We start from the raw sequence: 53,929 nt of genomic DNA on the forward strand, positions 1-53,929 counted from the left end.
GAGAGAGAGAGAGAGAGAGAGAGAGAGAGAGAGAGAGAGAGAGAGAGGTGGAGAGAGAGAGAGAGAGAGAGATGTGGAGAGAGAGAGAGAGATGTGGAGAGAGAGAGAGATGTGGAGAGAGAGAGAGAGAGAGAGATGTGGAGAGAGAGAGAGAGAGAGAGAGAGAGAGAGAGAGAGAGAGAGAGAGAAACACTGACTCCACGTCAAAGCCACTATTTTTCGTACGCGTGTATGCAACGAGAGACAAGGAGAGCTTCCATCGAATACCTACGCATATTCAACCAAGGTGCAAGTCTGGTCGCGGAAAAAATAAGAAAATACGCGACGCATCGACAGCGCGGAAGGATTTTTGGCTTTTTAAAATTTGGTTATTTAAGAATTCAGAATTTAATGACAACTTATTCAGAATTGTGAAATTCAAGATGGCGCGGCCAACATGGTCGACACGTATCGCAAACAAAGATAATGAAAGAGATTCCAATGGAAAAAATGAGAAAGAAAGCTTGGCAGTCGAAATACAAGACTAGCCGAAGACGCGGAAGCTCTCGCCCAAGTTTCAGCTACGAGATGAACAACTGTCAACGTTCCTCAGGGTCTGGAGGAGCTAGATAGACTTCAATGTCGGCCCAGGTGGGTTTGTTTCGCTATGCATAGATCTGTGCGCAGCCTTAGAATGCAGCTCGAGATATTTTTTTAAAACGGGAACCGAGTTCCACGCGCACGCGGTGAGTCGGCCCTGAGCGTGTATACGTTTTCTTGTACCAACTCCACACTAGCGACTTCCCAGAGTTCGCGATACTGCAAACACGCACGACGTCAGCGATGTCGATTTTTCTGTTCGAAAGGACCGTCGATATGAATGCGCTTCAGTAGCGTATAGCCCCGCGGGGCCCTGAGAGAATGCAAAACTTTCCCTATCTGAAATGTTTTCGAATTAAAGGATGCCAAAAGACAAAATTTACTACACTTTTTACAGATATATTGTATGCATTGCCGAACGTTCCAATTACCATCAGAGAGTTGAGACTTACACGAAGGATGTGCATCAGGTCCATTGTAATGGAGGATGGATTCAGGATGAAGGTTCAGATCGGTCGATAAAGAGATCCTGTCTGCTGGTAATGGACAACACTTGTCGATAAAACAGCGTTCTCTGCTGGAAATGTAGGACGTTTGAACGGTAAGTCAGTTATCTCTGCTGGTACAATGATCTAACGCCCATCAGGTACTCTAATGCAACAAAACGACTCGTACATATTTCTAATCAAACTACGGTTACGAGCCCATCGAATGCAAAGCATTATTGAATTAACCGCAGAAAATTAATTTCTGCGCCTAATACACTTACTTTTCATGCACAACAGTTGAAATCACGAATTGAAAGCTACTTTAATTCTCTGATAATTAATTCCAAAAGAAATTCAAGCTCCTGTGGCGTTCAACTTGGACATCCGCGCATCCGCAGATTTGGTAAACATGGATAACGAGTACCAGGACAGGACGAGTTTAGAAAAGTAAATTCAAAAGTGGCCAGGAGGAAGATCGTCGTCGAGTAGCAATGAACGATCGAGGTGCGGCCAGGTCAGTACGTCGAGAAAGGTTCATCAATATTCATAAGTCGCACTAGGCCTATCCGTGTCTCAAGGATCTAGGGAGTTTCCAGTACCGCACTCTTTCTCTCCTCTTTTTTTTTCTCTCCTCTCTTTTCACGTGCAGGGTGTGGGACTGCATATGCACGACCGGAGACATTCGCGCGACATAGAATTCTGCAATGCGCACATGTGTGCTCGTGCAGTTATTTACGTTGCATTCTATGCGCACATTGTCATATCGCGTTACTGTTTTTGTCTTGCCGTGTGTCGCGCATATGCAAAAAAAACAAACTCAAGCAAAAGGTCATTCGAATATCTTATTCCAGCAATCATTGTGAAATAATTCATTAAAGCATACACGTATACGTGTTCTTCCGTGGGTTCTTTTTGTGTTTTTGTGTTTTCCTTGGCAGAGTATTATTTGTAATCGATGACAATAATGGAGCCAAGTAAGAATTGTATTCCAATATCTTCTTTCCCATTATGGGATAATTCATTAAAGTATACGCATTCCAAATATGCACGTAAGACTTCTTATAATATAATTCCTTCTCGCGATCCTTTTTCTATCAACATCTGTGGTGAAAACATGTGGAGTCACGAGAGATCATTTTCATCTGCTTTCTGTAGCAAAATCTTTCAAAACTAATAAACGTAACTAATAATAACGTAATTGTGTTAAGAATGTGTATACAACGATGCCACATACATGTGCGATATCATCCTTGATTTCTATCAAAGTGTATGTTTACTACGATAAGAATAATGTTCCTCTCTCTGGATCGTTTCTTTAAACTATGAAATTTCATGAAATCCTTGTCCACCATCCTCAAGTATACACGTTAATCTACAACGTAAATGTCGACATTTGTGACGATTACATCCAATTACTCGAAGACAATCTAAAAAACCAATACAAAGACCAAATGAAACACGAGGAACGAGCAAGTTTTGTAACAACCACGAGCAATCTCTGCTTTTGTTAAGTTTACACACTGATTTCCCAAAATCCTCTAATCCTATTAATTACATTTCCCAAGTTTTCTACATAGCCTGCGTACTTGAACATCGTTTCGTCTACGTAGACGCGTGCTGCTGGTGTGCACGTGTAATGTATACATTTTGCGGTCATGATAAGATCAAGAAACTTGCGCAATCTCAAGTAGTGATTTCCACGAGAGCCAGTGTCGTGTACAGACCCTCGCTTTTACCTGCATATTTCGCTCAGTATCTACAAACTCTAAGTAATCGTTACCTTCCATGCTCCTGGTGGTGTAGCAATCAATTTTTCAAACGATCTTTTGCGTTGGAAACTTTTCAACATTTTTTTTACACCTATCCAAACCATTTTTTAAGGTTATGCAAACTCCATGACCAACTTTGGAATATTAACATTTACCGACTGGTGTCGTCTGATATGTAATTAAATTTGATAATAGCTTTGATTTTGGGAATGTTGGGATGTTTATTTTATGTATTAGAGTTGTATTTTCGTTAGTATTTATATAATGTTTCATAATTAATGGGATTATAATATGTATAATGGGAGCATTAGTTGTCTTAGCGAAACAATTACCGGTCGGTAAGTGTTAAAGTATTTGAGTCGAAATTCCTATTTCTCCTTTAATCCTTAACGATATGTTCTTAAACATGCCACTTAAACAAAATAAATTGAAACAAGAATGGAAATTTGTTGGACTATTTTAATGGCTTTTTTAATGTCACTGTAACCAAATTGGGGAGAAACTAGCTAATTGTTCCAGTATCGCGCGGTTATTTTCGTCCTGTTTCATGAATTCAATTTTCCCGTTACAACGAGAAGCGTATCCAAGAAAATATCAGGCCTCAATGTCGTGTCAATAACGTCATTACGAGCCGTGTTCGCGTATACCGCTACAGGCTAACGTACCATCCCATTCGATCCCGTTTCCTTTTTTCTGTAACAGCCAGCCTCGAGCGCGATTTTCCCCACTCATTCTATTTCCCTCCTCCTCGCGTTTTTGTATTTCTCGAGTCACCGTCTTTTCCGTTCGAGCTGTTTCTATGCTTGTTTACAACGATAAAATAAGCCTAGATTCTTCCAACTTCCGACTGCTACTCTACATTTCAACCTTGGACTCCCTAGATCGACTCGAATTCAAACGACATAAATTCGTTTTCCAGGTGAAATATCGAACTTTCGGTTAGTTTCAAATTCCTTGATCGCAGATAACGCGTCAACGCGTCCACGTTCGACCTTCGATTCGATAACGCTAGGATAACGTACCGACGGGAATGCAGTTCATTCATCGTTGCAAGCGGATAGACCAACCAAACAAGCCTACAATTTCACCTGCGTGAACAAATATGCTTGTACAAAATCACAAGAAATATTTCGTTGGAAATCTAAGGAAATTAATAATTCGATACAAGTCCAAGGGTTAAAACTGCCCCTCGCCCCTCGCTGGATGAAACATCATCGAGTGGTTTCAACCCTCGTCGCCAGTCTCTACATGTACATAAAGGACACTAACTTACACTAATATCCCGAATGTCCTTCATTTCTGACACATTCAGAGGCACGATAAAGCTGTAGAAAAATAAAATTCAGGAAGTAAGTTTCACGTTCGAGCGGCAAACGTTCATACGTAGAGCGCGAGAGAAAGAAGCCGAAGAAAATCTCCCAGGCGCAAGAATCTCGCGTTGAGGGGCGCTGATTTGCAGCGCGTATATCGTACGTATCACGTCCGATGGTAGGGATGGAGGTGAAGGGTGCAAGGGGGGGGACGCGGAGGGGCTCAAGGCCGGTCACGCTGTCAAGCCAGAAAGCCTGCGCGCCGAAATATCAACATGACTGTCCGGCTCTCGGGCTAGCATGCTTCGATCAGGCACGTTTCTTTGTGTCTGTAGAGCAGAAACGATGCCAAAAATTCGCGGGGAAGAGTAGACACGTTGCAAGGGGGGCGATGGGGGGAGGAGGAAGAGGCGGGTTCGGCGGTAAGGGGGAGAGTTTCGGACAGGTGGTACAACTGAGGCTGACAGCTGATAGTTCGTGACTCTTGTATCGAGGGAGGTTACGAAACTCGTTACCGCGAGAAAGGCTACGACACGCTCTTTCAGGAAAGAAGCGGAACACGTCCGTGCGCGAGCGAACGAGAAAGAGAAAGAGAAAGAGAAAGAGGGAGAGGGACAAAAGTATTCGATCGATTGTCGATCGATCGGAGCGGTCAAAATTCCTCGATCCAGTTGTCGCTGTCGAAAAACGGTTTTTCATCGGTGAGCAAAACGCTCGCGAGCGCCAAGAAAAAGGGGGAGACAAGGAGAAGTGGGAGGCGGAGGGGAAAGAGAGCGAGGAAAGGAAAGGGGATAACGAGGAAAAGGAGGAGCGAGTCGAGGGGTCATCGGGAAACATAACCTCCCGTACGCGCAGCTCAACTGTAACTTCCAGTTTGTTCCGCGCGTTACATTCGTTTCGTATTTTTTTTAATAAGCCTCCTTTCTCACCTTATGCTCTCTTCGACTCGACCACCACGACGAGGATCCCACGAGTGGTTTGCGTTGCCAGCGTCTGGGACACTCCTGACAGTTTTCCACGGCGATGTGCGTTGCTGGTACAGTTTTTTAGCAGGCGCACGAGGACGATAGACCACAAAACACTATCGACGCACTCGATACGCGACACTACGGGGGACCCGCGATCGGGCGTCTTCGGACGGAGTAACAGGCACCCGAAAGAGCTTGGCACACCTTCGCGTCACGTTACAACGAGTTACAACAAGCCACGGGCAGCTACAGGCTACAGGCACGGGCGCACGGGGCACGGGCTACCTCGGACTCTCTGTCTCTGTCTCTGTCTTCGTCTCTGTCTCCGTCTCCGTCTCCGTCTCCGTCTCCGCCGTTGACTGGTGGCTACCTCACACCACAACCTCGTCTCGTACCTGTGTCTCCCTCTCACTCTTTCTACGCCTGCCGTGCCTGTAGTACAGTGCATCGACACCAGATGGCCGCCAATGGCGCGCGTCTCGATGTACATATAACGAATTCCAATGAGATTCGTTTGAAATTCATCGTACCTTGAAAGATATTCCAAAAAGGAAATGCTGTAGGGTTCCCGGGCTGTTTTAAACACTCGATTAGCCAGAGTAGTTGACGATTATTCAGGCTAGTTTTTCTTTAGTTGGAGTGGGGGGCCTCGCAGAGGGAACGATTTTGATAGTTTTTAATGATTACCGATCGGGGGCCTGTTAATCAACTTTTTGCCGTGGCAACTTTTCTTATTTGTTCAATATTAAATTACAAAATCCATATTAATATCGTAAATGCAAAACAAACTCTGTTTGTTACCTTTTCATATCTAAATCGTTGAACAGATTTCGATAAAATTAGGCAAGGAGATAAATTGCATTTCGAGGAAGGACATGGGCTGTATTTTATTTTGATAAAAATAAGGTTTCGGTTCGAAATCTCAATATTTGTAAATAAAGAATCAGAAATATCTATTGAAACATCTTGTTACGGAAAAAAAAAGACAGCCATTGATTGGTACACGAAGGTTCACGTGGTTCAACTGTCAGTCGAACGGAAACGGCATAAGATAAATAGTATTCCACGAGGGTGAAACCGCGGGAGGCCGCTATTAATGATCGAAATAAAAATATAATTAAATTTTGTTACGTGACCAAACGCCATTAGTCGGTAACGTATTAATTACCTTTTTACCACTGCAATATTTTGTTATCGCTAGTCGATAACAAGGGTGAGGAAGAAACTTGGTAAGTTTGAATACGATTTTATAACTCGTCGCAAGACCTAAATGAAAATATATTCATCATATCGACTTAATAACGCAGCCTTGCTGTATTCTTCTTTTATTTGCAATGGATACATACACGTAGAAACTGAACAACTCGTTAATGAAACACGGTAGATCGGTGGTTAACGTGAGCAACTCTGCAGCAGAACCGCGATGGTGGCATATACCTTTATTAATCATATGTACACGCGCAGTTGCTGAAGTAATTAACACGAGACCATCGACGTGGCTACGATTCTGTTAAAAATAATTGCAGGTATACGCAGCACAGCCCAATAGAAGTAACTTGTAATAAATAATCGAGCTTGCATCGTTCCCTCTCCTCCATTATTATTCCTACCTACAAGAATCTCCCCTATTCTCCGTCCTCGTTGCGACCAACGATCATCCGGTGTTCGAATTTAATTAGCATTTCGGGTCTTTGTTCAAGAAACGAATCACAGCGAGTAAACAAAGCATTGGCGGGCTCATTTACGAAGAAAACGAGTGCGTCGATGCTTTCCTTCGCATTTAACGCAACAGTCTTTCCATTTTAAAAACGCCAAGGTCACTTGTTGCGCATACAATTGCATCTACAGCGAATATCTGTCAGTGACTGTTGGAACGGCAGTAAATCTAGCTACGTTTAACGCACGGTATCGCGCGGATACACGTTCGAATCAGCTGGTGTATCCGTTGATCCTACCGAGGCACAAGCGTCAGGTACCTGCAATCTGCAAACCTTTACCAACAAATTAATCCAGACGGACGTGTCTAGAAAGAGCCAAGAGGAGGCCCCCTCCTTTAAGCTAGATACTTGTTAGGTTCTCGACCTACAACTAATCCAAACTATTTCCTCAGCTGCGTTGGCATCAGAGTCGTGGGTGTAGGTGTTGGACTGCTGCTGCAGGACCTACTCAACGCCCTGTGAGGCTCCACAGTTAAGAAACTCCTGTCTGTCGTTGGTGGCGCCGAGATCACTTCCGGTTCTGCTGGACTGGGGCACCTCCTCTGTGCACAGGTCGACAGAGTACTCCTCGATAACGTTTGCAGCGGTATCTGGTAGATTCTTATCGGTTTCCAATCGTTCTGGCTGCCTGTAAAGCATACACAAGGGACACATCCATGGTTGACTCTTCATCTTTGTTCAACAAGATGAGACTCTTGTTCGAATTCTCTCAACATTTTTATGTTGACTAGTCTACGTACTTTGCGAGTTGGATCGGGAAGACGAAGACTGAGAGAAGGATGGAGGACTGGCGACGGGTTCCTCCTTGTCCACAGGCTTCGCGTCGAGTCGAATCCTCTCGCACTTTCCTGGCAGGAACTCTGGCGCCGTCGTCGCGAAGTAAATGTCCTGCTTGGACGTGATCAGATTCAGGTTTGGCATTGTCATCGTGTGCACCAGGTTCCCGTTGATTATCAACCGGATCTCCATTGTGTCGTTGGTGAAGGCGATCACGTAGGGAAAGGCACAAGCTGAAAAATTGAAAATTAATTTTTGTCGAATCTTTTAACCTTGACTAGATTGCTAGATTGCTAGATTGCTAGATTGCTAGATTGGCTAGCTGCTAGAGGCCCAAGTAGGTTGACTACAGCTGGTTTACCTATGGCTGCTGGCACAGAGTTCCAGTTGAAGTCGAACTCTGTGGGCGCTGTACTCTCGTCCAGCAGCTTTTGAAAGTGGCACATGTCTGGAAATCGCAAGCATACAAGCTCAAGAATCATCACCGAAACTCGTACATTCTACTTTTAAGGAAATCTGTCGCTTACTGTTGTAACAAAGCAGTAACTCTGGTTCCTCGTCCTCGCAGAGATCCAAAGCAGCCACCAGGTGGGGTTTGGGGGTCCCCTCTATGTGAAGAGTCCTCGTGCTCCCTGTCGCGGATATCAATTCAAAATGGTGCCTAATGCCGCAGCAGAGCGTCCACTCATTGATGGAATCCGTGCTTTCTGTCATGGTCAACAGCGAGGGGGTCTCGCTCGCGTTCAACTCCTTCAGCAACACGAATCCATCCACTGTGTCTGTGTCTGCAGCAGAGCACCAGGCTGTCCAAGCAGCACTGTGCTTCCATTGGAGCACCGTCAGGCGGCGACCAACCGCCACACACTGTAAACAATTACATTGTAAGAATGCAAAAGCAGATTTCGAGTGACTATTCAATTATAGAGTGATTCTAGGCGTGGAACTGTAGGAGTTGGCCCTGTCTAGAATAGCGACAATTCGAGTAATATTTGAGCCAAGAATCCTTGATATTCACCATACGCAGATGGGAACCCCCTGGCATAGTAGTGGTATACAAATGACAGCCACGCGACCGAGGTAGCTTCCTTTCCTTTATGTGCGCTCGACCTCTTACAGCCAGAGGACGTACTCGAGCCCTACCGCGTGGACGAATTACAGGTTTAAATTTCGCAGTGGCTCGAGTGAAATTGTCGCAGTCGTTATCCTCGCTCTCGTACGCGTCGTCGTCCACGTCATCCTCGTAGGCGTTGTCCTCGCAGTCCTGGTCGTCCTCGCGTTCGTTCAACACCTCCGCAGATCTATTGGTAGCGTTGTTTTCAAACTCCCGTAAGCGAAACACGTAGACGTTGCTCTCCCTGCCCTTGTCCACCGCGCGGAACAGCAGGATCCCGTGCTGCTCCACCACGTTCAGCTGTTTGATTTGCACGGACTCGTCGAAGATCAGGCGGTGGGACAGGCTGTCTGAAATGCCAACGGAAGCTGACAGTGTCTTCAGGTTCAGGTTGAGATAAAATTGAAGCAAAGGCGAAACCAGGCGTCAAGCACGTGGCGAAGGATAGCGCGATGAAAGGACTCGACCAAAGAAAGAAAAAGAATGATAAGAAAACGAGGGTCGGGAATCGGCCATTTTAGTCCGTCGAGCCAAGCGCCCTTATTCGCCATAGAATAAACCGACCGTTACCTTCTATCAAAAATGTTCCGTTCTCCGTAGCGAGGACGATCTTGTTGTCCAACCAGACGTCTCCACAGACGACCTCGTGGGGGAAGTCGGGGTATATGCACCTGGGCTCCCAGGGTCTCGGCTTCAAGGGACCAGCAGTAGCCAGGGAGGTGGGGGCAAGTCCTCTAACGATGGCCTCCAGCTTCACAGCCTGGCCTACGCGCACCATCTCCACAGCGCGCGTTTCCTCGCGACGTCGACCTGGAGCCTCCACCACATCCGACAAAGCTCGTCGGTTTAACATGCTCTGCGAAAATTTGATTAATTTTCTTTTCCACGGGGTGGGGAGAGGGTAAACACTGAGGTGAGGTTCTATGCGAGGTTCGAGGTGTTTGCGGAGGGAAACTCTAGCCACGCGTTGTGTACAAACTTACGTTGCCCTTGCCCTCCTGCGTGTGCTCCTGGTACATGTCCCGCAGGAGAGCGTCCAGCGTCCTTTCGCGCTTCCGCGAGAACGTTGGAGTGTTGAACGTGGCCTTCTCGCCGTTTATCAGCTTCACCAGCAGAAACTCCCGCAGGGTGTAGGGGTCCTCGAAGACGGGCGGACAGGGCAGGCTGGGACCGAACAAGGGAACGCTCTCGTCGCAGTAGAGGGCCACGCGCCAGCCTTTCTTCTCCTCCGTTGTTACCACAGCGAACACGTCTGAAATACATATATCTTGCTGCATATTACGTGTGCTAATCTTCAAGGTAAATAAATTAGTTGATTTATTAGTTGATTTACTATCACAAACCTACTCGTTGTCAGACAGTATTTCATAGTTTTTAGCGATATTTTAATATTTATCCGTGTCGGTTATATTTTTTTGTCGAAAAATCATTTTATTACGCATGACGAGTATACTCGCCGTGACATAGCTGACTGGTTAAAGGACACGCGTCGTAGATTTTAATTAGGCGAGCATATTAATTCGGGCTCGACTCACGCGTAAATTGGCTCCTGATGCAATTAGGGTTGAAAACGTCGATGGCGTCGGGGTCGTCCGTGTAGACGATGTTTACTATGTCGTTGCCGATGTGACGCTTTCTTTCTAATTGTTGCGGGTTGTCTTTGGAGTAAGGAAGCATCGTGCTCACGTGGTACATAACTTCGTGGCCTGCATATACGGTGTAATAGCTCTCCTTCCCTGTCATGTCACCTGGACATTGTTTTATGGAACGCGACACGTGTAAGTGACCCTTAACGAACAGGTGGTATTTTAATAAAATCTATACGAGTACCTTTCACGTCCAAGCCTCCTCGATATTTGTCCCAGTTTTTCAGCTGTATCCTCTCGCCCAGGATCTCCAGAAAGCTCTCGAAACCTGGACTACCCTTCTCTGGAAACGAGACACTTTCAAGTCGGTAGTAAGCTTACCAACATGTAATCTAAAAGTTGTTCTAATCGTCGTCGCGTCGTGGTAAGCTTTAAAGTTCAATTTTTAATCGACTTACCATTAGAGAGCATCTCGTCGTCGGTGATTTGTCCTTTTTTGGCGTAGATGACGCCGAATTTGAAATTCACCGAGCCCTCTTGTTCCTCCAATAGCAGCAAGTCCTGCAACGTCGAGATATTGTTTGTTGGAGAAAAATCATAAACATACAATTTTCAAATGTAAACACAGAATAGAAAGCTCGACTGGATAAATGGAACGTTTGGGTCCCGATTTTCTTGCATATTTAACCCAGTCTTTACTGTGGCTGGTATTACCGCTTAGTGTACAAAAATATTATCTGCAATTATTAGACAGCGCACCTTGATCATTTTCATGGCAAAAAACGCTAAAGAAATACTCACTTTCTGTATCTCTGGCGAGAAGACCTCGCGTGGCGCCTTGTCGAGCTTCTCCAGCCCGAAGAAGTTGCTGAAATTTGAATTTTGTGGATCACACCGAATACTGATCATGGGCCACTTTTAATAGACATTTACCTCAAGATTTGCCTGATTGTCAGAGTTTTGTTTGCAGAATACGGCAGAGATATCCTCTGGGCCCCCTAAATATAGTGCTCTTTTGTTTACGTAATACTTGAAGATTTCATCAATTAAATATCGCGGAAAAGACAGAAAAAATGTAAGAGAAAACGTAAGAGAAAATGTAAGGTTTAGGAAAATAAACTTTCAGTTTTACGCGCACTTACAGTTTTTCTCCACAGAATGACCCTGTAATGCGGCACGCTTTGGTCGCTTATCTCGCTGGTCGCCACTGATAAGAACAGGGGATTCCTCTCTTGATCCGCAGCAACGTAGTTTTGATGCACTGAGTAAAATATTGCAGCGTAGAAACAATTTTGTATATTAATTATATTCTAATATAATTTATATATCATTGTAGGCCACACCGCACGAGAATCTACTGAAATATAATAAATGGGCGTACATGGGCATAAACTGTATAAGAATATAAAAATATCCATTGTTTTCGTTGTCTAACGAGCCTCTCAACTGAAATTCGTACAAACACTCGAGTGCGCTCTACTTACGTTTCCCCAGAAAGTATTTGAAGTACCATCGCGTTTGATACTCGGGATTTTCCAATATCGGCGTGCTGGGCGAGCCGAACATCTGAGTACAAGTTTGTTAATCAGTTCCAACGAAATAATCTGACTTGATAAATAACGCAGTGAATGTACGAAGGGTTGATACTTGATACGGAGTCGTCCATCCAACAAATACAAAATAGCAACAAAAAATGATCGTACATACGCGATTGAAATTGCAAGGGGGGGCAATGATTAAATTGAAGATGCAACGGGAGGCAATTAGACGGTTTCTTACTTCCTCTTTCTCGCCAGGGGAATCGCCATTCTCCACTCGAAATCGCCTGCCATTATCCGAGCCGTCTTGCTCGATCTGCGGTAGCTAAAAAGCGACGTGGAACGGACACATTAGTATTAGTATTAGTAGGTACGCGGATGTCTGTGGTGCGACCGTGCTCCAGTTTCAGAGTGCCTCCGTTTAAGCACGGAGTGCAGGAACCTGACTCCCCTTCCTCTTCAGCAACGAACTTTTCTTGTTTCTAGCCGCGCTCTATCTTTTTTGCTCAACGGATGATGCAGAGAGCTCGAAACGCCGCACAGGTTTGCGGTAACGTGCTTTTCGATGTTTCCAATGAATAGAATAGAAGATTCTCAAGGTAATTAGTTTCGTAGGCGCGTAGTACAAGCTATAGAAATACATTTCGAAGGTTTTGGAGCCGGAGGTGTACGACAGGGAAAACGTGACATAAGAAGACGCAATCGTACGGGAGGGAACGGCACCACCACGTGCGAGAATACACTCACCATCTCCACGCTGCCATAGTATCTCCTGGACAGAACTCCTCTCCTAGAGATGGTATCGGTGCTGGACCTGGAGAAAAATACATTTCACAGCGTAAAGAAAGTTTCTACATAGTTTGATGTTTGTTTGTTTATTTAGGTACGAGTCACGAGCACATACAGTTGATGTATATTTTGTATAGCAACCCAGTCCTAACCAGAGCCAAGCCCATATTTTTGTTTACTTGGAGGAAAACCTGCTACGTGACTCTCACTGCACGAACAACTCCAACTGATTGTGAGATGCATGAGTCTACCGAGTCTGTAGCTTCCTATATCTACATCTTCCTACAACCTACACGTGATGGCTGGCCCTCCTGTGAAGGTGCTTCAACTGGCTGGACGGTAGCGCAGAGACGCACACCGATCTGGACCTGTTCCTGCGTATCAAGTCCTGACCAATAGACGCCATCTCCTCGTCGCTGTCGCTTTCCGTCAACGAGTTCCCAGCGCTCTCCCTCCTACCCTTGCTACGTTTCCACTTCTCCGCGCCAGTGGTCGTCGATGAGGTCGAGGTCGACGTCGAGGAGAGCGGTGACACGCTTGTGGAGGAGCCGCTAGTCAGCGAAACCCCTCGCAGCCGCGAGACCAGCTTCATATCCAAACACAACATCTTCACGGAGTCACCTTTCCTCTCGGATCAAATTCGAGCCGACTCGACGCGACGCGACGTTAAACATGCGGCGCCATTTCTTTGGAGGGAGTCTGGGTGCCCTAGTCGACGACCTTTAGTTCCTTTAGAAATTCGATGGACGACACCGACGGTGACGGCTGATCTTCAGGGCTCAGGGCTTCAGAGGGTTAAGGGACGCAACCAAACGGCTCGGGGAACAAGACGTTCATTAGACACTGATTATGGTGTACCGAGTCGAGCCTGGCTCTGTAATTTGCCGGTTTCATCCCTTTGTATCTTTAACAAACGTCCAATGAGAAGAACATGGCCATAAGAAGAAGAATCAAAGTTAACGATTAGTCGTAAAGCCAGCTTTTCTCGACTTTCTCTCACTGAATTACGTACAAACAAGTAATCTTGTACAATTTTACGTTTGCAGAAACTTGTTTACATTTGGAATTGAAACATTTCCTTTTGCTCGAAGATGCTTGAAAATCAGTCACTTATGAGGTCATGTTTGTCTGCTAAAATAAAGGAAGACAAGTGCTGCTAGCCTCTTTATATTATTTAAAAAACATTATTAACGAGTGTAAACTTATTCGACTAAGATTTATTCATCGAAATTGCCAGAGTTCGTAAGCTTTTCCACATAACTAAAGAAAGAAACAAGACCTCGAGTATAACTTATCTCTTGGTTTCTCTCTCCTGTTCCACTGAAGAATGAAAAAAGAAATGGTGGGATCCTATTACGTTTGAACTTTAACCGGCACTCTCTTATTTCTTTGTTACCATTTATGTGTGTGTGTGTGTGTGTGTGTGTCTATTTGTGCAAAGTGTGCACACCCTCGTAATTTTTTCCTTTCAACCCCCTGCCGCTTTTCCGACAGCGCTTTTTGTCTTCTGCGAAAGAAGTTAAAAAATGGGGGAAGAAGGGGGTGGAGAATACAATGCCCTTTGTTCGGCGTGGTTACAGTTTCCGTCACCCTCATTTATCAGCCGGTGAGAAACTGATGCGGGCGATAATTTACTCGAGAGCATCGATATCGAGCTGTTTTCATCGTCCTTAAAATGTACGACGCCGACGTCCACTTATGATATTTCGAGCACCTAATTAATACGACCAACTGATCCAGAGAATTTTAATAAACGTTCCCATCTCTTAGAGAAAAAATTCACATTTGTTGGTTTATTGATAAAACATAGTTACAGTAAGGAGCAGCCTGATGGCCATGTTTATTTCGAAGCATTTCAATCTATTATTTAATTTAGGAAAATGTTACTAATGGATAGAGGAGAAAGAAAACCTGTGCGACTGACCGTACGTATACTTAAAAATTTGATTTACAAGAACCATCCTAATGTACATATTTATTTGGAAACGTTAAACTCACCATTTAATTTAGACAAATTTGTGTAACGGACATCGATGGTACAAACATTTATTGGACCGATTGTACGTATACTCGGGGACTCTGGCTATTTTAATAAATAAATAACGAATCAAGTTCTCAAAAATGTTTCTAGTTTATAATCACTAAATTTTGAACAACGCGCACCCTCTTACGGCATCCCGTCTCGAGCAAGATCCACCAACTTCACCGTCGAGCATCCCTCCGGAAGGGCTAGTTTTTCACCCAGGCTCCAATCATCCTTCAATCCTTTATCAAACAAAACAGCAACAAACGATCGATCCGAGGGAAAGACACCAGCCACCGTGTCCTGGTGCAGGTCGTGTCCGGACCGCGACCCCGATTGATGAAAAAACAAAAAAAAAAGCACCATACGAACCGTTAAAAAAGAAAAAAACAAAAACAAAAAAAGAAACCAAGAGGAGAAGAATTAAACGAGGAGTTTCCTCCAACGCACGACCCTCCGTCTGTTTACGAGTGATTGATCTCGAAGATCGAGGGAATCGATTTACGAGAAGGAACAACGACCGATGGGTATGCCTCGGGTCTGCAACCCCTACTGACGGGGTGGCAGGACACGACCCTTTGGAACGAGGACGCGAGGGAGCAAGTACTGGTAGTAACACGGCGACTCGACGACTGGCGCCGCGACGTCGAGCTCATTGGCTCTCTTTCCCACCCCCTCGTGACCTCCTGTCCTACCGCCATCACCACCACCCCTCCACCCCCTCCTCCTCCTCCTCATTCCCCGCCAGCCGCCGTAACCGTGGTTCCTCTACGTTTTTCTGTCTTACAGCAACGCTATCCTTCCAACTTGGACTCGTCTCGCGTCTCCTTCCACCCTTCGACCCCAGGACCGTACCCAATCTGGCGCCCAGGGCGTCTCTGGGTCTCACAGTCTGGGAACACTCTTTACTGAATTTTGGGCTTTATACACAAGTGCGACCCTTGACGGACTTTTTAGAAATAATATATTTTTTTAGAATAAGACAGTGCCGCACACCGAAACTATATGGAACATTTGTTTTCTAATCGATTTGGTGGCCATCAGGGGTTTTGTTTTTCAATAAAACACACGTGTCCAGCATCTAATCGTCGAGGCTCTAATCCTAGAGCATTCTTTTGGAATTTATACTGACAGAAATATATATATATTTGTTACTTTGAATCTACTATTACACTTGTATTAATTGTCTACGACACTGATTTTCATTTTTCCCCCCAAAAGAAATAATTAATTTTCCGTCCCTTCTTTTAACGGACAACGCTCCTGTTTCGTTCCAAGCTGAATCGATAACGATGGTAACAAGGTTCTCGAGTATCCCCTGCCGATAATAACCAATTTAACAGCATTCAATTACCCATTGAGTCTAGTCCATCTTCTTTTACCGACACGTTCGCTGCCCTCTGTTGACATTTTCACCTACTAAACTAAAATAGGACATGCGGCAAGATCGAAATCAATCTATAGATAAGCATCGAGCAACGAGCAACAAGCAACAGTGCGGCAACTCTAGAATTGTTATTTTTTTGATTACTCGGAATGGGATTGTACGAAAGATGAATCGTTATTTAGCCTAACGTGTTTGGTTATGTATTTACAAGGTCGAACACGTGTACATCATGGCCACGGATGCGAGGCCATCGAGATGACGCAATTCTCGATACGTTTCCAGGACAAAGTAATCGGAAACGGTCTAGTTCTCTCGCGTTTATTCTGCCCATATACATTATGTATCAAAGGTAACCGATTGTCGAGGTATTTTTGTTTACCCAATCAGGAGTTGTGATTTCTTTCAAATTTTTGTCAAGTTCACCACTAGCGACTTTCTAATAAAGTCATTCTCACATTTTCAAAAGCTTAGCTGTTCACTTTACAGCAAAACTTTCTATACATTTTTCATAGTGTTCCGTTAGATTTACAATGCAAAAAAGTTTCAATCAAAAATGTTCATTATCGAGAGCCCCACGAATTTTCCAAGATCAACCAACTCTTACGTTTAGGTTTAAATAACAACTTTCCGTTCCTCAAATAAAAATATAAACCTCCACCATTTTGTCCCGCACCGACGTGACGCATTCGAACGTCCACGATTCCCTCGACTCGGTTCCCCTTAATATCTTGACTCGTTCTTTCGTGTTCATCGTTATGTCGCGATTATCTAAAAGCTTCTCAACCCGTCGCAAGCCACAGGCTGCAGGGGTTATTCGCGATATTCCGTCGCATTGTTATTCCTTCGACGTCTACCCTGGTTCTTTGCTAACACCCGTGTCCCGTTCGGGCCGTCCACAGATGCGCTTCTACTTGGTCGAGCATGATCGAAATTGATCCAGGCGGCACAAAAGGGTGCCGACGGTCGAGACTCTGGTTAGCCCGATAGCAAAAGAGTTAATTATAAAGAGAGGCGAGCGTCAAAATCCGATACGTCGCCAATGAAGCCTTATGCGTTCGCTGGATCGCAAATAGTCACCGATTATCGGTACCGGATCGATATAGGCCGGATAGAGCATGGGAGTCGCTCGATTTCGTATTAAAATAGAAAACGACAGGTTCCCCGTTATTGCTATCGGATTACTCGCGAACCGATGGCGCGGACGCTGACACTCTTTTTCTCTTTTTTTTTTTTTTTTTTTTTTATTGCCAACGGGAAAAGTTTATCCACAGATTGTTCGGATACAGGCCGAGTTTCATGGGGGAATTTCAGATCGTAGGGCTCAGGGAATAATTATCGTAAATAAAATAGTATTTGCTCCAACACTTTCGATATTAATTCAAAATTAATATCAACAAATATATCGATTCAATTTGGATTTATTGTAACGTGATATTGTAGAACTTTGGAATATACAACATTTTTTGTTGCGTATTTTTTTCTGATTTGGTAATAAAAGAAATTTGGTTTTTAGAATTGCCCGTTCTCGAATGTCCGACATGTAATTCAAAGAAACAAATGCGTTCCGGGACACATTAACTAACCTAACCAAACGACAACACTCATCTCATCCAATCCTGGCTAGTAAACTAACTACAGTAAAGACTGGATAAGTGCAAGACAGGATCGACTGGATAAATGCAAGATGACTATCCCTAGCACTGCTGTGGTGTCCCCGTTAAAGCTCGACGAGCAAGCAGTGCGATATAATCCTAATAACCGATTGATACGCTTCTACCGACTGCTTTTTTTCCGTCCTCATACCTCTTTCTGTTTGGCTCCCGATTTTCTTTCACTTATCCGGTCTTTACCGTATAAGACAGAGGACTCACCGAGCAGTCCATGGGAGAACCTTGGTACCCTCCAAGCTGATGCTTCTCAGCTCGTACTTGGACCTGTGTCGAAGAGGAGAACCAGGTGCTGTGGTGGCGTGGAGAACGTTCCTCATGCTCTTCGAGTTGACCCCTGTGATGGCGTGCCTTCTGCCAGAGGTACCTTCCCTGGTCGACTGGTTGGTCGACCTCCTCAGCGAGCTCATCTTCGAAGCAACGATCCCAACACCGAACGACACCTCCTGCATCCTTTCAGGATGAGATCTCAACCTCCAATAGGGCCCATATACACTCTAGTCAACACTAGACTCGGGTTCAGGATGATTTTCAACACGTGGGCGCATGCTGACAAGCTTTCAACGTCCTCAAACCTCCCCAAACAAGCCAGAGTATCTCCAAGAGCGATTCTCTACACTTGAACACAGTTCCAGGTTGCTTTGACACTTTGAAACCCTTTCAAACTGCTGTAAACTTCCAATCGTTCAAATATTCCCAACCAGTGACATCTTTGAATTCCTTTTACTAATTCAACACAGTTGCGATTCTTCGAACCACTGCAGCCAGTTGTAACTTTGGCACCCTTGAAACCATTATAAAAAAAAAGAAGGTAACTTGATCGGTAACAGATCTTGAAATCCTCCGAAAGCCAGACGTCTACCCTCGAGATCCTTTGTTTCTTTCTGTCAGCTTTACTTCAGCTCTCTCCTCAAACGAGCTTTTACACGATCAAACATGATCCATAAATGAAACTCCTGTTGGTCTTGTTCGTGCAGGTCCTGATACCTGACAGGCGCCTGTAGGCTCATCCTGGTGAGCCTTTTAGCTGGCGTGCGAACAGACACTGAACTGTCGGATGAACCGACAACCATAAGTGACTGCGCTAGCCCTCAACCCCACCATAACTGACGAACGGCGCACCTTGGCAACTCCACCATCACGTTTCCCTGATCATCGGACTTTTTACCCGGCCGATAACCCTCTTTTCAACTACATGCTCCACTGATCCGAGATCCACGGCACGGCACCGTCGTCGGCGTCGTTGCTTTAATAAGCGAAACCGAGCGTCCTTTTGTGCGTTCGCGCGCTAGATAAACGGAACTTGAATCAGGGAGGGGGTCCGGCCCTCGCAATCAGTCGTAAGACTTTAGACTATCTTTTAAATTGCACCTTCGGAATCGATCGTATCCGAATTGATTGGGAATTGATTTGTTTCGAGTTGCGACGATCAACGTGTCGCGTTGTCGGCTCGAGGACGTGCGCTACCAACACTAGCCCGCGCTCGAGTAAACAGAGTTTACGACGTTACACTCGAGCAGGCACGAACGGGCCAGCGCGCATACGCACGACTTTGACTTTCTCGAAGGGCAATCTTCTTCTCCTCTCGAGCTCTCGGTGGAGCTAGGTTCTTTGAATTGGCGTAATTCGTAAACGATGCATAATATGCGATAACAGTTTCGAGAAAATTTCAAGAGTTCCATCTCTAAGAATAGTCAATTTGTTTTCAAACGTTATTGTTTAGCAATTCCATTCTACGTTGAATAGGAAATGTATTTTTAAACGTTACCTTTAATAATTCCATCCTATTTCGTATCAGAATTCGCTAGGTTTTAGGTAAAATAACTAGAAATTAAAGTGTAACGACACTTGTTTTTACCCCTAATAAGAAATGGTCCGAGTTTCACGCGTCGGTGATCGATAGTCTCGAGTTGATGGTTGCACCGACAATAACAAGGTTACCAAAATCGCGGATTTATCGCGTGGGATGGTCGCGGATCGCGGCGCGAACAAACAGTGAGTCGTTGGTTCAGGACTGCTCGATTCGTGGCCAAGATTGTTCCTCGTTGAGGAAAAGCGCCGTGTCTGGAAATACGCATGCGTCGCCAGGGAAAATATTATTCAATTTTTAATAGTATCATATATGTATATAGTAAACGAATGTTATATTCAACGAATATTATTAAATTATTAGTATTTTCAAGAGGATGCGTGTTTTCACTAGAATTACGTTTTGGAAATAAGTTGTTTGTTCGTGGTGAGTAAGAAAAGTGAAAAGTCGATTCGCTGTTTCACAATTTTAATACTCTTTCTTGGACCTGAAGAACAACTTGGGTCCAACGCGGCTGGAAGAATAGCATTCTTCCGAGAGGTCCTGTACATTATCAGGAAGACCTCTCCGGCTCCGATGTAACTACAAAACAATTTTACAATAAAAAAAGAAGCATACAAAACTCCCAGCAGTGGGAATATTCAATTAATAATATTCTATTTTATTAATAGTCATCAGTATCAGTAATTAGCATTCGATTAATATTATTTCATTATTAATAGTATATCGAATTATTAATGGTACGTAATTAGTAATCGAATATACTATCAATATTAGAATAGTACTAATTGTAGGCTATTATTTATATTTAAGAGTTTCGATGGTTCCGGGGCACGTGTTAAAATTCATTAATTTAATCAAATTTTCCACAAATTTTTTCCTATGTATCTGCATTTAGGGGCTAATATAAAAATTGAACAAATCATTGAACGAACCACCCTACGACGTACCCTGTGTGCGGCAAGTACACAAGTGCCGAATAAACAAATTATTCAACATTGGCCTGGTCGATATCTCTTCAAGACCAGAACACAGATACATTATACTCGGAGAAGATCGAGTACGTCTCGAAGAAGGAAGACCTATTTAGCTATTGTTTGAAGCGTATAACCCAGCACCGTATGTTTCGTTACGTACTTAAATAGACTATTATCGCAGCGGTGCCACCCGACCGAATATTTAACACTTTCGCTAACCGCGTTTAACTTTGTCAATTCCATTGTATTCCAACTCGAACGTCAGCTGGCTTTCGTCTATTGTTTGTTTTCCGTTTTGTTCGTAATCGGCCAACATTTCAACTCGGTTCGTTCTATCATTAATTCAAGAGAACAATTTATGGAATAAAGAACTGAATAGAGAAATGCTAAAATGTGTACAAGAAAGAATTTTGGATTTCGTTTATAGGGAAGGTGTTAGATAGTGTTCCAAGATGGCGCGGTGGCTTCCAGTGACTATGGAGAACCATTTAAAAGTACACCGTTCAGGCCGTTAGGTAAGCAAATCTGTCGATTAATTGTAAACTTACCCGTTAACTTGGCTCGAGTTAATTTCTAATTTACGGTTAATTGCTTCGCCAGAGTCTACAGTCCCACTCGTTCGTTTAAGTCGATCCACGATTAGTAGAATCGATCTTTTCTGGTACAATTACGAGTGACGAGTGGCGAGTGGAGAGAACGGCTGTCATTCTTCCCTGGTTTCCCTGGTAGCGTCAGCCAGCGTAACTTTTTGTCACTTTGAACTTGTGGTCACACTATGTTCGCATTTAATACGATATTCCGAAAATTCTCAATAAGCTTTCGTAGTTCTTTTAATTGTTATTCGTTATTCGTTATTCGTTATTCGTTATTCGTTATTCGTTATTTGTTGTGCATCGTTCCGTTGTTCTTTTGTTCATGTCGCACGTTTCAAGACGTTTCTAACGAAAAGGCAGTTTTCGATTGCAAGAAAAGGCAGTGAATGGTGAAACCTTAACCTAATCCTTCTGTTACCCTGTTCATGCGATCAACCATCAAATAGACAAATAGATTTGAAAAAGAATCCTTCCAGAGACTGAGTACACAAAAACTGACGAATAATCGCGCTACCTATCTAAAGTGACCACCCCGCTGGTCCAGGTTGATCACGCAAACCTCGACGAAAGGAGAACGACAAGGACGGAGAAACTTGAAGAGGACTCGAAAGTTGAAAATGCCCAGGTCAGATCTGCATTTCCGGCTCGGAGTCGTCGTGGAACCAGTTGGAGGTCCGTTGGCTCTCGGAGACGCGCACGTTGCTCAGCTCCCTCTCGACGTAACGACTCGATCTGGTGGTGGACGAGCCCGGTACCTGGCTGCGTTCGTCGAAGGACGCAAGGACTTCGAGCCGATCGTTCCTTCTGACGACTCTGGGCGTTGTTTCGACGGAGCTGGGTGGTCCTTCTTCAGCGTCCTCAGCCGCCCACGCTGGGAGATCGAGCATCGCCGCAGGTATTCCCCAGTGCTCGGTAAACTCGGAGCCGCTTCTGGCTAAGCTGGGCTGGCTGAGGGATCTCACCAGGGAGTCTGCGCCCTCGAACGAGCTCAGGCTCGTCAGGTCATCGCGGTCCACCCTAGCGAAATCTCTAACGGTCATCTCTGACATGGACCTGACGTCTATCTCGCTACTGCCTCCCGCCCCTCGATGACTGGAGCCTAATCTGCGCAGACGAGCTGGTTGGCCCATTGCCGTGGACTGTGATATCTGGAGTCGGTGGCCCTGGGTACGAGCAGAGCTACCTCCGTCGCTCTCGTACTCGTACAGGGTCGGTAGAGAAGATCTTCTAGACCTGGTGTCCCATTCCGAGGACTTTGACCTCTTGTACCTCTGACCATGGTTCTTGGCATGGTTCGAGAAGGACGCGGAGCCTGCGTGGCTCGAACAAGGTCCCAGGATTCGAATGATCACGTCCCACTTGGCTGGAGGGAACAGATTCGTGTATCTAGCGTCCTTGCGTATCAGCTCGTAGTCCTCCTTGACCACAGCCTCTGTCAACAGTGTCCTCAGTGTGCTGTCCGTCGTGATGATCTCTCGCCATCTTGCTCTTTCGTCGTCCGTCAGTTCGGTGGAGTAACGAGGATCCAAGACTCGTGACAACCTGCTGAACCAGTCAGCGTCGATCTCGTCGATGCTACGACGCGTGGAAGGGGGTGGTCTACAGGGTATCTCGGCTCGAGCTGTGTACGTTGGCTCTATGTTGATGTCTGGCTCTTCGTCGACGGGTACGTCAGTTTGACCGGTTGGCTCGTTGGTGATGGTCAGGTTGGAGGTGGAGCTCACGTCGGAAAAGTTCTCCCACTCTGGTGGCGGCGGAGGCAGGTTCTCCTGAGGATAGTTTCTGATGGTTACGTCCCACTTGGGGTCCGGGGGCGGTTGAGCTCTGGCTCTGTACTCGGTCACTTGACGACGATGACGCTCCACGTCCTCGATGGTCTTCTTCTCCGTCACAGTCTTTAGAAACACGTCGTCCACCTCGTGAGTGGTGATCTCTGGACGTCTCGGGGCGACTACCTGAGGCTCTACGAGTGGCTCGGTCACCTCCTCGCGGAATAGTCGATGTTCGCGGTGCTGGATGGCCGCATGGGTGGTGGTGGCCGTTGGGACTATCGGTGGCGGTGGCGGCGGGGTTGGCGCTAGGATGCTGGCCACTCTGTACTTGGCGTGGGAGTGGTCAGTCACCTCTGTCAAGGAACGAGTCTCCGTCAGTTCGGTGTTTAAGGAAGTCAGGGACCTAGGTCTGCGTATCTCGTGATGCTGAACAGCTGGCTGGTCCACAGGCAACGGAGATGGAATTCGTTCTTGCAGGAGACTGGTGTTGGTAGTAATCTCCCTCTCGGTCTGCTTTCGAAGGATCCTCGAGTATACAGGTGGCGTTTGCTGTCTGGAGATCGTCGATGCCGAGGAACCACCTCCAGGAGGCCCATGAAGTTCAGGAACGTAGGAAAAGGTCGTCATTCGTGCCGGTGGACTTTCCAAGCTGCGAGTCAGGCTGGATTCCTCCTTTTCTAAGATTGTCGTTAGATTTCTCTCCAAGGTCACGCTTGCTATGTCGGATTCTGATGGTAAAGGACTCGGAGGGGGAGGAGGGGCTCTCTTAACTCGCATCTGGACGTCGAATTTCGGCTCGATGGGCATCGCCATCATGTGTCTCGGAATGCCAGTTCTGGAAGCGTTCGCTGCGGTCATGGAGGATGTTTCCACCTCTGCAGCGACCGTTTCAGAGTATAGGGAGCTGGCGGTGCGCATTTCTTGACGCTGGTGGCTCTCGTGATGGATGAATGCCTTGTTGTCGTAGGAGCCTGCCGAGGAGACGGGCAGAGAAGGCTCTTCGTCCACCTGTAAACAGAGGCTTGGGTTATTACAGGGTCTTTAGGGTTTATGCTAGCTTAGGCTAGGAATACAGGTTCCTTGGAGTTCAATTACACGTCGAGGCTACGAAAACACACTAATATTTCTATTTGGCTGCAGACTGAACTTACATCGTCTTTTTCTATCGAAATCAACCCACCTCGGAGCTCTCGCTCGGATAATCGCTAGGCAAAGAGTGATCGATCATCAGATTCGCGTCGCTGCCAGTAGTGGAGGGCGGTGCGTGAAGAAGAGCATGGGCCCTAGGTATCTTGAGGCCCTCGAACATGGTGATGTTGCTCAGAGAAGACGTCGAGAGCTTGGTTATCTCTGACCCTGACCCACTTCCAAACGGATGCCTGTGTATCACTCGAACATTTCTGCGCTTCAGGCACATGTACGAACAACCCAGGCCCAGTAGGAGCAGGGACAGGAACAAGATAGCGCAGATGATGAGGAGAATCTGAAATCCCTTCAACGGAGGCTCCGTGGAGGGTGCAGGCGTTGCTGTGGCCACACTGTAAACAGTTGAACGAGTATTGGATGTCGACTCCATTGTGGATTCAATTTAGTGCATTATTAGTGCAAATAAAAATCCATTTAAAATTCGTCCCTGAAGAGGTTAAGAGATAGTGGGAAGACAATTCCTGTTTCCTGTTATCGTGTACTCACATTCGAGATGGAGATTTTGGTGGAGCAGGCGCTACAGGCGGAGGGTACCTGCAGACTATCGTGATCACTTCATCCCCGTCCATTTCGAGACCTGGGTGAAAGCGAACCACCACGTTGTTGGTAAACACTCGCAGGGGATCCTGCTTCGTCCCACATCCTGTAACATGTCGTTTATCCAGATATTAGAATCCTAAGAAACAAAACAATTTTATAATATTTTGTAATATTTTCATAGCTCCGAACAGTACCTTTGAGAGGTAGCTCCAATTTAGCACTGGCAGCACCACGTCCCTTGACAATGCAAGCGCTGTTGCGATCAAAATCAGCGTAGGCGACCCCGTAGAAGGGTTCCTCGAACTTCAACTCGACGTGCATGCTCCCCTGGCTGCAGTTCAGGTACGCCTTGGTGCGATTCAGGAATATCATCGAGGAGATGTCGTCCAGTTTGGTCACCTTGCCGTCGAGAATCGTGCTGGGTGGCAAGCCTGGTTGGTACTCTATGCTGTTGCCCTGGGAGGCGTAGTTGCTCTGCGACACCACCACCGGAAATGCCGCGCAGAGCAACGTCAACAACTTTGGCAGCATCTGGAAAAGAAAATGAAGACTAGAGAGGGGAGGAATAGAGACTTTCTGTGGGTTATGGAGACTTGAGTTATTTTTAAAAGGGAATTTAAAGATGGAGACTTGAACATGAAAGGTCTGGAAAAGAAAATAGACGGTCAGAGGGGAACCCGAGAGACGGATTTCGTTGGATCGTGTAGGCTTTTATTATTCGGAATTACCGTGGAATTTTGAGTTTCAGGTTTGGAAATTGCGGAGGAAAGAGGTTTATTTAGATGTTTGGGGGTGTTTGACGCAGGACTGCCGAGGAAAGTTCTTGACACGGTTCGATGCACTCGCACCGTTAGCTCTGCCTCGGTAATAGTTCATTTTACAGGGAACCAGTAACGAGCCAGCATGCACGTTTCAGCTGTTCACTTGACCCTCTACCCCTCCGCCGCTCACTGTTCTTCATACATCTGATATTCTTGATCATATGTTGGCTACGTTTATGGCATACGTTCGTTAACACGTTGGTCACCAGATTGATAACTCGTGTAAAATTCCAAAAAGTTAAAATTTCGTTTCGAGACCGCTGTACATTAGACTATTTAACGTTTTATTCTCTCGAGATTCATAAATCCTATTCAAAATTATTTTTATTGTCGCCTCAGTTTTGGAATTAATCTTTTTAATTTCTTCATTTCTGGGTGGCGTGGCTAGCAACGTGTTAAAATGGTTCCTTAATCATTTTCCTTTGACTTACTTTTATAGTTGAGGCTGCGCAAACGATTTGGATCTCTTCCCCGTGTCCCTCGATTCTCGTCCGCTATAGCAATCGCATAATCTGTAAAGAACGAAGCTTTAGTTAACCTCGATTCGTTGTCGATTAAGATAGAATTCGTAGAATTAATTGTTTGATACTTTTAAGGGATAAGGTCACTCCATGTTTCCAAAAAATACACTAATTTCGCGAATTTTTTTTTGAGAAATTTATTAAAAGCAATGAAAACTTCAAGTAGGGTATTTTATTTTTTGAAACGTCTGGAGTGGCCTTACCACTCGAGAGCCTTTTCTGAGTTCCCAGCTTGTCACGCTTCTGCGCCACACCTACTGTTGCGACTTCCAAAGAATAAATTCATGTATTTCATTCTGGCATCCTCACTTTTTCATACACATTTCAATATTTCAACATTCTTAATTATTAATTTCCTTTTTGCTAGCGAATAGCTCCAAGAAAAACGGTGCTGTATCGACCTCGAGTGTTTCCTGTCACGCAAACACGTGTATATACATATACATGCTACGTATAGGCAATCACGTTCGCCTCTCGCAAAGACGTCGACCAACATCGACCGATTCTTTCGATCCAACGCGATACGGTCGCGTGCTTCGATCGCGAGAAACGATTCCATACGAGACAATGTCTCGAATGAAACGGAATTACAGTTGCGATGCGTACATTTACAGTAAATACTGAATAAGTGGAAGAAAATCGAGACCCAAACGTTACATTTATACAATCGAGGTTTCTATTCTGTGTTTACGTTCTGTGTTTACATCGCGTCGAGCGTCGAGCGTCGAACGAACAAGGGGACCCCTCCCAGTAATGGAGACAGTCATCTTGGATTTATCCAGTCTTTACCGTATACTCGAATATTAATGGAAACATCGACGAGGGCACCCATTAGGTCCGTGTACGGCACTGACGTCGGATATTGAACAGCACTCGGCAGAAAAATAATAATCGTCTTGTCGATCACGTTCTAAGCCTTCGAATCAACTTAACGCATCGTTCGTACACGCCTTTTCGTGTACGAGCCTTGTAGTACGTGTTCGCAATTCGCAATTAAGAGAGGAATGTCAGGTTGCGAGACGGCTCCCACACGATTGTTTCTATTTCAGAGTAGAGGTCAACGCATCTCGTCCTTGGGACGACCTGTACCGATGTAAACAGAGATCCCGTGACCTCGTTAAATAAAGTGGAGTGCAGGGTAACAGTCGACAGTTCCATATTTGCGTAATAGGAGAATGATTGACGAGAAAAATGTGGAATTGATGGAATAAACGAAGGTGTCTTTGCGTGACAAGGATGACGTTAACGGTTGAAAGTCTAGGGAACAGGCGTATCGAGCCTTTAAAGTCGAACCAGTATCCGAAGGAGACAACCGTCGTCTCATTGCGCAAACACTTTACTTTCACTGGCCACGCACACACGAAACTTGCGCTGTGCGTGTGCCCTTGCACTGGGCGAATTGGATGGTTGGACATTTTTCGGAATTCAACAGCGAATAATATAATACTCACTGCTTGATCGGGAGACTGGAGAAGGCTCGAAAATTAGTACCGAGAATGATCAATAGTCGATGTAAGCGGGCTAATTTTCAAGGAAAACGAGGAAAATGTTCCAGCCGTATTGGTATGCTTGATCAAAAATGTTAAAAATCATAATATCCTCGATAAATGGAATCTAATGCTCGATTAGGGTATAATAGGTAGTCTCTGATTAAGACTGGCAATGGTCAATCGTAAGGTGAGTGAGTCATTTTTCAAGAAATTCGAGGAAAACGCGCCAGGCATATTGGCTTACCTCATTCGAAATAAAACAATCAAACTCTAAATATAACTTGGATCAGGTACCAAGAGGATCTTTAATTAATTCCCAGTTGGTTTATTTCTAAATGATACCGATGTATACATACATATTCGATAGCAGCGATAACCAGAAGCCCAATAAAGACCTTGAATTTAATAAAATTCCTCCGTAAGTTGAAAAGATTCACTGATATACCCAAAGGATAACGACCCGAGCCCCAACCACTCCTACGTTTACCGTACCAATATTCTTCCAGAACCTAATTTCCATCCTAATCGATTGGAAAACTTTGTAATCGAGTGTAAGAGAATCGAGAGTCTTCCAGTGGATGATTCGACCAAAGGAGGAAACATCGACGGCCGTTTCCATCTCTAGTTGGAGCTAGAATTGAGCAAGCGACCGTGCCTTGTACCAATGACGTCATCCCCGGCGGATCCAAGATGGCGATCGCGCGTTCGCCAGGCAAAATCGGCTGGCTGCCGCGAGCAGGACCGGTTTTCGAGGCGGCAGGCAGCCCGGAGGTGGCTTTGGATGGGATGCAGGGAGGGGGCCCTGGGTCGTTTATCCGCGCGGTTTCGTCGTTTTGCGGCCGAAATGTGGAAGCTGCGAGACCCCGGGGACCTCCCTGCGTGTCGTGTTTCGCGTAATAGCCAAACACGTAGCGATTTATTCCCGCGAATGGGCCCAGTGGCGCGGCCACTTTCCATCTTTATGCGCCGTGGTTCCTCCGAGTCCGTTCAGTGAAAGTAATTAACGCTCGTACGTAATCGACGACTTTCCCAAGCACTGCACAGTCCAGAACCGTGATTTTCCTAGGTAGAGGAAGGAGCCTGGTGTGTTTGTGGAAGAGGTAGTTGTACAGTACTCGTAGCCCGCGAGTCGAGGAAAAGAGAGGAGTGACGTGCGGGCACGCTGACTGGCTTCAGGAATGTTCGTTTATGCGAGTCGAGTGGGTGTTTCCCGCAATGTCGTCACACGCAGGGATCGCCTAGCTTAGTTTAACCTACTCGTTGCTGCGCAGAATGGTCCCTGGGCCGTTTCTCTTCCAGACGCTTGATTTCCAGCGACGCGTTCGCTAACTGTTTCTACTCTGGCTAGGTAGGCGCACTCGGAGTCGCGCGGAGAACGCGCTATTGTAACAGGTAGTTGGTCCTACCTTGAGCTACGCTGTCGAGGATTCTCGAGGCACTGGGGGGAGGGGGCTCTGGAGCCGACGGTACGCTCCTGATCACGGGCTCCGCGCGCAGGTAAATATCGTCCAACGCGATCGCGCGGCCGCGACTGAGACTGAACTCACTTTCCAGAGGCGGCGTTTTACCTGCGACAGGAGAGACCTCTTAACAGACCAACGGTTTAGCTTCCCTCTCCGCGGCCTCCCATGTACGTGCCACTCTCGCGTTCTTACGGCTATCCTTCCTGCCTACCCAGCCACCCACCCACCTATTTACGCCTGCGAGTGCGTGGCCTCAACAACCTCGAGCCCAACTATCCCGACTCTGCCAACGAATCCTCAACCTTTAGGACGTGCAAGTCTGGCGAACTTGGTGCTCGTACGCAATCACCAGGAATTGCTTTCTTCGATTGTTCAGGTGCCACTAGAAAGCGTCAAGGGAAACGCGAGGCACAGGCCTGTGAATTATTGTTAAATCGGTTTTTGTAAATGACAAAGATAACACGTTGGGAAATCTTTCAGTTTCTCACATCTTTTCCACTTTTCAAGCTTACGGTCCAACATTTTACCTTTTTTCATTTTCAAAGTCTTTTCCAAACTTTTCCACCTCGAAAGAATCTTTCAGTGTTTCCCACTTTCCTTCATCTCCAAACTTTGCAATTTTTTCCACCTCTAAATTCTTCCAGTCTTTCCCGGCCCAGCCCTGTCACACCTGACTTACGTCACTCCCCTCGTACACACTGCATCATTTGAAATGGAATTAAACGCGAAACGAGATGAACAACAGATGAACGAGGAATTTCAGATTCCGTCGCGTTAAATTGCGTAAATTATTGGAAGTATGTGAAGAAAGTGGTACGGGTGGAAAAGAGAGAAAAAAAGTGTGGGCGTGGGTGTCTCAAGGTCTTCCGCTCACCTTTTACGGCCGCATGCAAAATCCGGACATGAAAAGCCAAGACAATGAACAGGACCGAGACGGATTTTAACCGCGGATGGAAAGGTGAACGCTAGATTCTATTTATCAGCTGTGTTATCATTCCCAAGCCAATGCCGTGCACCGCCTCTTGGACTTTGGAAAATTTCATCCAGATCGGATCGACACATCTGGAGGAATGTTTTCTTGTTTCTAGGCTAAAACCCGAACAAATCGGTGAATTTGTTTTCTATAAGAATTCAGAGAAAGCAAAAAAAAAGAAAAAAAAAATGAAGACGGATGGGAGACAATTACCATAACACGATCAGAGTGTAGTAATGACGCTAGAACATAATTGACACGAGGAACTGGTGGACAGTGAAAGGATATACAGGATCCCTTAAATGCCAGTGGTTCAGATTACACAGAAGAAACGCGTTCACCGCCGCCTTCTTTTCAGGCACGCAGTTATTGCGACTGCTAGAGGGACCAATGGACCGGTTGGTCCCCTTGATAGCACTTCCGAATATGGCAACGCGTCTCCCCCCCACCCCCCACACCCTCCAGCCCCATCTTCTTTTTTCGATTTCGCCACTTCTTCGTGCAATCTTGTATTTGTATACCGCGCTGGACGAAAATATTGCCGCGACAGAATTGAAATGCACGCTAGAGAAACAATTCGACTGCCTCGCTTTCACGTTTACATTTATTTTGACGATGACAATTACGCTCGGCAACTGAAACAAGGGAAAATAAGGTTTTCAAAGTGGACATTTTTTAATGTATTTGGCATATGAAATGGGTAACTGTAATAGTTTGTTGTTTTCTTTACATCTACAATTTGTTTTCGAGGTTTAAAGAACCCCTTTATACCAAATCTCCTTCAATTATTTATTCTTGTTTATTTTTTCTGGCTCTCCTGTTCTTCCTAGCATCTTTTTGTGTTGCGTTTCTATTAAATACACAGAAAATTCAGCTGCATCCTAGTTGTCCACACGATAAACTATATTTATTAAATTTTCGTTTAAATAAAAATACATTTATTTCAATACTCTGGTAAAAGTTACACGCGAGTTTATTTACGTTGGCACAGTCTTTGTGAAAGAAAATACATCGTTCTTCGCCGCGAGTGTCCTTACCAATGTAACACGCGAGACCCCTACGAGAAAACGGTGACGTTTAAACGTTTAATGTTAACGCGATTCTATTCACGGCCATTTTCTCATAATTTCGATCCTACTCGTTGTAAGAAATCGTTAATACAGCGATTACAAAATGGTCCATTTAAACGCAACGCAGGCGCAAACCCTTTGAAATTATAAAAGAAATATCGTCCAAAGGCACGTGACGTCTAAAAGGCGTGGGGGTTATTTTCAGACACAATTCACTGCACTGTGAAATGTTTTTATTCTCGCTCGTTTCTTCTCTCTCCCCTGTTCTCTCTTCAAGTTTGTTTTTTTACACGAGTAACGATTAACATTCGTAAACAAGAATCGACCAAACACCCTCGATAGAAATGGAAAACACACGGTTCCCATATTAAATAAAATCCATCCGTTCGTATTTCAACTACGCGACACTCGGACGTGCTGGAGAACGAAACCTGTCTAAGAGACGCGTGCTTGTCCCCAGCCGTTTGAACGTCTAAGAGGCGTAGGGGTCTCTTGGACAGAATTCAGTGTACCGTGACACGATCTGTTATTGTTCCCTTATTGGTCCTTGGCCGTCCATCTTTGCCGTTCCTTGCGACCCTCCCTCGCTGAAGACATCCCCTTGTCCGAGGCAATCTGCAACAGTACAAAAGTAAATAAACAAGGAATAGGTGTCGGACGTTTGCAAACGTTCAAAGTATTTTCGACGTCCCTAATAGCTTGGACGACACGCGTGGACCGTTTAGAATGCAACACCTTGTAGAATGGTTCCAAGAACCGCAAACGCAAACTGTCGTCTGCGTCAATAAATAGCGCATCGTATTCTTTCCTTTTACAACTGATATTCTGCACGCGTTGCTTTCAAGACGATGGTGTTATTTCAAACCGAAATTCAACAGAAGGATACCTCTCGGCCGCGGCTGTTAAACGGCTCAAAATAGGATAACGCATTAATGTCAAAAGCTTGTTGCCAGGAAATTTATGGCTGCAGAGCGGTCAGGTCGGTATTGAAAGTGCGTTATCGCTAACGTGTATCGGACGAGTGTCCATGTATGACGCGTATTCGGCAAGTTTTATGTAACATATAGTACCAAATATATACATAGCGAGATGGACGGAGAACGGTGAGGCTATAACGCGTTGATTGGCAGACTACCGATCGGCATGGAAATGTCTGCAAGGCTAAAACTTTGTCTGTAGGCAATCTGGATACTATACAAGCTAACAATTAGACTGGTAACTTTAGACTCTAACAATCTATTCTGTCCGGACTCGTTTTTATTATCACAGACCTTAAGATTAATTGTCCGAGTCCCATTGGTAAAAAGTACTTGTTTAGTCTGTCACCTATATGCAAGTGACGTGGTATTCGATGCTGGGTTTATTGGAACCGATCAAGCAAAACTAAAATTGCAGCAACTGCAATGGATGAGAAAGAGTTGTGAGGATAGGTGGCACCGCACGACAGCCTCCTAAACAAGCCGTTTATTATATGTTTTGTTCTCTATATTAACGATACTAGAAACTATGTAAAGGACACTGTAGTTTTGCAAGTATTGTACATTACCGATGGAAGTGCTAATGTGTAGAAAAGCAGCGATTGTGGATCCATAGTTTTGTGTCCAGATTCACAATTCGTAATATTTGGCCATTGCTTTGTTCCCCTGACATTGTATCGGATATAAACGTTTAATTAAATACGTCTAGAGGAAGTAGCTTGCATTTTGTGGATAGAAAGCTAATCGTCAGAACGAAAAAAACTTTCATTTTACACCGGACGCAAGCAAAATTGAATTTGTAGCGGGACTGAAGATCGCCATCTTGATTGTCGGGTTGGGTGGGAAACCGATAGGTGGCGTATGCGTACAGGCCGCGACACATGTTCACGTTCGATATGCGTTATTTCTGTGGCTGTGTTACTAGCTCGAAAGATGCAAAGAGTCATACTCGGTACATACTCGGATCAGGCCTCCTGAAGTTCCCCCTTGATTCCAGGTACGCTATGATGGTGTCTGGACGCGAGCTTGCTGGCCAGTTCGTGCATCACGTCCCTGTATATCACCGTGTCCAAATTCTCTCCCAACATGTAAAGAAGAAACCAATCTCCCACTTTACTCCTCCTGACAATCGTCTCCACGGCTTCTCTTCTGACCAAACGAAACCGCAGCCTTAGAAGGTAGACTCTCGTTCGCGGCGAGAATATGATTACGATCTGTGTATTACAGACGGAATAACTGTCAGGGACAACGACAACGGCGACGGATAACATTTCAAACGAATAACTCACCCTGTATAAAACCGTTATAAAGCTGAGCACGCCGAGAAAGAGAAACCAGAACCAGAGAAATACGTATATCTTCTCGTTGACGACGTTTAAGGGCAGTATGCAAACGGCGTCGTGCCTCTCGACTTCACCGCTGACGCCGTACTTGTAGAAGGTGCACTTGGTCATCCGTGGAAACACGTATATCATTGGATCGACCCTGTCCTCCTGATCCGATTCCAGGAACCTGAGCACGTCGATACCAAACGTCAGAAAGGCACCGTCGAAGAAGCGGTTCATCAGAAACATTTGACCTGCGCATATCCAAGCTTCTTTTGTAATCTCGATTATTATTCGACAAACTATGTTTTTTTCGGCTGTCTAGAGTCTACATCGTTAACCAGAATAAATGTAGAGACCGTAGGTTCTGTAGACTCGGTGACCTAGGGCACATTAGATAGATGTTTGAGTTATGCTCGTAATACTTTGCTGGTGGATGCGATTTTTACCATGTGTATTACACATAGTTGTGTCGTTGTTGCACTACGCGAACGCTCTTATAGCGTAGGTTTCGTAACTTTGTTGGTCTATGACATAGTAATAGGTATTTCAGTTGGGTTCTTGTGTACGCGAATATTGTATGCATTACTGTATACACGTAGTATTTTTAGAGTGCGTGTTATGTTTGTGTCCCATGTCCCATTGTATATATCCCAAACGCACGCACGCACACACGGCATATCACATAAAATGTAAAAGGCGTAAAGGAGTCACGAGGCCTCACTAACATTATCCGTGACTAGGTGTTTTCGCATCGGGTAGCTTTCTTTCCTAGAAATTGTTGGAACGACTCCCTTGTTCGTTGTTCGACATTGACGGGCCGTTTACTCCTCATCCTCGAGTTTATTCGAATAAAATTTTATTGGAATAGGTGTTTCAATAAGAATTGATTCGAATAACGGGCAACTCTACTCGTGAGATTGACGGAAACATTCTGGAACAATGTGGACGTTGAAGAAAACCGATGGATGGCGCATAGATTGGCTCTTCAGACGCGTTAGTTGGCCAGTTGTATAGTTGCCAAATTTTGTTGTGAATCATTCATTCACTGCTCGCATATTCCTCGATCTCCCTTTACGCAAACTTTACACTCCGCGGTGAGCTCGATATTTCGGTTATTACAAGTTCTACCGAGTGCGAGTATATCGATCTTTGAGACTTTTGGCATCGTTCGTACCGGGACTCGTAAATAATGACCCGATCAATTGATTAGCTAGTTTGCAAGGTGCATCACTTCCCCTCCCTATAGTTACAAAGTTACGATTGCACGTATAACAGAAGAAATTGGGAATAGAATTAATATTCCCAGAATAATGTGGAACAACGAATGTCAGTATGACCTTCACCATCAGGCATGAGATACGAATTCGTCAAAAGTAACAAAACAAATAGCACACGAAGATAAATATATATGAACGCGGCAGGATCTGAGGAAATACCAACGGAAACGACAAACGGGAAAACTTGACGGAGGAATGGAAACATACAATGTCGCAACAGTCTGTTGTTTGAAAAGAATCGGAAGGAACTGTTTGAAATTGGAGCCATTGAAAATAACAAGTGCACATGGCGAAAACAGTCGCATCGTCCGAAATGTACACGCACACGTACACGTATCGATACATGTATTTCTGGCTTCTAATCGAAGGTGAAGAGACACGGGGTATTCCATCAAAGAGATGTCCGAGACTTTAGAGATCAAAGAGGATGATCCGTTTCTTGGAACGGCTTTTTATGGAAACAGAAATCGCTGCTTTTTTTCTGCACGTGCTTCGAAAGGTATTTCAAGATCGCCAAAACGAATCGTCTCGATGAAGAAACTAGGACGTAAAGGAAACGGAATAGCTCTCTATGTTTTATTCCTAACAGAAGAGGATTGCTATTTGTTGTCATAAAATATAAATCGATGTTATAGTGGGATACCTCGAGCCAACCTTCGATAAAGTTCTTCCAGATGTAACCAAACGATCTTCGATGTTGTTTTCTTTGATACCATCGGTAGAGTTATCTCCCTTTTTTTACGAGAAACACGTTGTAGATCATTTGGTTCACTTGGAGAAACTTGTGATAATATTCTTCGAGGTGGCACGTGTGGGGAATCTATTTACGTAGAATTTCAAGCGGTTTCGATGGACGAATAAACATCTTTGTGAATAACGAACCGCTAAAAAAAACAAAATATCTATTTTTCATTTCTTATCTCATATACTCGTGACACTGTGCGAGTGGGTGAAGGACTATAGGTTACTTAAAATAATCTGTACAGCGATAAAATTAGGGGAAGTAAAGTAAGGGTAGCGTGAAGTGAGAGTGAGAGAGAGAGAGGGGGGGGGGTGACGGGAAAAAAATAACGTGCCACTCACCGACCACATTCACCAGGGCGAGAACTTCGCAGAGGTAGTACCTGTAAGCCCACCAATTGTGATAGCGAAGATTTTCCCACAGATAGTCGAGCAGCATCTTTTTCTTCTGCTTCTTCTCCACCTCGGAGCAGAGGCCTATGTCGAGGTCCATCATCAACGCGTGGATCTTTCCACCCTCCCAACCTTTCCACAACCAACGGGGCGTGTAGAAGAGGATCGCCTGAAAACAAACCATAAAACTGATCGGTAACAATTTAATCAAGGAACGAGGAGATCCTGTAGAATTGAATCGATTGAAATCAGTGCTAGTAGAGCTTCTCCCAGGGCAACAATAACAAGCGAAACAAGGACACAAAGGCTAGGAATGAATCCTTCGTGTAGTTGGTCAAGAAATGAATCCTAAACTGCATAATAACGCTACCCCTCACCAGACCTCGTACTTTCATTCCACAGCCATCAACATGGCGAATACTTACTTTGCTCCACTTTGTATTATTATGTAATTTAAAAAATTACTATTATTATCATTAATTGTTGGGTGTAACCGTTTAACAATTATCGTCCCATTTGTATATAGATATTTAAGCTCGACTAGGCATAATAAACGCATGTTACCGGTGGTAATCCCGAGGACGTGAGTTGGAATCTTCCGCGTCTATGTTTGTTTTTCATGGAAAATTCCGAAAAAATAAACAATTTAAAGAATTACTAAACTCGCAAATTAGTTTACTTGAAAACATATCAAACGATAACTGTTATTTAAGAGTATTATTACATCGGTGAGGATTCGTTTGGAAGCAATAAAATGGTAGTAAAGGGGGGTAGTGTTGTTTCAAGTCAAGGATTGATTAATTGCTGGTGATTTAGAAGCAATTCATTTGGATAACGAGTTTACGTTGGCCAGGAGAAATGCTAAATGTATCATCGTGGATTTCCGTTGGTGGGGCCGTTAAAGATTGCGATCACGCGGTCTTAAAATCATTAAGAGTCGAATTTCGGGCATGTTTCGCACGTGTAAGCGGAAATAACGAAACGGGGATCACAGTGAATTATTAGGATGATACACTCCAAATGGATTTAAAGCGGTTAAACTACGATAACACGGACAAAAATAACGTGCATTAATTAACGCGAACTGTGATGTATGGAGCGCGCGTGTTTAGGAACATGGATGCTTTAGTAAAGCCAGAAAAGAATTTTCCAAGACGTCTTCCAATGTGTTTAGAATGAATAATTAAAGGGGAATCCTGGAGCCTCTTTTGGACCACCTTTTACCTTGGAGAATGATCTTTTTCGAATATGATTCGAATATGTAATCGAATCAGTTCGAAAGTGATTTGGTATGTTAATGGTAGGGCGAAGCCAGTCGAAGGCATCTGGCACAACCTTGGCTTATGAGTATGGTTATAATCTAGTCACAATTGATCGATAACCAGGAAACGATGAGCACAGTATAAATATCTGGCTTGTTCGAAACATGTGTACCTCTTACGCGCCCATAAGCGCTTCTTGAAATTCCAAAATTTCATCCAGAGACATTTTTTTCGATTTTCTCGATAAATAGCACGATGACCTCGAGATTAATCATCGGCGATATTATGAAAAAACTATTTAAAGCTTATGAAAAAATGACAAGGTTGTTTCGAAACCCAAACACTTGGCAACTACTCGATCCAGCATTTGTCCTACTCGAAATTTACTTTCACATTTAAGCTCACCTTCAGAACGAATGAATAATAATTGACTAATTTACTAGGCCAAACTGCAGATATCGTACTTGCAGGAGCAAGAAGAAGATGACCCACTGATAATACTTGTGCTGTTTGACTAGAGGGTGAGCCACATGGCCGTGCATGCCAACGCCCTTGCTGTTGGAGACACCAGGATATGGTACAGCCTGTCCAAGGCTCTTGTTGAATGCGTGCACCATGCTGTAGGTGGTGTGGAGCCAGCAAAAGGTCTCGAGGACGATCTTGTCGACGGATCCGGAGGCCTCGCAGTGTATAGGCGAGCCAGAGATGCTCTTACACGCCAAGGTCACGCAACCTCCCAGGAGGAGAGCCACCGTGGCGCGATAATGGAGTCGAAAGACTACCGTGTCCTCGGAGATTCTCTGTACCTTGAAGAGGGACCGCAGGGAGCCGAAAATGTCGATCATCTTCACCATCAGAGGCATCTTAGGATGCTTGGGGCAGTCAGTTGTCGACCTTTCCACTTGCAGAAGACAATCGTCTTCGTCTTGGCCGAGGAAATCCGTTTTTGCGGCTGGTTAGCGTCTGGTGTCTCTACGAAAGCTCATCGCCGCTCGATCGAGTCCCTGGCGAACATTTACCTCGAACAATGAACCACACCGAGATCGCGATCATCCTCGTCCCCGTCCCCGTCCCCGTCCTCGTTCTCGTTCTCGTTCCTCTTGAATTATTTCGTTTATTTGGGAATGTTTAGGACCTGGTGTTCCTAGCAGTCCTCCATCAACGTCATCCTTCCTTTGGATCCTCTTCCAGGCTTGTGTTAGAACGTTGACTTTGAAGGATGAACCACGCGGAGAGTCATCTTTCCTTGAATCCTCCAGCAGGGCTCGCAGAATTGTTTGTCCATCAGTGTTTGGCCATTTTTTTTAGTTGCAGGAGAAGCTTCGTTGCGAGAGAAGGTTGCGTTCGTCACTGTATACCGCCTGGTTCCTTCTCCTCATCACTTCTGCTCAATTCTCCGTCAGAATACTCCACGTAAACTGAACTCTGCGGATGCGTCGACAGCACCAGGCTCCCCATGTACATTTTCCTTGGGTTCTGTTCTCGCTTCACCAGGGAGAGATGACGTTCATTTTCCTTGATCGGCTAGTTGTTTATTCCATCCAGATGATTCTTACTTGGACTCGGGACACCATTGTTTTCATTTTTTCTGCGATTATTCTCCTTTTATAAATCTACACTAATCCACACTAATCTACACTACGCTTGTACTAACGAAATTGTACGATAGATATTTTTCTTTATTTCTATATTTCTACATTTCCGTTTCCATGGCGTACAGCAGCGATTTAGCGATGGAAAATTGCACTGTTTATTTCGGAGTGAAAGAAACGAGAACGAGAGGACGGATCGAGTAACGGACACACGTGGAGCACGGAAGCAAGCCGTCAGAAGACTGACCGAACTTGAAAGGTATCACTTGGCCTCGATGCTAAACACATAAATTGTACGATCTTCTAAGTATCATTCTCTCGAATGGCTTTGCGAGTCGAGGATTCGCTTAGACAGCTCAAAATGTCGCACGAGGCCCAAAAAGTGAAATTTTAGACCCGTATGGGCCTTTGCATCTTTGCATCTTTGCTACTAGACAGGCCCCAAAGCCTTTACACGCAGTATTAAATTCGAGAATTCGCTCAGTCAGTTGAACATTTTTCCATACAAGTGAAGAAACACAACAAGTAGCCAAATAGGAATACTAGAGGTAGGCTGTGGAATGGCCCAGTGGAAAAGGCGGTTGGCTACGACTCCAAAGGTCCTCGAGTTCGAATCTCCCCCCTATGGATCTCCAAAAAATTTCGATAGCCTGGAGAGCTATTTTCCACTATTTACTCAAAGTAAAACTACTAAATAACTTGGCCAATAGCATTTTTTTCGACAAATTTCCCACTCGAAACTTCTCCTCGCATAAATACATATGTATACGTACAACGCGCGCAACAAGGGAATGGCACCCAAGTTTGGATTCGCCATGGATCGTGACCCGAAAATGGTTGACGGTAATTTATATCGGTGACGTCGTTGCTGAAAAAGAAAATGAGAAATGCATGCGACGTTATGATGTCACGTTGTAATAATATATAGTGATTATCAGGAATTGGCCGGTGGCCAGGGGCACTGGTTGTCGCGAAACGCCTAAAAGAAAAACGGGGAAAAATGAAACATATTCGGGTCATTGTCGTGGCTCTATAGTTAGATATCAGAGGGATTAAATTACGATGAATTATGAAGCAATTGGAGGATTTGTTTTGTTAATTAGAGAGGGAACTCCCATTCGTAATAAATCGAAATAACGATGAATCTGAAGATTTAATTAGGGTTGCTACAGAGAGAAAGGACAACGGAGTGGACTCGAGGAGTTTTCGCGAGTGGTCAGAAAAAATTCTACTAGGCGAATTTTGATGCCATAAAGTATGCAGTTTGATCAATTCGAGATCATACACCCATTTACATCCCGATACTTTTCAAGCCCTTTCAGATATCTCTGTGAAAAGACACCAGCAGCCTCCAGCAGTTGCAAATTGCGCCATAAAAATGATTGAATTAATAATAAATAAATAAATAAATAAATCAAGACGAAACTCGTTTATCTGTCGATTCATTCGTCAGAGGGAAGTTGTCGAAATGCAAAGGGGATCGATACCGAACAGAAAACACTAATTCCATCCAACGACACGTCTACTCTAAGAGATCAGTCGAAAGGTGAGGGTAGAGGAACGTCTTTGACCGAGCGTCAAGGCGACGAGCACGACAGCGACCCTCGGCGACCAAGTAACAGCTACGGGTTTAACGAGTTAATATGCTTAGGGTTTCCTTCTTGGCAATGAACTAGATATAAGCTTCTGTAAGTAGTGAGTAAATTCGTCGCTGGTAGCCGCAACCAGTTCGTTTGTTATCCGGCTTTCCTCGTTGTCAAACCCATCTATCGATGCATTTTCTTTACGCTCGCTTCAAAATTTCATTCACGAATGAAAAATATCGATTTAACTACTACGATTCCGCAGACTGGCAACTGGAAACAGGGTACTCTTTTAGTCTGTTTCTCGCGGCGGCGGCGTCCCGTCGCATCGGCTCGTTTTCTATCGAGTAGTTTTCTTTCATTTTTCGTCCTGACTCTTACCTTTGCCCTGCCATTCGTCGATATAGTAAATGCTATAGTAAATGCGATACGTTTAAATGCTAAAAATAATTGTTTGATGAATTCGTAATGTAACAAGAGGTTCTATTTATGTTTCAGATATTATGTTATTGTACGCAGTAGATTTGTACAACTCGAGTACATTACTACAAGACAGTACAACACTAGGAAAAGTATTAGAAAAGAGTGAAAAATGAAAAGTAAAGAGAGGACTGTTCTCTGGTGGATTACCTGAAGAAACAGCATGAAGCAGACCCACTGATAGTACCTGTACTCCTTCCTCTCGCTCTCTGGATGGGACTTTGAGTTGTCGACGCCAGGGAAGGGCACCTCGAAGCCCTCGCGCTTCTTGTAAGCGGCGGTGATCGTGTAGGTGCTGTGGATCCAGCAGTAAGTGTTCAACACGTCCTCTGGCAGATCCTTGCTGTGAATGCAATCGATAGGATTCCCCACGTACTGTCGCGTGGTGACGATCAACGAGAACGCGATCAGCAGGATGACAGTCATGCTGTAGTGCAGCCTGAAGACTGCTGTGTCGATGTGAACGTGAGAAATCTTGATCAGGCTCTTCAAGCCTCGAAATATGTCCAGCATTTTGGATCAGAGTGAGATCGAATCGAGCAGGGGCAGGGTACCTCTGGATCACGACGATACCAATGGATCGTACGTCGATCCTTTCCATCCACGTTCTTCACATTTTTCCTATTATTTCCTCTCACCTATCGATCTTTATCTCCTTTATCCAACACGTTCAATGCCAGATATTTTCGAAAATCACTTCTGGGATTCAATTTTATTTGCAGACTATTGGAGTGGGCATAATCAAAGGTATATATGTATATATCGTGATATCTATTCTTCTACCTTTAAAAACATTCATAAATTTCATTTGAATTCATTTCCTTCGGCGCTTAACTTTCAGATCGAATGTATTTTCAGTGTGGTCTCACATTTGGAATTAATCATTTTTAGTTGTTTAGCGAAAAGCACTTATGAATGGCTGGGGGACCTCCTGACCTTTTGAGGCCCTTGAAACCTCTGGGGCTCGATACTCGTGTCTGGCAGGATCAACAAACGAAAATTTTGTCGCGTACCCTTGCAGAGATCCAACACGATGATCCACGTGGGATCCTCTGAAGTGCTCCTGGGATCCTGGTATGCCCTCGCTAGTCCTCTTGCACGCATTCTTCCTCGTTCAGAGCATCGTAAATCCCCACCCACTCGAGTCTAAAGTATCAGGAAATGCGACGATCTTGAAAATATTCAGGACCGATCCAACCTCGCTCATGTTTCTCAGGTGTTGTTTGAAATTTCCAATAAATTTCAAAGTTTCTTGGCTCCCTCTTCGAGAGTACTTCTCGAATCTGTTTGATTGTTCCAGGAAGCTTCCGTTGGTCGTCGATCTTGCTGTTTAGGAAGGAACGACTGCTCAGAAACACTTCCAAGTACTCACTTTGTGAAACCGTAGTTGCATTTCACAATCGCGCCACTGTTTTAAAAGCCACTGCGTCGAACTTGTGTCACAAATCTGTCATTTTAAAGGTGGAACGGTGACTCGAGACTGTATTATATTCCAGCGCTATGTTTTCGAGCTGTTCCTCCAGCATTCTATCCTCTGTTTCAGGATAATCACACTGTTCAATGACGAAAGGACCAATAATCCCCTGTTAATTCCCCGAATTATAACGTATATTTTAAACTTGAACTATTAATGATATACATATTAATACTTTGACGACTATGACAACGACCATACGATATAAATTCCCATTACTATTTCCAAACAATCGAATGTTCTTTCCAACGTACAAATGAATCGTTTAATCACAAATCAATTTGATAAATGTTTCTCGAAAGTATAAACAAAGCAACTCGAATCCTCGTACGCTTTCCTACGTACGTCTACAAAAGTGTCAACAATTGTCCTCCAACTGGACGAGTGATCCCCGAAAGGATTTCGGTAGAGGGCAAAGCTATCAACACCGATAAATACGGGGGGTTTTGTCAGCGAGGAAGACGCCCACGGATTTTTTTCGAGAGAAGACATAACATCGATGGGTTTACTTCCACGAATGCACCGGTTCCAGCCATACGGTCGGCCGATAATAACGCGAGCGGCTCCTATTTGTAACACAAAGCGCGATTATCTAAAAATAGAGGAACGCGCGAGCCCCCAATTTCGACGAGACAGCTGACACTTTCCGGTTCGTCGGTATCTCTTGGGGAAACGCGAGAAACATTCGCGTTGGACGACCAAGAAACACGGCGAGGAAGCTTGACCCATCCCAGGAAGAGTTGGCTGTTTATTAAGAGGAGTTTCTTCTTGGCTCGAAAGATAACCGATGTTTGCTATATTTTTCTCTCTCCAAGTACTCGACGTAAAGAGCCTCAATTTATCAGGTTTTTTTCGTTGGCTTATGCAGAGTATAAACAAATGTTTGTTATTGAAATGCAAAGAAACTGTCTGTGTGTTATTTACAAGTTGTTTGTCTCTTAATAACGAATATTTTCGATCGAAACTTTTGTCCCTTGTAAATCTTACGGAGAGCTGATTTTTTTTTTAAAAATGGCGGATTGTTTTTTTTCTGAATTGTCAGGCTTTGGTGGAAATGTAAGATTGTTTATAAAAAATTATTTCTCATTGCCCCAGTCAATTTTCCAAATGTTTTTTCTATCATCTCGAGACGGAGTGTTCGCGAAGGCTTAGATTATTGGCACTGATTATTTGTGTATAAAAGGTCCGAGAAGTGGCAGAAGCCAGGAACGAAACACGAAACTGAATGAAACCGAAACTAAGCGTTGGTTCGTTTCTCATTTGTCTTTTTTCGCGGCGTGTTACTTGTTTAAAACTAATCGAACCGTCTGGATAACTTCTCCCCATAGTGGCGCATTATTCTCGTACGTGTAAACACACAAATAGAATTTACGAATCTTGCCCGAAGAAACCATAAAACTACTTGTAGATAATAATATCGTCTCTTTATTTTGGAAGTTTTGAAGATTCTCGAACTTTTTTATGAAGAATGTGAAAAGTGAAAGTGAAAAGAATACAAGAGAGGAATAAGTAAGTAAGGTAATTATTTTTAAGTTAATATTGGAATTAGGCGCGAGGCATAGAAAAAGTGGAACGTTTGGTGAGTTAGTATGCGAAATCAGCGCTCTAAATATTCCCTGCATCAGTCAACGAACTCGTACTCTCTCTCTCTCTCTCTGTGTGTGTGTGTGTGTGTGTGTGTGTGTGTGTGTGTGTGTGTTTGTGTGATGCACGTTAATAAATACACCTTGTTGGAGGCTGGCAGGATCTTGAACATTCATTTCAAACAGATTACATTCGAATAATTCAATATTCGAAGAATAACTTGAATAGTTTTAGAATTTCATCAATAATTAATTAAATATGCTGATTTTTAATTGGAAAACGAGTCTCGAGCAGTTTCCTCGGGTTACTATCTAGGCCCTATTTTCATCCCAGAACACTGACTTCACTTTCCACGAACAGATCGCCAAGATTTGTACATTTTGGCGCACAATGTAGGCGAAAATACACGTGCAGCATCTGGAGCCTCTGAAGACACTTGAGGATAGTCAAAGCGGTTCAGAGGTTTTCTAAAATTAATAGAGGAAGTGTGCTGTGTGTCGTAGCAGGTACCTTCTATGGGAAGTTGAGGAAGAGTGGTAGCTGAAATGGTCCAAGAAGTTTGGAATAATTCAAACACTCGTGAACCAACTGTTTGTCCCCCACAAGCCCCTGAACAAACTTTGTTTCAGCTCCGATACGAGTATTAATTCTTGAAAACTCTAAGCAATCTCTAAGCCTCTTATTCGATCAACAACTAATCTTCCAGTATCTCTCCCTACGTAAAGTTTAACGAGAAAGGCAACCTGAATATATCGTAAGGAGTTTGCAGGCCAGGGTTACGTGCTCACACGCGAACACGATCGTCGAGTTTATACGGCAAGAAGAAGAAGCACGCGCAACGCCCTCAGCTTCCACACGCCACGAAGAAGCTAGAAACCGGCGGCGCCGACTCGAGGCGTACGGACACGGCTCGACTGCTCGTGTTTGCTAGCCAGGGCATAGCACCTCCCGTAGGAGCCGAGCGAGGAGTCAACCCGCTCCAGGAATAGAAACACCAAACCCGAAATGTTGGAGCGTACCAAGCGCAACATTAAAACGCACCGCGAGACCACTGTCTTGTCTTTTCCATCGATTCATCGTGGAGAATTGACAAAATTTCGTTAGGAACCAGAGGGATCGAGCACTGGGAGATTTATTAGATCATCGACGCTTCAGGGACTTTTTCAGGATTGCCATGTAAGAGCAGAAGGGAGAGGGTTACGTGGGCAATCGAGATTAAAGAAAAATTATCGATATTTCCGTCTGACGCGATTATGAGATTCGTCAGGGATGTATAATTGTAAATAGAGTTATTTTACGTGGGAATAGGAAGTAAGGATGTAAGATAACATACGTAGAAAGAGGGAGAATCGTAGGAGGTATGTTAAAAGGAAGGAAGTTTGCTTGGTTCTTGAGGAGAGAGAAAATAAACAAAAAAATGCGCAAGACAAATATCGAGATGGATAATCAAGATCCAAGGAAGAGTTTGATATAGCGAATGTTTGTCCAAGAAAAGTATACAGGCTACTTGATCCAATATTAGAAAAATATTAGCTACAAAGTATCGTTAGGTTATAGTCTGTATAACTCGGGAAGCAAAGAAACCTTGTAAAAGATACAAGAATCTCCACAAGTAATAAAGTTTGTAAGTAAATTTTCAAGGGATTAGAATATTTAACTGTAAACATGTTTACAGTTTTTATTCTTGAAACCAAGTATTGGACGAATAGACTGTAAATATTTGGAAGGGCCAGCTAATTTTTAAACGAATTTCCATGAAATGAAATGTAACGAAATATAAACTTATAAAATGTAAGTTTACTTGATTTCTAAGTAAATTTTCAAGGGTTGAGAATATCTAAATGTAAATGTAAAAACATCTAGTTGTTAATTTTTAAACTAAACGTCGGCGTCGAACGAATAGATTGTAAATAAAAGACCATAATATTTTTCCGATTAAAACCGAAATATTAGAATATTAAATCGGTTATTAATCGGTCGTTGAGCATCGAAAGATGACTCGTACAAGTTGTTCCAGATTTCAAGGCAGCCATGGGGCAGCCAAAATGTAAATTGAATCTTGACTCCAGCTCCGATCATGTTGACACGAAAGTGCTGAGTTTATCGGCGATGAAGTAATATATACTGATTTCTGCACTGACCTCCCCGACCTGGTGTACTATCAAAAGAGTAACACAGCAACTTTCATCCAATATACAAGTAAACGTGTCGCGTAGGCGTCCATGAACGGTTCACGGTGATTTACTTGTTGCAAATTTATATAAACTAGTGAATACAGATCATACTATGTGGGTTTTCCGATTACTCAAATGTGAATTTAATACACCCCCTTTATCAACGATACGCACTGTTCCGTCCACGATTCGTTTCATAAGTGTAAGATATCCATATATATATGTATATATATATATATATATACATATAGTAAATAGTTTGATGACAAATATCGAAAGTGCACGTGACAGAACGATAATGATAAATAATGGGAGGGGATTTTTTTTATTTTTTTTCGATGCAAGATTTTTGTAGTCGAGTTCTTGTTAATAATTGGCGGCATGAAATTCGCTGAGTGGTCGCTTTGTAAATCAATATTTAGAAATGTATGTGATAGCGTTTGTCTCTCTTCCGTAAACAGTACAATATAATGATAATAATAATAATAATATATCATATTATGGTAATATACATATTTTAATTCAAGTATCAAGAAAATAGAGAAAAATAAGGCATTTCTTATTCCAAGTGCCGAGACAAGTTTCGCATAATTATTAGAAATTTGTTTTTTTTTGATAAAATCCCGAGACTATCAAGTCCGTAAATCAGAAATGAATGTTTGTAATTTTACATGAGAGTCTATGTTGCAGACGTTGAAGGGGAAGATAATCGCCATCAGGAGGGAGGATCAATCGGTATGGGAAAGAAGGGCACCCCTGGCGCCAGCGAACGTTCGTCGACTGATTAGAGCAGGTGTGAAGGTCCTCATACAGCCCAGCAACAGAAGAGCCTATCCTGCCCAATCCTACCAAGCTGCTGGTGCACTGTTGCAAGAAGACATCAGTTCCGCCTCGGTCATCTTCGGAGTGAAGCAGGTTCCTGTGGATCAACTGTTATCCAACAAAACCTACTGCTTCTTTTCTCACACAATCAAGGCCCAGGAGAGCAATATGCCACTTCTAGATGCCATTCTCGAGAAGAATATACGTTTGTTGGACTACGAAAAATTAACCGATCTTAACGGACAGAGGGTTGTCGCTTTTGGAAAGTATGCTGGCGTTGCTGGCATGGTGAACATATTGCATGGGCTGGGCTTGAGGTTGTTGGCTTTGGGACATCACACTCCGTTCATGGTGAGACGATGGTCAGGTTGAAGCAGTCCAAGTAGTCTTATTTCATTTACATTTACTTTTTTATATTTCATTCGATTTCATTAAGTTTTATTCAATTTCATTTCATGAATATTAATGTCCGTGTATCGGTGTTTGTTAGCACATTGGGCCAGCGCACAATTACAGGGACTCGGCCATGGCACGACAAGCCATAAGAGACGCGGGCTACGAGATAGCCTTGGGTGCCATGCCTAAATCCATCGGACCCTTGACTTTTGTCTTCACTGGCAGTGGGAACGTCAGTCAAGGGGGCCAAGAACTCTTCCAGGAACTCCCCCATGAATACGTACCTCCAGAAATGCTGAAGAAAGTGGCTGAGCACGGTGGTAAGTTGCCGCAAAATCCACATAAAAATCAAACGTACACTTTTCCATTCCATTTCCATTGATAATTATTTAGAATATATACATATATATTTCAGACACAACAAAGATATACGGTTGCGAGGTAAGAAGAAGGCACCACTTGGAGAGGAAAGAAGAAGGGGGTGGGTTCGATCCAGAAGAGTACGACAAGCATCCTGAGAAATATATTTCCACTTTTAGCAAAAAGATTGCACCGTATGCATCCGTGATAATAAATGGTATATACTGGGCGGTCGACTCGCCGAAATTGTTAACTCTACCCGATGCGAAGTACCTGCTGAGGCCCGCTCATACTCCATGGTTACCAATTAGTGTCGGAGCACCTGCTTTACCCCACAGGATGTTGGCCATTTGCGACATTTCCGCGGATCCTGGGGGCAGTATCGAGTACGATCAACTTTTCTCGATCTTATACATAAGAACTTTAACATATACATATCGTATAGCGTGTTATACAATTATAACACGCTATACAATATAATAGCATAAATATAACGAATAGAATGTTTTTTTGTCTTTCAAACATTCTCAGATTCATGAACGAGTGCACAACGATCGACACTCCATTTTGTTTGTACGATGCCGATCGTAACAAGGACACAAAGTCGTTCAAAGGGCCTGGTGTGCTAGTGTGTTCCATCGACAACATGCCGACTCAACTTCCAAAGGAATCGACCGACTTTTTCGGGAATCTCCTGTACCCCTATGTGCTCGACATTATCCAGTCGGACGCGAAGACGCCCTTGGAGGAGCATCATTTTAGCCCAGCTGTGCACAGTGCCATCATTGCATCGAATGGACGATTGACTGCTAACTTTGAATACATTCAGGAGTTGAGGCTTCTGAACAAGCGCAGCAAACACAAGGCAGACAACGTGGAAGCGCAGAATAAAACAGTAAGTTCAAGTACTTTTTATTTATTTATGGTAAATATTAATTAGTAATTGGTGTAAGGTCTGTAAGATGAAAATGTAAAATGTTCATCTGTACAAACAGGTGGTTGTCTTGGGCGCAGGGTACGTGTCCGCCCCATTGGTGGAATATTTACACAGAGCCAGCAACATACGGTTGATCGTTGCGTCGCAATTGAAAGAAGAAGCTGACATGCTAGCATCAAAATTTCCTGGAGTGGAAGCAATTTTTTTGAACGTGCTGGAACGACCTGACACTCTAAAGGACACGATCGATTCGGCTGACGTAGCGGTCTCGTTGCTGCCTTACAATCTGCATCACGTTGTGGCGAAGGCTTGCATCAGCACCAAGACTCATCTGGTAACTGCCAGCTATTTGAACGAGGACGTCAAGGCCTTGCACGACGAGTGAGTATTGAAATTTTTGTATTTATAATTTGTCTGTTATGTGTACCGTTTGGAAGATTCGGAGCTCGGTGGAATTATTTAATTTTGATCACGTCAGGGCTGTAGCAGCAGAGGTGACCATACTGAACGAGATTGGATTGGATCCTGGAATCGATCATTTATTGGCCCTCGAGTGTTTCGACAGTGTGAAACAAGCTGGAGGTAAAATAGAGTCGTTTGTTTCCTGGTGTGGTGGCTTGCCTTCCCCAGAGTGTTCTTCCAATCCTTTACGATACAAATTCAGTTGGTCCCCTCGTGGAGTGTTGCTGAATACCTTGGCATCTGCGAGATACTACGACGAGCAACAGGTGAGCTACAATTACAAATAATTTAATTCTTTTTCCAATTCCAAATAGCGATAACTCTGCCACCATGAATATTAACCGTGGTCATTAATCGAACGTATCCATCTGGAGAAAATACTAGTAAAAAAAATTGTCTCGTATCTGTTACTACATATAATACGATAATTGAATAATTCACTCGTAATCAGTTCTGTTTCCATTCGAAAGGTAGTCGATGTTCCTGCAGGCGGAAACCTAATGACGCAAGTCCAGGACTTGGACTTCCTCCCTGGGTTCGCTCTGGAGGGCTATCCGAATCGAGACAGTACAATTTACAAGGATTTTTATGGAATTAACTCTGCCAACACAGTATTACGTGGTACACTGAGATTCAAGGGGTTCTGCAACACCATAAGATCGATGCAGTATCTGGGACTGATCGATCCCAATCCTCACCCTAGCTTGCATCCAAATGGGCCCGATATCACATGGGTAAGCTCGTTGAAATTCACCTTGAGACTGCCAAAATAAACGTCGACAAGCCTCGACTCGTTCATTATCTGAAATTTAAATAAATACATGGAAATGAAATCCATTCTTGATCCGTTCCAGAGGATGCTGGTATGCAACTTACTCGGCCTAGCAAATGGTAACATCTTCTACGGGAACCTGAAGAGGAAGCTGGCGGAGATGTTGAACTCGGACGAAGCCGTGCAAGCGATCGAGGACTTGGGCCTTCTGAAGGAGGACCTGGTGATGAAGATGAACACCCCCCTGGACACTCTTACTTATTACCTCTCGAAGAAGCTCTGTTACGAGGAGAGCGAGAGAGATCTTGTGATTCTGAGACACGATATTGGCATCCTTTGGCCTGATAACAGGAGGGAGAAGAGGGGGATCAATTTGGTCCTGTATGGAGACGTCAAAGGACATTCTGCCATGGCTCGTACCGTTGGCTATCCAGCCGCCATTGCTGTGAAAATGATTCTCGATGGTATTCGACTTTATTTTATGTATAGTGTATATATATATATGTATATGTAGTTTACTACGTTTTTGTGTTTTTATATTAATTTAATATGCATGTATTTTCAATGACCGCTTGCAACGGTCCTGAGTCGATCCTTGTTCGTTCCAGGTGAGATTCAACAAAGAGGAGTGGTCCTTCCCTTCACAGCAGACATTTATCGACCACTGCTCAATCGCTTGAAAGCTGAGGGCATCGAATTTTTCGAAACGTCAAAGTGGCTGTAACTTATTTCTACTACCAAATTAATTTTACGATCTACGAATATACTTTGATAAGGAACGAATATTTTAGCGAATATTTTACGTAGACTGTTGACAAATATATTGTTGATAAGTTTAGAGTCAGCGATCAACTTATTTATGTTTATTATGATACAGTAATAGTACAATTATACTATAGTATAATTTCAGTATACATTATACATATAGTGGTAGTGCTAAGAAATATCGTTACCGAATTTATAGAATATGAATTTGTAAAAATCGCCATGGTGTTCATCCCTTCTCGAATTAGAATGAATTTAATTAAATTATCAGATACAATCAATAGTTACATTTTTCTTTTTCACACACGGCCTATAGCGTATAGCGAGCCGCGTGACGTAGCTGGCCCGAGCTGAATAGAGAGTGAGAGCAGTACAGGCGACACAATCTCATCGAATCTCGTTACATTAGGTTGCGTCGGTGACGTACGTAACATACACGACGGTAAGCTTTAATTTATTCTTCAACAGTCTGCGATTGTAGTCCTATCTGACATAATTAATATTTCGTACGGAGAAGAGGAAGACGAGCGAATTTACGAACGTTGTCAGATGTGGCACGTAAAACGAGGTTGTTGCTATTTAGACTGCTATCGTTGGTTTCTTTACGACAGAAGAGATGTAATCTAACGTTATTTCAATTTTGCAGGGAGAAGAGAAGAGAAAGATAAGTGATCGAAGGCGTTAGCGGAGGTTATCGGATTGGAAAATGTCAATCGAGGTTATTCCTTTTTGGAGTGGTTTCTTTCATTTTTTTTTTTTTTGGAAACGACTGCAATTGTAGCGTAGTGTCGGTGAGATACAGTGTGCGAATCAGACTGTGAAACGTACGATACATTGGTTAACAAATGAAATTAAGACAAGTCTCTCTATGCGATTGGTGTAACTATGTATGTTTCGTCGCCTAGGTATGAGTTAATCTTTTGCATTCAAGGCCTTTTCTTTTTTTTTCTCTTTTGTAGTATGTATCAACAACCGTAGAATGCTTTCTTAGCTTTGTACAATGTAAATGCAAAGCCATATATTAGCTTGGAAGTTGTACGATTGCAATTAATTTAACATTTAATAATCAAGTTTCCTTTACCTGTCAAAGAATTATAGGATTCATAATTGGAATTACATTGAAATAAAAAAAATAAAATTAAACCTTGTAAACATTATCTACCTTAAGATTTATTGCATCAAGGTACATAGTCACATGTCACTTTTGGAGTAACTACATCGGGGTTATGTTAGAACTGTCAGTCATCTCTCGAGTGCAAAAGGTTAACAACCAGGGAGTTACGGGACGTTAGTTGCAGATATATTTATCTTTTTATCTTTAAGACGACACGTTGTACACCCTTTGATAGAAGCATGTATTAGCACGTTGCAGTGTACAATGTGATATTTATCGGTGAAAGATTCACTCTAATGTAACGGAATACGTATGGTAACCTAACCTATGAGTGTATAGCGAACGAAATTGTCCTATTTCTTGTCATTTCTCCAACTACCTATTTAAATAAATGAACATTTGAGCTGCGTGAAAGGTAACCTACCACATAACCAAACGAAAGCTTTCTCTCAAAGGGAAATTTTGTTGCTATTAACCCTCTGCACTCTGCGTATAAGAAAGGCACTACATTAAACAGTATATAACTTTGTATACTATTTAATGTTATAGTATAGTATATTTATAAGTAGTATAGAGTATATAAGTAAAAATTATAGCGTATAACTTTGTAAACATGTGTTTTTGGTTAGTGTGACGATTATATATGATTATTACTACTTTTAAAGGATATATATTACGATATATGTAATATATACCTTATGGAGGCATAAGTAATATATATATGGAGAATCCTTATACTGGTAGTAAATCCTAAGTGGAATTCATATTCTCTCCTGCTAATAAATCAAGTGGCATAGGATTCAATTGATGTCGTAGTTGGACTATTGTATATAAATGAATAACTAAGTAAACAGTTACTTGGTTTTAGTTTAAAAATATCAAGTATCTAAATAATGGAATTACTCTCATGGAATGTAAACAAGCAGTCTTGATTGTGGTTGCACATATAGTTTTTTTGTTTTTTTGTTTTTAAGGTAAAGGTAGCAACATGGCACACATGAATACAACTTAAATCATGTTGATCGAATAGGCTTAATACTTGTTCTTCCTTCTTAAGGCACTTAATCGACTTGAATTCAATATTGTGAGGTTTTAATCAATCAAACATCTTTGTTTCCATTTAAATGCGATCTTTCCAGATAGATTATCAACTACGTATAAGGTGCCCCAACAATACATAATAACACTGTTAACGCATACAACAATATGTAAATATTTCAACATTTCCAGGCACATTTTATCATTAAACCGAGACCAGAGCCACTTATCGGAAACCCTTTACTTACTTGACATTCTTCCCACAGAACTATGACTATTCATAGTTAAGGAATAGTTGACCTGCTTTCTCTGGAAATCTCCATTTCCATAAGCACACTTTACGGTACGGTTACGGTTTTCCCTGTGGGTCGGGGAACAGAATACGCCCACAGTAATCCCTGCTTGTCGTAAGAGGCGACTAAAAGGGACAGGCGAGACCGGGGGCTGTGGCACCCGCGGTCAGGTGGGGAGGTATTCACTCCACACCGGAGATGGCACTCATCCCTTTGTTGGGCGGGAGAGGCGCGGGGGGGCACCGGTAGCGTTCGTAAGAGATCCCGGTGCCCCTCCCCAATGCGCCGTGGCCGGCCACCGTGAGGTTTTAGTGGGTATTCCCCTTGATATCAAATCAAGGGGCGAGTCCCACACTACCCCCTCCTTATGAGGGGGTGTGCGTAAACGCATTTCCTCACGTAAAAAAAAAAAAAAAAAAAAATGGTTACGGAACGGTTACGGTGTTACGGTTGCCATTGCTATTGCTATTGCTACTGGTGCTGGTACTGGTTACGGTACGGTTACGGTACAGTTACGGTACGGTTGCGGTACGGTTACGGTACGGTGTTACGGTGTTACCGTTACTGTTAGAATGTTACTGTTACTGTTACGATGTTACAATGTTATGATGTTACTGTTACTGTTATGATGTTACTGTTACTGTTACTGTTACTGTTACGATGTTACTGTTACTGTTACTGTTACTGTTACGATGTTCCTGCTTCGATGTTACGATGTTACGATGTTACCGTTACTGTTAGAATGTTACTGTTACTGTTACGATGTTACTGTTACTGTTACTGTTACGATGTTACGATGTTACGATGTTACCGTTACTGTTAGAATGTTACTGTTACTGTTACGATGTTACGATGTTACTGTTACTGTTACTGTTACTGAATAGGCTTAATACTTGTTCTTCCTTCTTAAGGCACTTAATCGACTTGAATTCAATATTGTGAGGTTTTAATCAATCAAACATCTTTGTTTCCATTTAAATGCGATCTTTCCAGATAGATTATCAACTACGTATAAGGTGTCCCAACAATACATAATAACACTGTTAACGCATACAACAATATGTAAATATTTCAACATTTTATTTAATTATTTATTTATTTTCAACATTTCGTAAGAGATCCCGGTGGGGGGGGGGGGGGGGGGGGGGGGGGGGGGGGG

General features: G+C 43.7%; 4 protein-coding genes and 2 long non-coding RNA genes across 14 annotated transcripts; 2 read left to right on the plus strand and 4 right to left on the minus strand.

The window, feature by feature from the left end:
• Nucleotides 1-6,404: 6,404 nt before the first annotated feature.
• LOC128882581 (GTPase-activating Rap/Ran-GAP domain-like protein 3) lies at nt 6,405-19,322 on the minus strand. 5 transcript variants are annotated; one of them, XM_054134220.1, is made up of 18 exons: nt 14,797-15,825; nt 12,927-13,537; nt 12,592-12,658; nt 12,086-12,169; nt 11,791-11,872; nt 11,449-11,567; nt 11,240-11,304; nt 11,108-11,174; nt 10,765-10,867; nt 10,551-10,649; nt 10,256-10,468; nt 9,704-9,972; nt 9,291-9,576; nt 8,625-9,070; nt 8,137-8,473; nt 7,971-8,057; nt 7,573-7,842; nt 6,405-7,460 (listed from the first exon to the last, which is right to left on the minus strand). In XM_054134220.1, exons 2-18 carry the CDS (start codon nt 13,238-13,240, stop codon nt 7,213-7,215), a joined length of 3,156 nt encoding a protein of 1,051 aa, XP_053990195.1. In that variant the 5' UTR covers nt 13,241-13,537; nt 14,797-15,825; the 3' UTR covers nt 6,405-7,212. The 5 variants fall into 5 exon arrangements, with proteins under 5 accessions (XP_053990195.1, XP_053990196.1, XP_053990198.1 ...); XM_054134221.1 differs by having other exon boundaries at nt 12,927-13,764; XM_054134223.1 differs by lacking the exons at nt 12,927-13,537; nt 14,797-15,825 and adding an exon at nt 17,915-19,322.
• A 649-nt stretch (nt 19,323-19,971) lies between these two features.
• On the minus strand, nt 19,972-29,004 carry LOC128882582 (uncharacterized). Of its 2 annotated transcripts, none has more exons than XM_054134224.1 (6): nt 28,847-29,004; nt 25,861-25,941; nt 24,803-25,139; nt 24,555-24,711; nt 24,043-24,400; nt 19,972-23,870 (listed from the first exon to the last, which is right to left on the minus strand). In XM_054134224.1, exons 3-6 carry the CDS (start codon nt 25,137-25,139, stop codon nt 21,717-21,719), a joined length of 3,006 nt encoding a protein of 1,001 aa, XP_053990199.1. In that variant the 5' UTR covers nt 25,861-25,941; nt 28,847-29,004; the 3' UTR covers nt 19,972-21,716. The 2 variants fall into 2 exon arrangements, with proteins under 2 accessions (XP_053990199.1, XP_053990200.1); XM_054134225.1 differs by having other exon boundaries at nt 28,698-28,983.
• Nucleotides 29,005-30,831: 1,827 nt separating this feature from the next.
• Nucleotides 30,832-42,162, minus strand: LOC128882578 (innexin shaking-B). Of its 4 annotated transcripts, none has more exons than XM_054134214.1 (5): nt 40,730-42,162; nt 35,612-35,831; nt 33,213-33,435; nt 32,884-33,137; nt 30,832-31,561 (listed from the first exon to the last, which is right to left on the minus strand). In XM_054134214.1, exons 1-4 carry the CDS (start codon nt 41,178-41,180, stop codon nt 32,889-32,891), a joined length of 1,143 nt encoding a protein of 380 aa, XP_053990189.1. In that variant the 5' UTR covers nt 41,181-42,162; the 3' UTR covers nt 30,832-31,561; nt 32,884-32,888. The 4 variants fall into 4 exon arrangements, with proteins under 4 accessions (XP_053990189.1, XP_053990190.1, XP_053990191.1 ...); XM_054134215.1 differs by having other exon boundaries at nt 33,213-33,502; nt 40,730-42,146; XM_054134216.1 differs by lacking the exon at nt 40,730-42,162 and adding an exon at nt 37,389-38,770 and having other exon boundaries at nt 35,653-35,831.
• Nucleotides 42,163-45,811: 3,649 nt separating this feature from the next.
• On the plus strand, nt 45,812-50,608 carry LOC128882573 (alpha-aminoadipic semialdehyde synthase, mitochondrial). Its single transcript, XM_054134209.1, has 10 exons — nt 45,812-46,013; nt 46,502-46,984; nt 47,124-47,349; nt 47,445-47,775; nt 47,921-48,284; nt 48,385-48,707; nt 48,805-49,054; nt 49,259-49,522; nt 49,643-50,024; nt 50,169-50,608. Exons 1-10 carry the CDS (start codon nt 45,924-45,926, stop codon nt 50,282-50,284), a joined length of 2,829 nt encoding a protein of 942 aa, XP_053990184.1. The 5' UTR covers nt 45,812-45,923; the 3' UTR covers nt 50,285-50,608.
• On the minus strand, nt 49,863-53,883 carry LOC128882575 (uncharacterized). Its single transcript, XR_008458468.1, has 3 exons — nt 51,864-53,883; nt 50,080-50,243; nt 49,863-50,003 (listed from the first exon to the last, which is right to left on the minus strand). It is a non-coding gene; the product is annotated as an uncharacterized LOC128882575 (long non-coding RNA).
• LOC128882574 (uncharacterized) lies at nt 50,753-51,357 on the plus strand. Its single transcript, XR_008458467.1, has 2 exons — nt 50,753-50,893; nt 50,972-51,357. It is a non-coding gene; the product is annotated as an uncharacterized LOC128882574 (long non-coding RNA).
• Nucleotides 53,884-53,929: the final 46 nt, after the last annotated feature.

The sequence above is a fragment of the Hylaeus volcanicus genome, unplaced genomic scaffold (assembly GCF_026283585.1).
Source record: "Hylaeus volcanicus isolate JK05 unplaced genomic scaffold, UHH_iyHylVolc1.0_haploid 12102, whole genome shotgun sequence".
NCBI classification, from domain to species: Eukaryota; Metazoa; Arthropoda; class Insecta; order Hymenoptera; family Colletidae; genus Hylaeus; species Hylaeus volcanicus.

Coding starts and splice junctions, on each gene's coding strand:
- LOC128882582 (XM_054134224.1), bottom strand. CDS start 25,139: ATGCTGCCAAAGTTGTTGACGTTGCTCTGCGCGGCATTTCCGGTGGTG. Junction 24,401..24,554: donor CCAAAATCTCCATCTCGAAT/GTGAGTACACGA, acceptor AACTGTTTACAG/TGTGGCCACAGCAACGCCTG. Junction 23,871..24,042: donor ATCCGAGCGAGAGCTCCGAG/GTGGGTTGATTT, acceptor CTCTGTTTACAG/GTGGACGAAGAGCCTTCTCT.
- LOC128882573 (XM_054134209.1), top strand. CDS start 45,924: ATGTGGGTTTTCCGATTACTCAAATGTGAATTTAATACACCCCCTTTA. Junction 47,776..47,920: donor GATCCTGGGGGCAGTATCGA/GTACGATCAACT, acceptor AAACATTCTCAG/ATTCATGAACGAGTGCACAA. Junction 49,055..49,258: donor GATACTACGACGAGCAACAG/GTGAGCTACAAT, acceptor TCCATTCGAAAG/GTAGTCGATGTTCCTGCAGG.
- LOC128882581 (XM_054134220.1), bottom strand. CDS start 13,240: ATGTTGTGTTTGGATATGAAGCTGGTCTCGCGGCTGCGAGGGGTTTCG. Junction 12,659..12,926: donor AGGAGGGCCAGCCATCACGT/GTAGGTTGTAGG, acceptor ATTTTTCTCCAG/GTCCAGCACCGATACCATCT. Junction 8,058..8,136: donor GTTACTGCTTTGTTACAACA/GTAAGCGACAGA, acceptor TGCGATTTCCAG/ACATGTGCCACTTTCAAAAG.
- LOC128882578 (XM_054134213.1), bottom strand. CDS start 37,787: ATGCCTCTGATGGTGAAGATGATCGACATTTTCGGCTCCCTGCGGTCC. Junction 33,503..35,611: donor CGCCCTGGTGAATGTGGTCG/GTGAGTGGCACG, acceptor GGATATGCGCAG/GTCAAATGTTTCTGATGAAC. Junction 33,138..33,212: donor TTATAACGGTTTTATACAGG/GTGAGTTATTCG, acceptor TGTAATACACAG/ATCGTAATCATATTCTCGCC.